The sequence below is a fragment of the Lactuca serriola genome, chromosome 5 (assembly GCF_051521515.1).
Source record: "Lactuca serriola cultivar US96UC23 chromosome 5, Lser_US96UC23_V15, whole genome shotgun sequence".
NCBI classification, from domain to species: Eukaryota; Viridiplantae; Streptophyta; class Magnoliopsida; order Asterales; family Asteraceae; genus Lactuca; species Lactuca serriola.
This window is the reverse complement of record NC_136412.1, coordinates 105,592,905-105,664,993: the sequence shown is the minus strand read 5'-3', so window position 1 is coordinate 105,664,993 and position 72,089 is coordinate 105,592,905. Positions and strand designations below refer to the sequence as shown.

General features: G+C 38.0%; 1 protein-coding gene across 3 annotated transcripts; it reads right to left on the bottom strand.

The window, feature by feature from the left end:
* Positions 1 to 36,696: 36,696 nt before the first annotated feature.
* On the bottom strand, positions 36,697 to 45,021 carry LOC145052849 (uncharacterized). 3 transcript variants are annotated; one of them, XM_079000748.1, is made up of 14 exons: positions 44,666 to 45,018; positions 43,637 to 43,713; positions 43,244 to 43,402; positions 42,889 to 43,102; positions 42,530 to 42,616; positions 42,314 to 42,453; positions 42,072 to 42,152; positions 41,526 to 41,590; positions 40,689 to 40,864; positions 38,053 to 38,183; positions 37,868 to 37,952; positions 37,515 to 37,728; positions 37,337 to 37,443; positions 36,697 to 37,260 (listed from the first exon to the last, which is right to left on the bottom strand). In XM_079000748.1, exons 1-14 carry the CDS (start codon positions 44,831 to 44,833, stop codon positions 36,859 to 36,861), a joined length of 2,106 nt encoding a protein of 701 aa, XP_078856874.1. In that variant the 5' UTR covers positions 44,834 to 45,018; the 3' UTR covers positions 36,697 to 36,858. The 3 variants fall into 3 exon arrangements, with proteins under 3 accessions (XP_078856874.1, XP_078856875.1, XP_078856877.1); XM_079000751.1 differs by having other exon boundaries at positions 37,117 to 37,255; positions 44,666 to 45,021; XM_079000749.1 differs by lacking the exons at positions 43,637 to 43,713; positions 44,666 to 45,018 and adding an exon at positions 43,476 to 43,534 and having other exon boundaries at positions 43,244 to 43,380.
* Positions 45,022 to 72,089: the final 27,068 nt, after the last annotated feature.

The following is a 72,089-nucleotide window of genomic DNA, read 5'->3' as shown; positions in this document are numbered from 1 at the left end:
TCACCATATCGATTACTCATTATTTGTCATTTCGGGTAATCAACTTCTTACTTGAATTATTACTACACTTGTCCCATGCTCTTAGCATGCACACAATGCTTACCTGTGGTTCTTACTTTGTGAAATAGATCAAATGAACACATTTCCAATCATACTCATTTCACAACTCCTAATCCTTTTTCATAAGTGAAATAATATCAAATTCTTGCCACTTATGGAATATGTTAGATTTTAACATTTTATGCAATGATCCTTTCGTAATGTCACTGCACTAAAGTCACAATGACTATTGCCAATGAAATTACAAATTCCTCTATCGGAGATTGTTAGAAGACAATTCCTTAGATATGATGTCTCTCACTCAAATTACATTCCTTTGAACATCCTTTTGCATAAAAGTTTCAAATCTAGACATTGATTCTCAATATCCAACTCCCAATATGGAAACATTTCCATATTTGCCATATGACAACTCATTTTTAATACAACCTTATCTATTCATAATAATGTCAATATGATCCATCCAATACTGTACCTCCAACTACTCACAAGCGACCAATCCTCGGCGAACTTTGGATTGTCCTTTGATAGTTGTTTAATTATCTTAGTCAAAACCAATTCTTGTACTTTTCCCTCTTAATGCGCTAGACATTTGGAAAATTTTAGAATGGTCAAATATTATAGCATTTGCAATCGATCCTAAACCCGAAGCGTATGGGCCACGATGCATAATGTCTTACATAAAGATTTGATACTTTATCAATCTTCTGCCATAATATTTTACGTGCTACGTTCTCACAATTCGAATTATGAAGAGAAATGTCGCAATCATAATCGAAATTTAAGAGCGCACTATGTATCCTTGACTAAATTTATTAACATTCCACAACCTATGCCTTTAGATTTGAAATGAAGCATAATATTCTCTACCTTAATTATAGCAAAACAACTATTCAACCCTTACAACTTTGCAAAGTATGACTCTTGTTTTCTATAATTAATATTGCTAACTTGAAATACTTGCCTTAATAATCATACAATCATAACATTTATGCTCCCACTATCACGATGATTATTATAAACATAACACTTATGCTCCCACTAGCTTTGACATGTATTCAAAAAACAGCTTAACTTCTAGAAAAACAATACTTATTGAATTTCTTAAGTTCATGTTTCTAATACCTAATGCTTTGATAATCTTTTATCAAGGCTTCTCGAACTTATACACCTCTGTCTTAGATAGATCATATGTGTGTCTTAACAATTTAGACTAATTGCCAAATCTCATAATTCGTATCATGGAAAGGGATACCGTAACCATAATCGAATTCGAGAATCCAATTTTCACAATTACTATCTTCTTAAAATCTCTTTTAGTGAAAGCATTTCCTCACAGCCATTTCCATGAAGGAGGGAATCTTATGACACTTAGATTTTAATGGTGTATGTGTTCCTATCCATGTGAATTTGTCAAAACCAAAGTTTACGACAAATTCAAACTCATATGGACCGAACTTTCTTGTTCTTGATTTCTTGCCTTATGGTAACACAGCTGCCCACCACGTCTTCCAAGTAGTTAAGCAGTACACCCTTTCCTATCAATGTACTTTTCATTGATCAAGGTCCTTGCCTTTTATGCATTCAAATGAGAACTCATAGTACTCACATGCATAATTAACTCAATTGGAACGGCACAGAAACAAGATAATGTCAACACGATAGGTTGTAAACCTTAACTCGTGTGCTAGTGATGATCGATAAGGTTTATTCTTGATTAGTTTTTAAACTTTTCAAGACCATTAAGACTCCCACTGACTCCTTGACATATAAGATTCTCTTGTCAATAAACATTTCTCGACAACCAAATATTCAAGAGTTCGTGTAGCTTTTATCAAGACAAAACACTTCATAAAATTGGTTGTAGTTGGTCTTTGTCTTATCCAAGACATCACAACTTTCCAATTTCAAATGTGCAAGAATAAGAAAATCCTTTTCCAAATTCTACATTTGATGAATGTTATAAACCTTCTTAAGACTTGTCACTCAATATAACAATCTTAACTTTAAGACTTGTTTTGGAACGAAGTATGATTGACTTTTTGATTTAACCATCTCTTCAATTCTTGATTCCTCTTCTTAGACATACAATTGTACTAAGATTTACTTAGAGGATTAATTGAGTTATGGTTCTTAATCATTAAGACATAGCATAAAAGGTACTCTCCCTTCTTCATAGAATAGAGAAACTTTTATCTTTCTGCCTACTTGATTCTTCTTATTCGTTTTGCTATTGATTTAAACCTTTCAATCAATTTAGAATTACACTTAATCTTGTAAGTATAATCACATTTACTATAAACTTTTAGTAAATCATGACAAATATCTTTGTTATTCTTGTGGTGGACTTGATCAACATACAACTTTGTGTACTCGATCTCCTAGTCCTTCACTTGACACTTTGTCAACGAATTAGTCTAATTTCCAAATATGGAATTTCTCATTCATCGTGCAACCAATGCATGATTCCAAGTTTCTATCCAATTGAACCTTGGGTGATGAGAAACTCTCCCTATTTGGTAAATTCTTGACATTTCCACAAACAACATAATTGAGAATCACATCCACTCGTTGTAGAAATATACGAACATCAATTTTTCATAACAATTTCATTGCAAGGAAATAAATAAATAAATAAATAAATAAGTCAAATCAAAATTTTATGTTATTCATAAAAGCAGCGGAAAACATTTGTCCTTGCAAAATCAACTGAAAAACTATGTAGTCAAAAGAAAAATTCCTAACAACTCTATCATAACTTTCTAAGCTCAAAATCTAATCTTCAAATCCATGCGATCGAGATCCATTTCTTCGTGATTAGATTCATCTTGCTCTTTCATCAAGCTTCCTCTCTTTTCACTGATCCTGCAAAACATTCAAATGTAATCTCATCACATTATGTTTTAAGAATCAACGAATAGGAACTTAATGGAGTTATATTGGACTTTACCTGAAGCACAGCCAAACTCTTTGACTCTCCCATCTTCTGGACTCTTCAGGCTCTTAGGGCAGGCTTGTATCCAACACCCTTTCTCTTGGCAGCAAACGCAGGTCGGTTCTCCTAGAACGTCCTCGGAAGCATGGTTAGTTGACTTTCCCAACAAATATCCTCCATTGCTTTGGCAAATCATTTCTGATTCAACAGCAATGAGCATGTAAGTTAGGTCAATGAGGTTTTCGTCATGATCCATCATATAATACTTTCTTTTGAACTCATTATATGATTCAGGAAGTGACTGCAGAACCCAGTTCACATCCAACTTATCAGGGAATGACGCACCCAACATTATCAACCTATCGATGTGTGATTTCATTCCTAGAACGTAGGCACGCACGAGTTTACCATCTTCATGTTTCATTTCCAATAGGGCTTTAGTGACATTGAACCTTTCAATTCTTCGATCTTGTGGGTTAGGGAGAATAATTGGAGGAGGTGGAGGAAGTGAAGCATGATTTCTTGTTCCTCGATCGAATTGTGGAATATCATCTTCATGTGGAATGCTTGTTCCACGGGATTTGGGAAGACCATAGTTGTTGTACTTTGACATCTACAAAACGGGATAACATAAATTCAAGTTAGTTGATTGATTGAGTCCATAATAAATCACCCAAATGAGATATTAAGGCTAGGACCCAACACAATATGCTACAACCTAGAAAAGGGATGCCGTAATCTAGTTGCAGAATATTTGAAGGTAAGTGAATGACGATTCACTAATTTTCACCATGAAAAACGAAAAAGAAATTTAAGTTTTAAATTTATGAAAATTCCTAGATCCTTTGAGATTCATTGAACTTTTCAATGGCATGTTTAAATCTCGATATGCCCCTCTAGTTTGCGACTGGGATGCCGAGGATCACAAAGCGGGTGTGAATAACCATGAAAACTTACATGGTTCCCCCACATGTTACAGTCACCTATTCGATGTGTCGGTTAACCACACACGCTCCACCGAACTATGACAAACATTGAGTCACCATTTGCTACCTTTTCTTAGAACCATTTAGTGTGCCAGTAAACCACACACGCTCCACTAACTTCTTCACAAGGGCACAAAGTGTAATTTCATGGAATTGCATCAATTCACTTTTGCCTAAAGTAACTAAGATTGGGAATTTTGTAAAACATTTAGTTACTTATGTACTTCATTATACTTATAATGGAAGGTTTTGTCCTATCCTCCCGTTCGGCTAACGACCCTCCACTAGTCAAGAGTGCGGTGGGTAAGAGTGGATACTCATTCAATCGCCATTTTATAGGCAATTTCCTTAAACACCCCTTCTAGACCAGCTTCGTGAATGAGGTCTACTAACGGTAAGACTGACTTTTACTCATACATATATATAATGTTAGACTTTTAATGTTATATATAGTATAGGGTGTATTTTACACTTTTAAAATATTATGTGGTCAAATTTAACAATTATACTTTTAATTCAATTAAATTGTAAACCAAAACTTTATGGATTTATTAAACCTCTTTTAATTATACACCTTAATTAATTAATAAAACCATAAGGGTGTGATTTGAACTTTTCAAAACAATACTAGGGTTTTAGAATTTAACATTCCTAAATTAAACTTTTAATCAACCTTTAAATTCCAAAACTTGAGGGCAAGTTTTGAAACATTTCAAAACATTAGGGTTTAGAATTTAAATATACGTCAAATTAAACTTTTAATCAAAATTTAAATTCCAAAACTTGAGGGCAAGTTTTGAAACCTTTTCAAAACATTAGGGTTTCAACTATTTAGATTTCAAAACAAAACTTTTGAGTTCAAATTTAAACTATAAAACCAAAAGGGGAAAATTGAAACTTTTCATAACACAAGGATCAAATAACAAATAATATAAATTAAACAATTAATTTCATCATTATCTATATTTGACCTAATTTCAATTTCTTGCAAAATAAGTTACCCAATTAATACAAATAATCAAACTTTATCATATAAGGAAGATATTATCAAATCAATTGGTAATTTTCTTTTGTTTAATCAAGGATATACTCATAAATATGTATAAAATCGAATTTTAATGACCTAAAACAGATAAGGCAAGTATCCATGAGTAAAACAGCAAGAAATCCCGAAATCCCCTCTTTCTGACGCTCGAACTCGCCGAGTACCCTTATGGACTCGCCGAGTAGGGGCCTACTCGCCGAGTCCACAATGGGACTCGCCGAGTTCATCAGGCAGGGAGGCCAAAAATGATTTTTCAGCTTGAACAAACATATAATGCATCAATACAATAGACACCAATTAAGGCTCTGATACCACTGATGGGTTTTAGCTATAAGAACATCCTATATGCTCATACAAACCCTAATGTTTGGATCTAGGTTTCTCTATTGTACATGCAATTCATCCAAGACTATAAACCCTAGATCTAGCATATGATAATCAATATAACATATAAATTAGGGTTTAGATCATACCTTGATTGTTATGTAGCAATAACAATCTCAAATCCTCCTTGTAATGACTTTAGAAAGCTTAGAGTCACAAATGTCACTCCTCTAATGGTTCAAAAACACCAAGAGCAAGAGGATGAAGAAGAGAAGAGAATGAGGCTGCCCAAAACGTGTGGAAACCCTAATCAAAATAGTTCACCACGTTTTTGAGCCATAAGGGTCCTTTAAATAGTGAGGCTATTAGGGTTATCTAACAAGGAAACCCTAATTTGGATGCTTAAGCCCTAAGCAACCCATGGACTCCTTCCTTAACAATCCTTGGATGATTTCTAATGGATTTCCCCATAGAATTCGTCCAACCTTATATTATAAGGTAATCCATGGCCCAATTGCAATTATCTTATAATTACAATTCCAGTCCCTTAAGTTTAATTAATCTCTTTTAGTCACAAACTTAATTCTTATTAATTCTTGACTAATATTAATTAAACAATATGATTTCTCCTTTAATATATTATTCTCATAATATATCAATAAATCATAATTAATCCTTTTTCTCCATAATTCATCCTATCAAGTTGCTTTGGTGAAGGCAACCCAAAAGGACCATGCACCATCGGGTCAAGTACATACCAAAATAGTTATGGACTTAGACACTAATCCAACAGTTGTGACCTATCTCCTTGCAAATACTACATCTGATTTTCTTTCCAGCCTTAGAAACCCTGTGTGTTCCTGTATTTTCTGTAGTGGATTTCTTCCTCTTAGTAGCTGGCCTACCAGGCATCCTTCTATTAATATGAGGCAATGGTGGAGTATAGTTTGTCTCTGGCCACATGTCACTACTATTCATGGGAGCAATTCTGTAAATGTATGCCTTCCTAAATGTGGTTGTGCTAAAAATGTTGTCTACATAGGCTTATACATCCCTATTAAGAAAGGATATGCTAGCTACAGAATGAGCACATCCATATCCATTCAATTGCCACAACCTACATGAATATGTTTTCCTTTGTAAATCCACATCATATGCATCTGTTGCTCCCCTTACCTCAAACTGGTTTAATCCACTTGGTAGTACCTGATAATGCCTTTGAGATTTTTTAAGCAAATTCACCTTATCCCTTATCTCTGGACAAATATGATTTCCCCATTGTTGTCCCTTTAATTTCATGTTGTAGATTATCTCCATCATGTATAATCTTAACACCTCTAACATGGTTATTATGGGCTTCTTCCTGGCATCTACTATTACTGCATTAAAACTTTCTGAGAACCCATTTTCAACTGCATCACAACACCTTCCAGTTTGAAATAAAGCTTTTGACCATGTTTTAGGATCTTTCTCCATGAGATATTGATGGGCATCTGGGTTCAATGTCTCCATTTCTCTCATCACAACTTTAAAATCATGTTCACTTGTGGCTTTAGATGCTCTCCAAAACAAGGTATGATATATGGCACCAGTGAATCTCTTCTGCAAATTCTAGCAAATATGTCTAGCACACTACATGTGCTCTACATATGGCAACAACTCTTTAATAGCCTCTATCAAACCCTGTAGTAGTACAGAGGTTTAATTCAGATAGCTAGTGTAAAATAAATATAAATGCATTACTATGTAAAATACTAACCTTATGTTGGTCTGCCATTAAACTGAAACCATTGCCTAAATTCAAGTTTAGATCATCAATGAGAAGCTCTAAAAACCACTTCTAATTCTGCTTGTCCTCCACATTAACCACTACCCAAGCAATAGGATATATCTTGTCATTTGTATCCCTCCCAATAGCACAAAGCAATTCCCCCTTACAAACACCTTTAAGAAAACATCCATCATGACCAGTTATCCTTCTACACCCTTCAATCCAACCTTGTTTAACTCCGTGAAAAAAACAATAGAACTTGCTAAAATATTTCTTTCCATCTGGACCATCCTCCATCTAGTTTCACAATTGACCTAGGATTTGTCCTTAAAATCTCATGACCATATGACCATAGTTTACCATAATGTTCAACAAGGCTACCTTCAACAAGTTTCAGTGCATACTTCTTTGCTCTTCTACATTTCCCCATACTAACTTGGATACCAAACTTGGCCATTACCTTCAACCTAAGCTTCCTTACACTTATTTTCTGACTTTGTACAATCTCTTTGGTATAGTGACTCCCAATCCATGCATATTTCACCAATGATTCAAACTTGAAGTTCCTAGCACAATTATGATCAGCTTTTAGTGACTTGATTTGGAAACTCTCTTCATCACTCATCCAGGAAGCCCATAATCTAAATGTGCAAGCATCCTTGCTACACCTCACCAAAAATCTTGTCCTATCATTTTTTTCAAAACACAATTGATATCCATTAGCTACAGCATAGTTACACAACATTGATTTTACTTGCCCTGGACCCTTAAATCTCATCCCTAGAATTGTTTTTTGTTTTTTCCAGTGTAATAGCTCATTAAATATGGAATGAGTTTGTATGTTAACTTCAACTTCTCTCCCATTGTCATCATCTACAATGTTGTTTTCATCCTCATCATCAACACATAACTTACTCAAGAAAGGATCATTTGATGTCCTATTCATATGCACTACAACCTCATTAACCTCAAAGGCAACATTCCTAACTTCATCTATGTTATCTTCATTTTCACCATCAATACAAGACTCGTGTTCATCAACATCATTATCTTCATCATCAAGCCACCCATCAACACCAACCCCAATATGATCAACATAAACCGAAATTACACCATCTATTCCATAAGCATCAAAAATAAAAGCAGCATATTCCACATCATTTGAAATGGGATTAAGCCCTTCCATCAGGGAATTGCCTCGTTCATAGTAGTAAAACTTTTTACACTCTTCATGCATGAAACGTTTGAAGAAGTTCACAAACTCATAATAAGTCATAGAAGAAAAGTCAACATCAGTGAACATGGTTTTCACACCACGAGTGTAAGAGAAAGGATTTCGATTAAATACCCCTTGGTAGTTGAGTTCCACCATCGCAAACAATCCATTAGGTTCCGATTGTGCCATTGTTGCGACTACTTTGTTTCTTCAGCTCGATCACAGGAATGCTTCACAAACCCTAACTCGGTTTCTTTTACAACCGATTAATGAAGACGACTGAAGTTCGATAGTTGAAGACGATAGGGTTTAAGCTTCTTATATCATCAATTGACGTGCCATATCTCACGTGGCATTGGATTAGACAAAAAAATCTATATTAATTCACATATATTAAAGGTCAACCGGGAAACCTTCTAAAACTTGATAAAATGGTCTAATTAAAAGGTCACTTACGAGTTTACTGGCCTAATGTACCAAAAAAAAACTTTAAGGACCAAATAAGCCTATTGAAGAAAGTTCCATGTGCTATAGTGACATTGTCCCTTAAAATTATAACATAATATTCATATGAATCAAAAAACGGTTACAAACAATTAAAAAACTCACTAACCAATACCACCGACCACAACTACCTACCACCCACCTTCCACACCCACCACCACCTACCACCGCCAACCAACACCACCACTGACCTCCACCTCCACCATCACCTCTACCCACCACCCACCAAATCCACCACCCGCCACCACCATCACCATCCACCACCGCCAACCAACACCACCCACCACCGCCAACCAACACCACCAACCACCATGACCACCTATCTCCACCACCCATCAATACCAACCGCCACCATCACCCCCACCCCTCTATCACCCATCACCACTACTCGCCACGACCAACAACCACCCACGACTACCACCACCACCCATTACCACCATCGGCTACCACCACCTGTAACCACCATCACAACCACCCACCCAACCACCACCCGCCTCCACCACCCACACCAACTATCTGCCACCGTCACTGGCACCACCACCACCAATCACATACTACCCACCACCCTTACACACTGCCCACCAAAACCACCACCCACCACTATCACTACCACTCGCCACCACTAACCATCACCACCCATCACTACATACAACCACCACCCCACCTACCCTTACCCACCATCCACCAAAACCATCACCCACCACCCATCACCAAATACCACCACCACCCATTACCACTATCCCGCCTCCACCACCTACAATAACCACCACCCATCATCATCAACCACCACCACCCACCCACCTCCACCACTCATCACTACCACCCACCCACTACCCACCATTATGACCACCAACCACCACCCACCACCCATCACCACCACTCGCCTCCACCACCCATCACCATAACCCATCATTCTTACCACCCAGAACCACCATCTATTACCACCAACCATCACCACTACCCGCCACCATCAAGCCCACCCACCACCACCTACCTTCACCACCGATCACAACCATACGCCACCACCACCCCACTCATCACCCACCAAAACCACCAAACAGCCCCACCACCACCACCAATGACCATCACTTGTCTCCACCACCCGCCACCGCCACCTGCCACCCACTATAATCACCACCCCTACCCACCACCCCACATGTCACCCCCACCACTCTTCACCACCACTACAACCTACCACCTACCACCACCAAATATCACTACACACCACCACCACCCGTAATTATGTGTATAGAATCACATGTGATTATGTGTATCTAATCATATATGACTTATATAGACAATATTTTTTGTCCATATAAATCATGTGATTAGATACATATAATCATATGTGATTAGATATATTTAATCAAATGTTATTAGATATATTTAATCATATATGTCATTATCGCGTTCTCGCTTCAATAATTATTGTTTTGTCAACTTTAATCATATGTGATTAGATGCATATAATGACATGTGATTATATGTATCCGACCGACATATTATTTATATGAAAAATATTCATTTTTGAGTTTTCGTTTCAATAATTTTCTCATATATTTAATCACATGTGATTATAAGTATTTAATCACATATGATTAATGTGGACACAAATTTATGTTAATGTTCTTGATTCAATAGTTGTTCTCATATATATAATTACATTTGATTATATATATATATATATATATATATATATATATATATATATATATATATATATATATAATTTACCGAATCAAGAACGTGAAAACAAATCTTTTTCTCATAAATCTTATGTGTTTAAATATATGAGACCAGCTAATGAATTAAAAATGCAAAAATAAATATTGTCCACATAAATTATATGTGATTAAATACATATAATCACATGTGATTATATCTACCTAATCACATATGATTTATGTGGACAAGATTCATTATTTCTTTCTTGATTCAATAGTTGTACTCATGTACTTAATCATATGTGATTATATGTATCAAATCACATATGATTTATATTGCTAATATTTGTTTTCGCATTTTTGATTCAATATTTTTTTCTCATTTATTTATTTGGAAAACGAAAAACTATTTAATCAAAAACGCGAAAATGAATCTTGTGTACATAAATCATATGTGACTAAATATACAAGAACAACTATTGAACGAGAATGAGAAAATGAATATTGTGCAAATAAATCATATCTAGTTAAATACATATAATCTCATGTAATTAAATACACAAGAACAAAAACTGAATCAAGAATGCGAAAATGATACGTGATAAGATACATATAATCATATGTGATTATATGTATTTAATCACATATGATATATGTGGACAATATTTATCTTTTGTTCTCGCTTCAGTAGTTTTTCTCGTGTATATAATCGTATCTGATTATATGTATCTAATCACATATGATTTACATAGACATCATTGTTTTTTGTCCATATAAATCATATGTGATTAGATACATATAATCACATGTGATTAGATGTATTTAATCACACATGATTAAAGTTTACAAAGAACAATTACTGAATCGAGAATGTGATAATGAATCTTATCCACGTAAATCATATGTGATTAGATACATATAATCACATGTGATTGTATGTATTTAATCAGATATGATTTATGTAGACATAATTTATTTTTGAGAGTCCGATTAAATAATTTCTTTTGTGTATTTAATCACATGTGATTATATGTATATAATTACATATGGTTTGAGGTGGATAAGATTCATTTTTGCTTTCTCGATTCATTAGTTGTGCTCCTGTACTTAATCACATGCGATTATACATATAATCACATCTGATAAAATATATGAGAACTATTGAATCAACAAAACAAAAATGAATTATGTCCACATAAATCATATGTGATTAGATTCATATAATCACATGTGATTAGATTTATTTAATAACATATGATTAATATGGCTAAATAAGTCATATGTGATTAGATACATATAATCATATGTGATTAAATACATTAGAAGAACAAAAGTAATTTTTGTCCACATAAATCATATGTGATTAGACATGTATAATCACATGTGATTACATGTTTTATTCATATATGATTTATGTGAACAATATTCATTTTCACGCTTTTGATTAATTAGTTGGTCTCGTATATTTAATCATATGTGATTACATGTATGTAATCACAAAGGATGCATGCGGATAAGATTTTCTTTTACGCTTTTTATTCAACAATTGTTCTCGTGTATTCAATCACATGTGATTATATAAATGATGTATCTAATCACATATGATGTATATTGACAAGATTTGTTTTTGCGTTTTCTATTCAATAACTTTTTTTTCATGGATTTAGTCATATATGGTTATATGTATTTAATCACATATGATTAATGTGGACAAATAACAACTATTGAATCGAGAAAACGAAAGTGAATCTTGTGTGCGTATAAATAATATGTTATTAGATATGTATATAATCACATGTGATTAAAAATACGAGGACAACTATTATGTGGACAATATTTGTTTTCACATCTTCATTGAATATTTGTACTCGTGTATTTAATCTGATGTGATTATATGTCTTTAATAATATATGATTTATCTGGATAATATTCATTTTCACGTTGATTCAAGAATTTTTCTTATGTATTTAATCACACGTGATTATAGTACTTAATCACATATTATTAAGGTGGATAAAGAGCAACTATTGAATCAAAAACATGGAAATGAATTTGTCCATATAAATCACCTATAATCATATGTGATTACATACATAAATCATATGTGACTAAATACACGGTAAATCATATGTGATTATACACATATTTTCCACGTCACCAAGCCGCGATCCTAATCGACGAGTTAAGGCGCCAACTCGTCGAGTTACTCCTCATAACTTCGAAATTAAATACTCATTTTATCATACTTGGAAATCTGGATATTACAATTCTCCCCCACTTAAATTATACTTCGCCCTCAAAATCGCGCCTCCACATATCGATCGAATCAAATAACCAAATGGCACCATCGATAGGATCTCATGCCACACAACTTCCATCCTCTCTGGACACCTGGATCCCAACAGGGATTCCTAATCCCGGAAAAAAAAAACAACCCTTCAGATTCTCTCCATACATAATCCAACAATCGGCTACCGATCCCTCATACCAAACATAGCAACCATCCGAATCACGACCCAAGAAACGGAAGGGTTCACGTCCGACCAGGGCTCATCCACTGAACTGCTATCGAAACCCAACCGAACAAAGAATTCTCAACTCTCTATCCTCAAACCCAAAAGAATAATCGTGCTCACTCTGAAGTGTCCTCAGACATCTAAAAATCATAAGCCTCAGCTCCATTCCTCGTATCCCTTTTTAACACTGAGTACCAGGTCTGATCTCGACCCAACAGTTGAACCTCCAGGGTCATCCGTTGCATTATCCCAACCGTCTCCATGGTTTCCTTCTTACTATAACCACATCGGCCCAATGTGACACAAAAGTAACGAAGTTTTCTTAACCCTAAGCGAATGCTACCTTCCCAACTGAAGATCAACTCAACCCCGACCTCTGTCACCTGTTACTCATAGTTCCATGCAACTTGCGGTACCTCCCGTACCCGAGTACTAACCCACACAGGTCTAAGACATCAGATGACAAACAATACTCCTCAACATGGAACCCACCTCAGAATCCAGAATCTCATCTCTCCTATCCAACGCACCACCAGAGCCAAACTCAAACTCGAGAGTTTGGTCCGACCCAGAGTTGGAACCACTCATCCTAGCGAAGCAATCAGCTCAGAACTCATTTCCCGCAATCCATATGTACCTCACTTATCCCATTCTTTCGGATTGCGATGACCACACCTTACTCAGAACATAATGATTCCTTATAATTGAGGAGACCCCGGTCTCGCCCCTGTTCCGACCACCAGGTTCCCAAAAACTCATAAATTAGGGCCACCCCATGCCTAAAACTCTTCTGCGCCATGCTCTGATCAAAGAGTACTTTATCGTAACAACTTCTTGCTGACTAGTGTGTACTACGTCTTCCCGTAGCATCACATCAACTTGTCACTGACCGGTGAGTACTACGGCTTCCCGCAGTATCACCACAACCTCTCACTGACTGGTGAGTACTACGGATTCTCGCAGTATCACCACATATCTGACTGAATGGTGAGTACTACGGTTTCCTGCAGTATCACCACACCTCTAACTAGTGAGTACTACGGCTTCCCGTAGCATCACAACAATCCTTTGACTAATGAGTACTACGACTTCCCGTAGCATCACAACAACGTCTGACTAGTGAGTACTACGGCTTCTCGTAGTATCACAACAACCTATGACTAGTGAGTACTACGGCTTCCTGTAGTATCACAACAACCTCTGCCTAGTGAGTATTATGGCTTCACGTAGCATCACAACAACCTCCAACTAGTGAGTACTACGGCTTCCCGTAGCATCACAACAACCCCTGACTAGTGAGTACTATGGCTTCCTGTAGTATCACAACAACCTCTGACTAGTGAGTACTACGGCTTCCCGTAGCATCACAACAACCTCTGACTGACTCACACATTCCGCGGATCAATCATAGATAGGTGCATGCACTTACCCAAATTATTCATCACTATATCTGGCGGCAATCGTCATAACAAAACACCATTCCCTGCTACAATCCATATTCTTGGACAATCTCACTTGCTGTCATTAACCGAAAGGGTTCCCACTGGAATCATCGATGCTTGACCCACCACTTGTCGTCTCCACTCAAGACTCAAAATTATCCGAAATCCAATGCATTAAATTCGGATACCTCGATACACCACATAGAACCTCACGACGTCTCGTCTCATCCACTGATCTTCTTGTTCCACAACCTGAAATTGGTTGTCTAATCAACTTCTGCCATTCCCAAGCTGAATAACAGCCCCATCATTGATCTAGAATTTCTTAACCGCCGAACTCACCCTACGAGCCAACCATCTCGAATTCACCAATATGACATCGAAAAATTTCCGTTCACCCCAAGGTCTCTGACCAATGGCCATTTTCCGTGGAGGCACTCATCCTTTTCAAACATAACACATTCATTATATCGCTCTGCACCTCGTCTCAATCACCAATAACCCTGGGCTCATGAATTCGCACCGTCGGTCTTTATATCCAGATCTCTAACCATTCTCGATCGAATCTCTAATCCCTTCAATAAAATACCCGTTTCTCCCCCACTTAGATTTCGAACCATCCCCAATCGGCGCACCAACAAGCTATCCCACAGACTGTTTCCACCAGTAACATCGCACCTACTCTTGGAAGGTGCTATGCAACGCTCGATGACCTCCCGATAGAGATTGAGCAACTCCAAATGCCCCGAAACTCAGATGAAATCCTCAGCACTTCCCGCCATGACTGCCTCTCGTCATTCAGAATCTCACACCATTCCATCACCGGACCTCCCAACTGTCCAGTATTAACCCTGACTCTTAGTCTGGAAGTAATGATCTACCTTACTCCTCATCATCGACTCCTCAACCAACGTTCCATCACGTCACTTATCATAAGAGCAGAAACCATATTTCCACTCTTAATACCCATCAAAGACAATAAGAGCCACCGCCCTGATATACTCCTCTTGATCGTCTGACGCTGCAGCTAACACACGCCCTACTATACTCAATTAGGGTGTATCTTGGTCCTTGACCATCTCAGTCCCCACTGACGACCTGTTTAAGCTATATCTTTACCCCGCGGCAGACCTACTACCATATACTCTGGTTGAAGATCACCATCCGTGCAATCCCACAAGGCTCACCCCCAAACTCAAAAACCGAAATCTCAACACCTCTTATGTATCCCACAGGAAACGGAAATAGCACCACTCGGGTCACAGAAAGTGACCTCTCCAGTATCGGTCGGTCACCCAGCCCAGACCGTATTCTCCCATAATGCACCATCCATACTCATCCCTGAGTCTTGCGACTCCAACTGGCATATCACCCACAATCCCTCGGAGCTCTCTCAATTTCCCCTTTCAAAGGATGCTCCACTAAAACTTGTTCATCATGTCCTTTTGGCCCCATACTCATTCACCTCTGATCTCATTCTAGATAATCCCCACGGAATAACAGGTAAAAACTAGAAACACTAACCGCCACATGTCATGATACTCAAACCGTGTGGCCACCTCTCGATATGCGATGAATCATGGTACCTGTACCATGTTATCTCCTCTTAATCTTCTGCGAATCATGGTACTCGAACCACATTCCCTCTTCTCAATCTACCTAAAAATCAGGGCACTCGAACCATGGCTTCACCTCTCGACCTGCTACAACTCATGGTACTCAAACCATGACGTCACTTCTCAATCTGCAACTTATCATGGTACTTGAACCATGACATCACTTCTCAATCCGCTACTTATCACGTTACTCGAACCATGACATCACTTCTCAATCTGCTACTTATCATGGTACTCGAACCATGAAATCACTTCTCAATCCGCTACTTATCATGGTACTCGAACCATGTCATCACTTCTCAATCTTCTACTTTAGAATCCTCCGGATTAGCCTTCTGGATCGTCGTGGTCATCTTGTCATGAATCATACGGCGAATCTCATCATCGCTAACACCGCTGCTCTCCGGTGTGTGTGGTGTACCAACCATTATGTCTCCCAACATAAAATAAATCGGAGACTCGCTTGAGTATACTTGCACTCAATCACTCAACCCTACTTGTTCCTTAGCATCCCAAGGATTCTTACTTGGACTGCTCACTGATCCGGTGCTTCCAGTAGTATGGGCCCTATACTACCTTCCACACTGCATCAACATTCATTCCAAGTTCTCCTCCTAGGATCCCAGATCACAAGTACTTTACATCTCGCTAAGCATAGGCTACCCTTCGGTAGACATCTCATAAGCTCCTTACTACTACTCACTCATTCTCGAAGCATCTCATAGCAGCAGTAATCTCCTAGGCTAAGGCATCACAAATCATACCACTCTAGTCCTAATATAAATACCTAGCCTACACTAGCATGCATAACATATAATATCATATCTCATAACACACAATGTAAGGGTATTTTGGGAAATCACCGTTCGGGCACTGGCTGATCGTACACACTGCTCTTTTCTGCTTTTCTCAAAGTCCTTTACTCTTTTAGAAAAAAAAATTGTTCCTTTTTATGAAAAACTTTCTCAAATCCTCAGTTTGAGTTCAGATACGCCCGAAGGTGCATCCAAATCCCTCAAACCAAGGCTCTGATACCAACTTGTAACAATGTAAATTTTCAAACAATTTTTCCATTTTTAAAACATAATTTCATTCATAACGAAATCCATTGTATCACATATTATCTCAATAAACAACCCCAGAATCACAAGTACATAAATCTTCATCAGTGTGTACAGATCATGCCGGCGCCTTCCCGCGATCCTCGCTAGTACCTAAAACACATATCACTTAACATGGTAAGCATAAATGCTTAGTGAGTTCCTCAAAATACCACATATAACACATACGCCACACAAGGCCATAGCTCTATGGGACCTTCCGATCCATGTGTCTCAGGGGACTTCCATCCCAACCCTGGTAGACCTTCCGGCCCTACTCGTAATGACCTTCCAGTCCTCATCATCTTGACCTTCCAGTCCATACACTTTTGACCTTCCGATCCATATCATAATGACCATCCGGTCCATACCCTGTTGACCTTCCGATCCATATCATGATGACCTTCCGGTCCATTCCATGCTACTCATAACATAACACATACATATCACATGTCAACACATATCACATACTCTGCATAGCATATAAGACCTTCTGATCACACATAATTACCACTTTAGGTAAAGTATAGTGAGAAGACTCACCTCGTATGAAGTCGGATAACCTCTCGTGCTCGAATATCCCGACCTAGCCTCCTCCTATCAACATGATAACATTTCTAATCAAAATCCTCTCATGTTCTCATCTCTAATAATGGGTAGAAGACCATTCTACCCCTCTCTGACCTCTCTTGATTCAGCTTGACCAAAACCCCAAGGTCAACTGAAGTCAATTCTAGTCAACGATAAAACTTTGAACAAACTCGTCAAGTGCATATGGGTGACTCGGCAAGTCCAAGCGTGTCCTCTGGATCCTTCTAATACCTCACTCGACTCGTCCTGTGAACCTTCCACCCGACGGGTTACCACTGGTCATGAATCGCGGGGCAATCTGATCCGACTCGTCGAGTTCCCTTATGGACTCAACGAGTTTCTTCCATGGCAACACTCATTCGACCTTCTGAGGTCAGATCTGTTTCTCTAACTTATAGATTTGGCCTTCTAGCACCCAAAAGTCACATAAATGTCTGAACTTGAGGCTCATGCATGGTGTATTTTGCTCAATACATCATTATGACCCCATTGAAGCTTCATAGCTTCAAAGCTCCAACGTTACTCCTTCATGGCCGCCTACTTTCAGGTTCTCTGGAACTTACAAGGTCCAGATCTACAAAATAACTCGAAAAAGAGTTTGGATGCACCCAAAACCCCATCAATAAGGTGATACAAGCCCTAACTTAACCACCAAAGGAAATCTACTCAAACACAAGGGAGACAAGAGCTTGTACCAGATCTGAAGCTTGAAATGAAGATGAAACTGATCCACCAACTTTCCTTTGAGATCCTTGCAACACCCTTGACCTTCTTCTCAAAGAAATGGCCTCCAATTAGCCTCTCTCTCCTCTTTAACTCATAAATAGCTATAGGGTTTCTCTCAAGGGACGACGACAATGATGGGAAGGGGCCAAGGAGGCTATAAGTGCCTTTAAATAGGCCCAGGCCCAAGAGAATTAGGGTTTTTGTTAACAGCGTTGACTCGGTGAGTTCGTTTTCCGACTCGTTGAGTCCATTCATTTTCCACATCACCAAGTCGCGATCCTACTCGACGAGTTAAGGCGCCAACTTATCGAGTTACTCCTCATAACTTCGAAATTAAAAACTCATTTTATCATACCTGGAAATCCGGATGTTACATTGCTATCATCTTCCGGCAACAAATCCAACAACCTTCTTTCTTTTTCAGGTGAAAACATAGATGAAGGCTCACAAAAAGGTTCAGGTAAGGTTTTAGGCTTCATAAATAGTTTATGATGGCGACAATGGTGGTGCAACCAAATCTGGTAGCGTTCTTCTCTAGCATTGTTCTTTAGATCCGATGAAACCATATCTTCTAGTGGTAGTAGACGAAACGCCATCGTTCTGAAGATATGTCAGTCGTTTCGGCAGTGTTTAGTTAGCTTCAACGGTGTTCTGGTCGTTTCGGCGATGTTTCGGCAGCTTCTCAGTCATTCCGATGGTGTTCCGGTCGTTCCAGTGGTATTGCGGCTGCTTTTCGGCCGTTCTGGCGGTGTTCCAATCGTTCTGACGGTGTTTCGAGAGCTTTCTAGCTGTTCCGGTGGTGTTTCTATCATTCCGATCGTTTTCCGGAGACATCCATGTGGTGGTCTGATGTTGCTTGGGTGTAGAGAGATAAATAAAAGATATTTATATGTAAGGTGGGGTGGATATAAATGAGTGGTTGAAAATTGTTCTCATTTGAACATGCATATATATATATATATATATATATATATATATATATATATATATATATATATATATATGTTCAATAGAGAACCATTATTAATAAAGAAACCAAAGAACTAATCCAAAGCGTTAAAATTTAAAGCGGTCAACGGCAAAACGAAGGGTTGTAGACTTTTACAATGGACGCACATGCACCAGATTATAACAAAACTCACTCCTTTTTTAGTTTAATTTTTTTAAGCCATGTTTTTTATCAAAAAAAATATATACCATTGTTCGTGATTTTTCGGCCTCTTTACATAGAGATCTATATTAATCTATATAAAATTAATTTTTTTTAAAAAAAAAACTCACTTCATTTTCTTTGTTTATTGAAAAGTAGGTATATTTTTTATAGAAAAAAAAATTAAAATACATATCAAAATTCATACTTTTTGGTACTCTTTAAATATAGATTCATATTGATGTTAAAAAAATCGATATTTCAGTTCAGATTCACATTGTGAACCTGTTCAGATTCACATTGTGAACTTTCTCATATTCACAGTGTGCATAATAGTAAGTCAGATTCACAACATGAATCTGAACTGATTGAACTTTTTCACATTGTGAATATTAAAAATTGAAATATTTATAGTTTAGATTCACCGTGTGAATCTACACTGATCGAGGTTTTTTTAGTCGATGTTGATGTTTACTATTAGAGTACAAAAAATTAATATTTTTGGTATAATTGGTTTTTTTAATAAAAATTACTTTACTATTGAAAAACTAACAAAATGAAGTGGGTTTTTTTCGAGAAAAATAATCGTTTTTTATATATCAGTATGGATCTCTATGGAAAGAGGACGAAAGATCGAGAACAACGATATATTCGGATTTTTTTTATAAAAAATATTGCCTAAAAAATTTAAACGAAAAAAGAGGTTGGTTTTTTGGTAAGGAGGTGAATTTTTTGGTATAATCTGGTGTGTGTGCGTTCAATATACAAGTGTACATCTAATTCTTTGGTCATTGATAATTATGATTGACGCTAAAAGAATAGTTTTATTGTCCTATTGACAAATGTCATATTATTAGAATTCCTCATTAAGAGCATCCACAATGGTGAGTTCAATGGGAGAGTTTAATGAGGTGACAAGTCAATGTGTCATTCAATGGATGAAACTCAACTATTATGAGATGTCACCTTGGCATTCAATGGATTTGGAGCTCAATGGCCATTGAACTCTTTAATGGGAAAAATGAAAGTTTTACTTCTTAAATAGTTACTATAAATTACATTTTGTAACATTCTACTGAACTTTGTAGAGTTCAATGCATTGTATAGAAAAAAATAATAGAGTTGTATGGATTGTAGAATGATGATGTGGCAATCCGTTGAACTCTATGGAGTTCAATGCATTGTGGATGCCCTAATATTATATGTCATCTATTATGCCACTTGTCAATCTATTAATTATCCATTTTAAATTTCTCATTCTAATTACATTAAATTAATAATTGATTCTCCATTAAATTTCAAATTTTAAATTCTATCACTCTAATTATATTTAATTAATAATATTATATTAAAAATAAAATAAAACTAATATAGATTACAAGGTGTTATAACTTCGCATATTTATTTAAATCAACGATTATAATTTTATATAAGTAAAAAATATCTCTCAAGTAATAATTTATTTAAAATAATTGATTAATAATTATGATTTTTTAATATGAAGGTTTAATTAATTTTATAACTGTGGTTGTCACAGGTTATAAACTAATATATATATATATATATATATATATATATATATATATATATATATATATATATATATATATATATATATATATATGAAAAAGTTGAGTAGAGAACCATTATTATTCAATGAACCAAGGAACCAATACAAAGCGTCGAAATTTAAAGCGATCAACGGCAAAAGAAAAGGTTGTAGACTTTTACAATGGACGTACATTCACCGGATTATAACAAACCACTTCCTTTTTTGTTTAATTTTTTTAAGCCGTGTTTTTTATCCAAAAAAAACCGAATATACCATTATTTGTGATTCTTCATCATCTTTTCATAGAGATCCATACTGATATATAAAAAATAAACTTTTTTTCCAAAAAAAAAAGACCCACTTTATTTTCTTTGTTTGTTGAAAAGTTAATGTCTATTTTTTTGTAGAAAGAAATTAATAAATATATCAATATTCATATTTTTTGGTAATCTTTAAACATAGATTCATATTGATGTTTAAAAAAAATCACATTTTCAGTTCAGATTCAAATTGTGAACCTGTTCAAATTCACATTTTGAACCTGTTCAGATTCACATCGTGAACCTGTTCAGATTCACATTGTGAACATGTTCAGATTCACATTGTGAACTTGCTTAAATTCACAATGTGAATAATAGTAAGTCAGATTCACAATGTGAATAAATCCATTTGTTGATTTTACAAAACTAATTTATGAGTAATGAAAACGTTAAAATATTATAAAACTACATGAAATATATTTCGATTCATATGTAAATTTCACTAAGTTAATTTGCGAATGATCAAAGAGTTGAAATAGTAAGTCAAATTCACATTGTGAATGTTAAAAATTAAAATATTTACAGTTTAGATTCACAGTGTGAATCTGAACTGATCGAGTTTTTTTTCACATCGTGGTTCAAATGAGAACCATAAAAGATTAAGAACCCTAAAAACCCCTATTTCATAAGTAAATGTGTATTGTGAATATTAGTAAATATGTTAAAATCCTAATTTTTGTGTTTTTGGTAAGAAAATGGCAAAATCGTAATTTTTTTAGTATAATATTTTCATTCATACATTCATTCCATATTTTAACACAGAATTTATGTAAAATACAACTTTATATAGTCCATTTACAATTTAATACACAAAATTCACAACTTAATACAATATATTTTTGCAGTAATTCAAAAATTCAAAGAAGTCAAACTCAAACTCTACCATCATCACCACCACCACACACTGCCTCGAAGCATAAGCAATCACGCTACCTCTCTGCATCAACACTACTCCCAATCCTGTGATCGACACATCACAATAAACCAAAAAATCCTATACACCCTCTGGAAGGGTCAGAATTGGTGCCTCACACAACCGCTGTCTCAAGGTCTCAAAAGTTGTCTGCTGCTTAGGCCCCCAACGAAATGTAACCGTCTTCTTTGTCAACTGAGTCAAAGGAACAGTTATCTTAGAGAAATCATGGATGAATCTCCTATAATAGACCGCCAAACCAAGGAAACTCCAAATCTCAGATGAAGACCCCGGAACCTACCATTGCATCACTACCTCAACTTTGGCCGAATCAACCAAAATACCATTCTGGTTGACAAGTTGCCCCATATACTGCACCTCACGCAACCAGAAATCACACTTAGAGTTTGTGAAAAGTCTCTCCATCCTCAACATCTCAAAAACTTCCCTCAAATGTTGTTCATGTTGCTCCTGAGTCTTGGAATAAACCAAGATATCATCGATGAATACAATCATAGACCGATGCAGCATCAGTCTGCATACGCAATTCATAAGATCCATGAACGCGACTGGAGCATTGGTGAGCCCAAAAGGCATCACCACGAACTCGTAATGACCATAACGAGTCTGGAAAGTTGTCTTCTGCACATCCTCGTCCCTAACCCTCATATGATGATAACCTGATCGCAAATCAATCTTAGAGAACCAAGATGCACCTGAAGCTGGTCAAAAAGGTCATCAATCCTCGGGAGTGGATAATGGTTCTTTCACCGTTACCTTATTCAGCTCCCAATAGTCGATGCACATACGATGAGACCCATCCTTCTTCTTCAAAAACAAAATCGGTGCTCCCCAAGGCGAACTGCTCGGTCAAATAAATTGATTGTCTTACAGCTCCTGCAGCTGTGTAGACAACTACTGCATCTCGGGAGGAGCCAACCGATTCGGTGCTTTGGCTATCAGAGCCGCACCAGGAACTAGATCAATCCTGAACTCAACCTGTCTCTCTAGAGGCACCCCAGGCAAATCCTCCGAAAACATATCCGGGTAATCCCACACAATCGGCACCTCATCCACGGTCGTCGTACCCTTATCTCGGGTATCCATAACATAGACGACATAACCGGAACAACCTTGCTAAAAATAGCATCTGACCATTGTTGTTGAACACAAAATTTGCCCACGTTCAGATCTCTCCCCATGAACCACTAACTCTCCCCCACTTGGGGTCCGAACCCGAACTAACTGTTGCTCACAATCAATCACTGCCCCATTGGGGCTCAATCAATCCATACGCACAATAACCTTGTTCCTATGTAAAGGAATGGGAACCAAGTCGAGCAATATTGCTCACTGAATAACTAAAGAGTACAACCCCGATGAACCCTCGCAAACCAAACATACCTATCATTTGCAATCTCGACATCTAACGGACAATCCAGCTCCCCCAAAGATCTAGCAAACCTCTTGCTAAGCGCAAGCGATACAAAGGATTGGGTATCCCCCAAATCAAGCAGTACCAAAGCAGAAATATCGTTCACGAGGAATGATCCTAAATAAAACACATAAATATAAGCAACAATTCAATATAAATAAATAGATAAGGAAAAGATAATACCCATCACCACATCTGGTGCCGCACGAGCCTCCTCTACTGTCCACTGAAAGGCCCTACTCTTCATCATAGGTGCATCTGCCCGGCCATGGCGTCCGTCACTAATCCGAAGAGTTACAGGAGCGGGTGCTGAAACCGGTCCTGCTATAGCAAAACTCGGATAATGGGCCTTCTTGTGGACCCTCTGGTTGCAATGGAAGCAAATCAGATCAGATATCGGGTTAGTGGTGGTAGTAGCAGTGCAATCCATCATAATATGACTAGTCCCGCCACACTTAAAGTAGCCAAAACCACCCATCTTGCATGCCCCATCATGTATCTTGTCACACTTGCCGCAGCGACCCCAGCCCTGCTAGCCCTTCCCTCCCGTATCAACAACATTGGGCCTCTTGCCCAAACCCCCAGATACCTAAACCTCATATGGCTTCCTCTTCCTCTCTATCTCAAGATTAATCTCTCTCTCTAGCCCTCGATATCATATTCTCCAGCATCTTACAGCTGGATTGGCTCACAAACTGCTGAATGTCACTCCTCAACATCTCATAATACCTAGCCTTCTACATCCCCTCATCCGCCACATACTCGAAACCAAAAGTGCCCTTTCTCGAAACATCGCGGTGATCTCAGCCACCGTCTCAGTAGTCTGGCGGAGATCATGAAACTCTCGTGCCAATTGTTGCACCTCAATCACCAGTACGAACTCAGCCCTGAACCTGGTCACAAAATCATCTCAGGTCATCGAATCAATAGCCTCATCACCCACTGTGCGCTCGATCTCCTCCGACCAAGGCCACCATGTCAGAATGAAAGGCACTCAACCGCTTATCTAAAATCTCCAGAATACCCTCCTTGACCATGCTAAAGATCACATGAGTCTGCTCAAGAATGCAATGCGTAATATCATACGAGATGAACTTCCTATTCTGATTATCTAGATGCCCGGCTCCAGAACGTGAGCCCGAGCCCTCTCCAGCACCAGAACTGCCAACAAGTCTGCCTCGCAGTGTCACCATATTGAAAATAGACCATATAAACAATCAGAATAAGCATCATAATACATCGAGGGATCACAATCTCTAGAAGCTTCATGGTTTCATCGCAGCCCTCCTTGACTCAAGTACGGATCCTCTACTTCCAGTATTATGGGTCCATACTACCTTCCACATCTATCCGTACTTTCCGGAAGGATTGCCTTGAATCTGTCAAGTCACCCTATATCCATACATATAACCCTTAACAAAATATGGCTCCCAACACTAGATTTCATCCTAGGTTTTCCTAGGGCAAATCCACACCACTCTCCACCATCAGTTGCAGAAGGAACTCCCACTAACTTCCTCTAACTAGCTCAAAACTACAATTACGTATCACTAAAACTAGATAATTCTTCGAATGAAAGGTCTCACACTACAACGGTTGGACTCAAAAAAGAGTCGTGCAATAAAGTTAAAACCTAACCTTCTAAAATTATTTAGTTCCCATAATATGCAACTTAGCATATTTGCTCACTAGTTAGCTGAAGCTAGTGAGAACTCCTAAAAGCACAAAGCAAGCAGCATTCGAGCATCAAGTAATCAGAACCAGACATCACTTAATCAGGTCATCTTATCACTAATTGATCGGTACTAGCATGCAAGTCCACAAGCTCATACAATAGGCATACAAAGGCAACTCTCCTAGAATTCTATCATGCAAATATTGAGCAGATCCTTAGCCCTAACTAGCATGTGATTCACATATCAAAATTTCAAATAACATGTATGGGTATTTTGGGAAACTTACTTGATCTCGGTCGATTGCATGCACCACACCATTTCTTGTATCAGAAAACTTGTTTTCCTTTTTAAATCATTTTTCATTTTTGAAAAACTTTACCAAATCCTAAGTTTTAGTTCAGACACACCCCAGAGTATGTCTGAATCCCTCAAACCAAGACTTTGATACCAACTTGTAACATCCAAAAAATAAGACCCAAAAATTTTATTTTTAATTTAATAAAACCGATATCCCAAATACATCATCATAAAAATCCAGATAAACAAATGTATCGATCAACATATCATATCAGAGTAAATCACAAGATGCAGAACGAGGTGGTGTGTGTGCTCTACAATCATCCTGAGCTCTTCCCTTTGGAACCGGAAGTACTTGAAACATAACTGAAAATTGTAAGCACAAAGCTTAGTGAGTTACCCAACATACCACATCCCATACATACATAACATATAACGAGCCCCACCCAATGAGTGTAACGAGCCCCAACCACACTCGCATAACGGGCCTCGCCCAAACTCGTATAATGGGCCCCGCCCAATGAGTATAACATGCTCCGCCCAAACTCACATAACAGGCCCTGCCCACATACAATTCATATAAGCACAACAGGTAATAGCATATAGAATAACCATCAGGCCCCGCCCAATAAGCATACAAGCACATGCACATACAAGTGTCACACAGAGATCGAGTATTCTAATATAACAGATCATGGGACGGCATTGGTGCCTTCGACCCGCTAAACATGGTGAGGAAACTAAACACGAACTGCTGAATCACACGAATAAATCTCTGGTTGCTGGTCCGAAAAATCCCCGAGCTATTAATACCAAATAACATCCAACAAATAATTGCATTCCAATCTATAAACTTTATTCCAAAAATTAGGGTAAAAAGACCATTTTACCCTTACCAAGTTTCGTCTAAGACTAAATCCCAACCTACAATCCAAAAATCCCAATTACCAAAATAATCTTCCAACGCCCAATCATGGACCAATTTTCCAAATTGGGCTCAAATCCCTTTCATGGGCCTTAATCCAAGGTCCAAAAATATTCCTAGCCCAAAAAACTTGAATTCTAATGGCCCAACAAGGTCCTAATCATCTAAGCCCAAAATATGGCCCAAACCGATAACCCAAGATTCTTAGGGCTTGTACGCTAAGAGTACCTACTTGTACGTCCAACGTACTCCCTCATTCAGCCAACTTTCATTTCTAGCTCTTAATCCATCAAGACTTTACTCCAAAACTTAGATCTGACTTCCATGAGATGGTCTATCACGTAAAGTTGCTAACTTTACGTGCATGCATGGCTTAATGAAGCTCTTAAAGCTCAAAAGGACTTAATAGATGACTTAACGCATGCATGAGACCATAAACTCCATAAACTTTGCACCTTTAAGCATAATGAACCCTCCAAATATCCAAATATACAAGATTTAGCTTCTAAAATGGCCTTAACCCATCAAGACCATCCAAAAGGGGACAAAGAAGCATAAAACATTAACATGAAGAGATCTTAGAAAGGAGAAGACAAGGTATGAACTGGATACCTCAAAAGACTTGAAAAATGAGTGATGACTCTAGATCTCTAAGCTTCACACTAAGCAATGCACCTTCAATCTTCTTCAATCCCTTCAAAATGAGCAAAATAAGCACCAACTTCTTCTCAAGAGCTCAAAGACACAACAATGGAGGCTAAGGGTCGAAATTTAGGGTTTATGAGGTATGGAGGCTGGTAAAGAGGTCAGCCCTAGGTGCTTAAGGAGTTTATATAGGGTGCAACACCCTAAAATTAGGGTTTCATTAACCTCTCGTATGCCCAGCATACAAGGCCTCGGTTCCGCGATCAATCTCACCTAGTACGCTAAGCGTACCATGTGGTACACCCCACGTACTAACCCCAAGGACCAAAATACAATAATTAAATACAAAGAGGATAAAAAGGAACATACCCAAATCCAAGTGTTACATATTAAGAGGTTAGGATCTTTAGTGTTGGACACTTAATGGCCATGCAAGACCATAAAGTTGGAAACTTTATGGTCAAGGACATCATATTGGACTTGGATGTGGAAAATGGACTTAAGGGCTTAAGGATTAAGCTCTTAATGAGTTGGCTTGGTCATACGATGGGCATACAAGGTGTATGTTGCGCGTACATGGTCAACAGGCCCGTACCTGGTCAACAAACGTGTACGCTGGGCGTACTCAGGTGGGTTGACTCGATTGACTTTTTTGGAATTTTGACTTTTACTTGATTTTGACCAAGTTTGACCTATACGTATTTTGGGTATTTTGGATTGTTTTAAGAATTGGTCTTTTGGATGGATAGGTGACGATTAGAGCTTAGATTTAGAGTCGAGACCTCATCAGCCATTGTTCAGATTGAGAGGTGAGTCTTCCTCACTATACTTGGACGAAGGCACCAAGGTCGGCCCATTGGATTGAATATCCCGTTATATGATAGTATGTTATTATTCTGTAGAGATCTATTAGATTGGTATCCTGGTATATAGGATGTTAGCATGCGGTAGTGATCTTTAGATCTACATGGTTGTCTGTTGACTGGTTATATGTTTATCTGTTATATATATGTCGACATGTTATGTTTAGCTGAGTTGAGGCGGTCCTTCTTTGTGATGAAGACCAAGATACCCGGGGTAATCCGGATAGAATGTAGGCCCTACAAGGCGACCCAGTCAGGCTGAAAGCCTTGAGAGTGGTACAGATAGGTTGTAGGCCCAATAAGGCAGTCCAGTCGTGTCGAAGGCTCAGAGAGCCCTCCAATATAATTTGTAGGCCCTACGAAGCGGTCCATTCAGGCTGAAGGCTCATTTATACATGTTGTTTATTATGTTTATGCGGTGGTACTTTGGGGGAACTCACTAAGCTTTGGATTACGGTTTTAGTTTATTGTTTTGAGGTACTTCTGATGATCGCGGAAAGGCAAAGGCGTGATCGTACACATCCTCCTGTTTTATGGCCTTATGCTTTTGGGATACTCTGATATTGATAAACACTTTGGAAACATTGGTTTGTAAACATTTTATGATTATGGGTTGTTTTGAAAAGTTTAAAATTGTTGTGATTTTTGAGACGTTACAACTTGGTATCAGAGCCTTGGTTTGAGCGAATTGGAGGAACACCCATGTGACTCCAGTCTCAAACAAAGGAACTGCGAAGGTTTTAAAAATGATTTTCACAATTGCTTTCAAAAATAATCAAGAAAGGATGTGATGTGTACGATCAGTCGGAGCCAGTAAGTAGACCCCAAGCTACAACAATGTTATTTGATATTATAATATGTTAGAACAACATGCTAGTGCTAGGCTAGGGATCTTCAGGAATTGCATGATATGAATTGCCTGATTATATGATAACTTGTAGCCTAGGGTTCTTCCTTATATGAAATTGACATCATTATTGTAGTTGCTTAGTGTATGCGTCAAAACTGTACATAACTAAGATTTTATAGCCTGAGAATGTTTGATTTATCTGTATTTCCTGTTCCTTTTTTAGTTGTGGGCTTAGGGTAGAATCAAGTATTTAACTGTCTATAGGATCAGTGTTGTGTATGATTAGCATACATGAGTGCTGCAGGGTTAGTGGAAGTTTCATGGATGAGTTATGTGGGGCCAGCCGACCATTTGAGGGATGTCTAGCCTTTCTCTAGGAAGTGAGAATAGGTTGTATGCATATTCTAGTGAGTGTTGTTAGGGTTGTTGTGATGATCTTCTAAGACAAATACGGGTAGGTGTGGAAGGTAGTATGAGCTCGTACTACTGGAAGCACGGGACCCATACGCGTAGCACGGATGTCACAACCCCTAGGGTTTTGTTGGGGAATGGTCGCTATGGTATGATATGTGTTTTATCTGATATCTCTCTGTTTTATTTTCAGTACGGTGGTTATGTGGTGATTTGAGTTAGGATCCAGATCAGGAGCCAGAGTAGGTGGCCGGGATGGGCTAGGATTGATTGAGGACCGGGTTAGGGAGATAATTCATGATGAGCTTGTTTCTATTGTTCGGGGGAAGATACCAGAGTTGTTTGGGTCTATCAAGACCATCATGATGGAGTTCTTTGATGATCAATACACTGTACTTTCAGAGGTTGCTGCTACAGCAGCCACCGCAGCCGTTGATGCGGCAAGGATTGGCGTAGGGAGAGCTTTCCAGTACCAGGACTTCGACAATACGAAGCCTCCGAAGTTTGACGAGGTTTAGGATCTGATCATTTCCATGAGGTGGTTGTCATATGTTAAGGGATGTTTCTTTACTTGCTCTTGCCCAGATGACCAAAAGGTCAAGTGCACTCTGAACCTTCTTCAATAAGGAGCGAAGGATTGGGGGATACTGGTTACTAGTTTATACACCCTAGAGCAACGAGCTGCAATATCATGGGATCCGTTCTCTGAGATGTTCATCTCAAGATATGTTCCATTGGTGGAGCGGGAGAGGCTGGCCCAAGAGTATTTTGATCTGAGGTAGGGGACCGAGTAGGTGACAGAGATCACCAAGATGTTTACAGAGAGAGAGCTATGTTTTGCCCTGAGTTTGCTGCTTAAGCATAGATGAACCGGTACTTAAGCATGCTCAAGAAAGATATATCCTAGTTCGTGTTTACTTAGTGTTATGGTTCACTCCTTGATTTTGCAGGAGGCCACGAGGCAACGTGGGATTGAGATAGAGCTCCAGACGAGGGAGTACAGGCAGGACCCTATGGAATCGCAGCCTATGGAAAAGCGGATTAACATCGCTGACGTGAGATCTGGGAGTCAGAGGGTTCGCACTTGTGGTAAGTGCGGCAAGTATCATGAGGATCCTTGTTAATTTACTTCTGGATTCCATAAATGTGGCAAGGAGGGGCACTATGCAAGGGATTGTTGCCATCTGGCCCTAGTTTTGAGTACCAGGAATTGTTACCACCGTTATCAGGTTGGCCATGGGTAGGTCAACTATCTATTGCTTGTCGCCAAGCCAGTGCATGCCCCAGCTCCAACCACTCTGAGGATCACCGATGGGTGCTAGGGGAGGGCGGAGCCTCCAAGGGCTCGGGGCCTTGCTTTTCAGCTTACTGCCGAAGACGGCCAGAGCTGCACCAGACGTCATGATTGGTATGTTTCTATTTCTTGTTCTGTCTATTCTTTTATGGTATGCTTATATTTATGTTTCTAATAGGTACATTCTTAGTGAATTCTTTGCCTGCCCTTGTGTTATTTGACTCGGGCTTGAGTCGGTCCTTCATTTCTCGATCTTTTAGTAGAGATTTTGGTATGCCCCTTTGCGAATTGGAGTGTCCATTGTGGGTTTCTATCGCCAACGAACACGGGGTTTCTGCATCCAGAGTATATCAAGGTTGTTTATTGTAGATTTTCAGGGTGCCTTACCTGATTGATTTGATCCCTATCACCATGGGGGATGTGTGCGTGATAGTGGGGATGGATTGGTTGAGCAGGTTTGGTGCTATGATCAATTGCGAGGGTCAGCAAATGATAGTTCGAACCCAAAGTGGGGGAGAACCAGTTATCTATGGAGAGGAGACTAGGGTTGGATCAGGGTTTTGTTCGGTGGCCAGGGCGCGACAGTATATTCAGCATGGGTTTGCGGATTATCTTGCTTATGTGGTTGATACTTCGGTGGGGGAGTAGACTTCGATTTCAAACGTGCCAGTTGTCAGGGAGTTTGCTTATGTGTTTCCGGAGGAGTTTCCCGGTGTGCCTCCTGAGAGTCAGGTTGAGTTCAGGATTAATCTAGTGTCAGGTGCGACTCCGATTTCCAAGGCACTGTACCACTTGGCACCACCCGATATGGAGGAGTTGTCCTCTCAGCTTTAGGAGCTATTAGTCAAGTAGTCCATTAGAACGAGCAGTTCGCCGTGGGGAGCACCGATACTGGTCATCAAGAAAAAGATGGTTCACATCAGATGTGTATTGATAACCGAGAGTTAAACAAGTTAACGATGAAGAACCGTTATCCCCTTCAACGGATTGATGACCTCTTTGATCAGTTGCAGGGTGCATCTTGGTTCTCCAAGATCGATCTGAGGTCTGGATATCATCAGGTGAGAGAGTGATAAAGGAGGGTGTGGAGAAGACAACATTTCGGACTCGTTATGGGCATTACGAGTTCGTGGTGATGCCATTTGGGCTCACCAATACGCCTACGTTGTTTATGGACTTGATGAATCAGGTGTGCGTGTCAATGCTCGACCGATCTGTTATTGTATTTATTGATGATATATTGTTGTATTCCAAGACTAGAGAGCAGCACGAGGAGCACCTTCGAGAGCTTTTGGGAGTATTGAGGTGGGAACAGTTGTATGCCAAGTTCTCGAAGTGTGAGTTTTGGTTATAAGAGGTCCAGTTCCTGGGACATCTCGTTAACCAAGATGGGATTTGTAACATCTGTGATTTGCAGGTATTAATATTATTTATTTTATTGAATAATGGGATGTTGTTGGTTTGGGCCAGGATAGTTGGGCCTTAAGCTTTGGGCTGCGAAAGGCATTATGTGGGGCGTACCATGCCAGGTACGCGCAACGTACTCAAAAGGATAGGGCGGGAAGGCCATGCACATACACCCAACATACCAAAGGGTATGCGTAGCGTACGTGCGTAGAGTTGAAAACCATAACTTTTAGGGTTTGATCCCTATTTAAAGGACCTTATGCCTTTGATCCAGCCTCCCTCTCACCCTTATACAGCTACCACGAAAACCCTAACCCACATTTGTGTATTCTTGTGATTTGGAAGCCACTTGAGAACATTTTAGTGTTGTTTTGGTAGAATAGAAAGGAGTTTAAAGAAGGATCAAGGACTCAAAGGGAGCTTGTAGATCCAGAAGATTAGCACCATTTCTGACTCATTTGAGGTATCAAGCTTCAAACTTGATCATTGCATGTTTAGATTTGATTTAGGGGTGTTTTGGGTCACTTTTGGACTCCATTGTTGAGGTTGCTTGAGTCTTGATAGTTTCATAACATAAGAGTTGTCCTTTTAGGCTCTTAGAAGCACTTAGAGTAATAAAAATCGGACCTTGATGGTTAAGCCACAACCATGCAAGCGTTTGATGGTCATAAGGCTTGTTAAAAGGACCAAAATCATGTTTTGACCCCAACCATGCATGCAAGCACATAAAGTTTGTGACTTTTTGAATTAGGAGGTCATAAAGGACCTAGATCTACATTTTGGACGTAAAGACTTAATGCATTAAGTCACAAATGAAGTCCCACGGAAGCTGGCCAGTACACTAAGCGTACACCCTGGTACGCTACGTGTACTAGGTCAACTCCCTGTTTTGGTCAAGGCCAGCATACGCTTGGCGCACGTGCCAGGTACGTCGCGCATACGCATGCAGAGTGATTATCTTGGGCTTTTTGGGCCTTACGGAATTGGGTCTGGTCTATTGGGCCTCGTGGCCCAATCAGGAGTATAGTTTTGGGCCTGAGAATTTGGAATTAGAAGTATTAGGCCTTTGGGCCATATTGGGCCACTCAAGATTATTCATTTTGGGCTAAGGATTTATTAGACTTGTGAAAAGGCCCATTTGAAGAGTTGGGTCCAATTTAGAGAATTGGGCCATTAGTGGGCCCTTATGGAGCCTTTGATGGGCCATAGGTGCATTGGATTTAATAAGTTAGTATTGGGCCTTATGAATGGTTCAATTTAGATCAAGGGGGTAAAATGGTCATTTTACCCTAAGTAGTGTTATAAATTCTGATTGAGTGTCATTATGATTATGATAGCCGAGAGTCATCGGAGCAGCTATTAGAGATCTCTTCCTGTGAGATTCGACACTCAACTTTACGAGGTGAGTTACCTTCCGGTAGAAGTGGGTCTAAGGCACCAAGGTCGGCCCACTAGTAAGAATTATAGTAGAGATGATTGTCTTTGTGATAATTATCTGGTATGTTGCTATCTATTACGATAGATAGATTATGATTTATGTGCTATGATATTATGTGGTAGTGGTAAGGGTGAAATAGTCCCCGGATACTGGTCGACAGGACCGAAGGGGTAGGCCAGCACCCTGATATGCTAGGCAAGTTACCGGTTGAAAGAGACCGAAGGGGTAGCCAGTACCCAGATATGTTAGACAGTATGTGTTATGTATGGTATGTGGTATGATGGGGGAACTCACTAAGCTTTGTACTTATGGTTTTCAGTTTTGGTTTCAGGTACCTCTTCGTCGAAGGGGAAGGAGCTAGCACGGTAGCGCACACACATGATTTCCGCATTTTGAGATCCATGGGATCGCACTCTGATATCATTATTATTATTATCACTATTGATTATATGAATTTTAAGACATGTGATTATGTTTTATGGATTTATATGATATTGATGATGTTTTTCAATAAATGTTTTTATAAGTAACATAATTAAAAACAAAACTTTTGGTCTTAAAAATTGGGATGTTACAGGATTTTGGTCGATCCGGCGAAGATCAGGGTCGTGATGCAGTGGGAGGTTCTGAAATCTCACTCAGAGATCATGAGTTTCTTGGGTTTGGTGGGATATTATCGGAGATTTATTCAGGACTTCTCCAAGATCGCAACACCCATCACTCGTCTGAAGAGGAAGGGAGTGGATTTTCAATGGGTCCCTGAGCAGCGGGTTGCTTTTGAGATGCTACGACGGAGGTTATGTGAGACCCTGGTGTTAACCCTTCTAGAGGGTGTCGAGGATTTCATGGTATTCTGTGATGCATCCATCACTGGTTTGGGGTGGTCCTTATGCAGAGAAGACGAGTGATTGATTATGCTTCTCGGCAGCTGAAGTCGCATACTCATGACTTGGAGTTGGGGGCAGTGGTGTTTGCTCTCAAGATTTGGACACATTATCTTTATGGGTTCCATTGTACTATTTACACGGATCACAAGAGTTTGTGATATCTTATGGACCAGCCAAACCTGAACATGAGGTTGCGCAGGTGGCTGGATGTGGTCAAGGATAATGACTGCAAGATCCTTTACCATCCGGGTAAAGTGAATATGGTAGCGGATGACTTGAGCCGCAAGTCGGTTAGATCTTCATCTGGAGAGATGTGTATGAGGATATCTGTTGATTCTCCACTTTTGGGTTTGATCATAGAGGCACTACAGAGGGAGTTAGGAAGAAGAACTGGAATCAGGAGAGGATCAGGGGCGAGATCGACAGGCTTGTCACTGATAGTCGGGGATTATTTATCCGGTGTGGTCGGGTTTGGGTTCTAGTTTCTGGTGGGATTCGACAGATAGTGTTGGAGGAGGCTCATAAGTCTCGCTTTTCTATACACCCGGGGGCCACCAAGATGTATCAGGATTTGAGATTGAGTTACTGGTGGCCGTGTATGAAGAGGGAGATAGTCTGGTATGTTGAGAGGTGCTTGACCTGTAGGATGGTCAAGGCCGAGCATTAGAAGCCACATGGCAAGCTACAGTCTTTGGAGGTTCCCATGTGGAAGTGGGAACAAATCACCATGGATTTTATCACCAAGTTACCGAAGACTGCCAAGGGTTTCAATGTTATATGGGTCATCGTGGATCGATTGACCAAGGGTGCCCACTTTTTGGCCATCCGGGAGAGCTCTTCGGCTGAAAAGTTGGTTGTTATGTATGTTTGGGAGATTGTTGCTCGTCTTGGGGTTCCGGTCTCCATTGTTTCAGACCAAGATGTTCGATTCACTTCCAGATTCTGGCAGAAGTTCCACAAGGAACTGGGCACGAGACTACATTGTATCACTGCTTATCACCTGCAAACCGATGGTCAGAGTGAGCGGACCATCCAAACACTTGAGGATATGTTGCGAGCTTATGTTATAGATTTTGGTGGGAGTTGGAATTCCTACATACCTCTTGTAGAGTTTTCTTACAATAACAACTATCACTCCAGCATTGTAGCCCTACCTTTTGAGCTACTATATGGTCGGAGATGTCGTACCCCAGCATGTTGGGGAGAGGTTGGTCACAGGGTCATGGGAAGGATCGAAGTAGTCCTTCAGACCATGGAGCTTATTCATCAGATCAGGCAGAGACTGCAGATAGCTCAGAGTCGACGGAAGAGTTATGCTGACCAGCGCTAATCGGAGTTTGAATTTTAGGTCGGTGATATTGTATTACTGAAAGTCTCACCCTGGAAGGGTGTGATACAGTTTAGTAATAAGGGGAAATTAGGTCTCCGGTATATTGGACCGTTCTGTGTGATAGCAACAATAAGCAAGCAGGGTAGCCTACCGGTTGGATTTGCCAAGTGACCTCAATCAGATCCATAACATTTTACTTGTCTCGCAGTTGCGGAAGTGTGTGTTGGACGGTGAGTCAATGGTTCCTTTGGATGAAACCCCTCTCTTTGTCTTCTACAACGCCTTTCATAGCTAACAACATATAACCGAGCATCATTGTTAAAAGTGCTCAACCACGATAAAAATCTAAATGATTTAGGCATCATGAAATGGGTTAAACATGAAATAATGAATTTTTCGGTAACCACCTTCGTTGATATCGAAAGAGCTTACAATGGGCAAACAAGGGTGACCTCCACGAAATGGATTGTTTTTTTTAAACGGCCAACACGCTGCACTAAATCCTAGTACTAATCAGCCTCTACTGGAGTGTGATACTTACCGAAGTACAAAAATATTGCATATTGATTTGTGTTTAGATTGTTTGTCAATTTTGCTAAAAATGAAATCGACTCCCATTGAATTTTCGTAATAAGGAATCGTCTTGAAATCTTAACATACGTTGTTTAGAATCTATGACAGACTTGTCATCTTTGCCATTTTACTAATCTACTTTGATTATCTTTAGTTTAAATATTGGATTGTCATAATTATATTATAACTATGTTATATCAAGAGCAAGTCTTGTCACATCTTCTTCCACCATGCTGACATCAAGATCAAACCAAGTCTCATTCCAGCAAATTGGAGACGCAGGTTTTTGGCGCAAGAACCCACATCTGTGAAATATAACCTTTGGATACAACACACTTGTAAAACATGTACATCTAATGAAGTTTTTTTAATCGATTAGAAGTATGTTTTATGAAGCTAATCACATGCATCTCCGTCTTCAACAACAGGTCGTTTAAGTTTATGGAAGATTTCATCGAGGGAATCAGAAGAAGACTTGGAATCATCAACTTGAAGCAAGGGAATGTATTGTTTAGAATTTATGTTTAGTTTCCAATCATGAAGGCCTGATTTGATTGACGACCATGTTGATGATAGTTTGGAAGATGATGGTGATCCTGTAATGGTGTTGGCATCAAGCAAGGAGACTTTGGTTGATGATATGTTGTTGTTAATGTTATTATGATTGGAAGTTTGTCTGGTTTGTTCCCTGATGGCAGCATACTTGCTAGTAATGGCTTCTCGGCTCCGTTGATGTCTAGATGAACTCTCGGATTCATTCTTGTTTGATAGCAGCTTCGATTTAACCTCATATCTACCCTGAAAAATACATCACATCTGTCACAACTACAACATGTATGGAGTATGGAGTATGGAGTATGTCAGTGTCACATACCATGCTACTGTTTCCCGATTCTATCTCCACGCTTGTATCACTGAAATCTCTTGCAAATGGAACAGCCTCTTCACCAATTCTGTGTCCTTGTTCCAACCAAGCTCGCTCTATATATAAATATAAAGAATAAATTAATGTTATACAAATACAAAAAGAATTTTCAAGAGGCAGAAATTACCTTTTTGCAGAATAATTAATCCTGATGGATCAACACCATCAAGATCGTCTTCTTCATTTTGTAATGCGATCCTCTTCCATTTTCCAACAAAATTTATTATGTTGTGAAAGAAACCACTTGCAACCAGGATGGTATATACAACCATAATAAGTGGATATAATTTGTTGAATCCTTTCCCAAAGAAAGGCACGGCATTGTCGATATTTCCCATCCTCTGCATTCAAAGTTAATTACAGGAAACCACTGAAATATATTATATATGCATATGATATTATTATTTTAGCCAAAAAGATGTTAATAAAATTATAAGGATATGAGGAAATGCATGATATGATAGGTAGGGAAGGTTATACCTCCTCAAAGATGGTCTTCTTCCCATCAAGACGAATGAGATTGAGAAAGTTGAAGGAAATTGGAGGGGCATAGCGTGCAACCATCCTGAGGCAGATTGTTAAAAAAAATAAATGTTCAGCTTAAAAAAAAAAAAAAGGTTATCAGAATATTATATGTAAATAAAACAGAGGAATGTAAACCTTACGAGCATATCATAAGCAAGCTAACAGAGCTTGTGTGTCTTGGTGTAAATGAATAAAATGTCAGCATGCCAATTTTGAATAGTGAGTAGTATGTACAAATGCACATGTAGAAAAGCGGAACAAATGCAACAACCTACATTCCAAAATTAAACAACTGTCACTAACTTATTATGTGCAAAAAATTAGTTACGTGAAGAAAAGTAGTGGAAACAAATAATAACAGAGCATAAAAGAAAGAAAATAAAAAATGAGACAAACAGATTACGTTTTTCAACAGTTATGATTATCTCTATAATATTATAATATCACCCAATTTATTTATGTTGTTTTTGTGGGATGAAGCATTTTATACAAAAATCATTATTTTAGTTAAATTGCAACTTTACTTTTAAAATGACTTAGGTATATGGGTTTTAATGAGCTTTGATTATCTTTATTTCTATGTTTTATAAGTATTATAAAGTTTGTTAACTATAACTATAACTAATATAACTAATATAATGTAATGTAATGACTCATTCATAATTCCATTCCATCCAACCAAACAGACCCTATGTCTTTCATTCAAATATGCAAGTAGAAATTCAAGCAATATTATAAGAATTCTGTTAATGCTGGAAAACTAGCTTCCGAGAGGCTAGTGTACTCTCCCACAAAAGATATTTGTCTTATCCCCAAAATGCCCCTGTACTGCCCTGCCCACTCATGCTACTGATTTTCCTTCTAGAGTAAGTGAAGTGATGCATATCCACCAGTGACAGAGAAAGACTTACACTAGAAGAAAGAAAACAGGGACACTTTAGTCTTTTGGGGTAGTCAGTGACAGAGATAAGAGAAGTGGAAGTGGGAGTTAGTTAGGGGAAGTTATGTAAAGTGTAAAGGAGAGAATAGCCCCCTCTCAAAAGGGATAAACCATTTGAATCAGTGAATGAATCATAGATCTTACAGCCATAAATCTAACTTCTTGTTTTTCTTTGAGTATTTCACAATATTCTATCATGAACATGAGAGGTAAATTTTTTCAAATGCTAGGGGGCTTCATGTTATTTATTAATTGATAAAAATTATATATCCTCCTACATTTTGTTCCTACTCATATAAGAATATACGATCCATTAATTCTCTCTTAATCTCCTTTTTTGATTTTGACACATGTCTTGATCTAGTGAGTAGGAACAAAAGGTAAGAGGATATTTGATTTCTCTATTATTAATTAATTAATTAATTAGTTGCATTTTATTGGTTCGATTATGGTATTATACATACGAGTGCATTTCTGATATGTGAAAATGAATATGTAAAAAAAATTAAATGTTTTTACAACCCTACATTCATGAAACTCTACTGTAAAAACTGGAAACGAATTAGTAAAAAAATAATTTGTAAAACTGAAAAATCATAACAAAACATGAAAATGAAGATATAAAACAAGTTGTAAGGAAAATTAATTTTATAAAAATGAATTCTTAAAAAAAAACAATAAAGTTGTACAAAAAGATGTAAAATAAATTCCACAAGAAGTAATTTTTTATTAAAATAAAACAAAATAAAAATTAAAAACCTGTAAAAAAACAAAGCTGAGAAAAAATTGGGAAATTTTTATAAAAAAGGGTTTGGTTTGGTGTGAGGAAATATAACAAAACTTGAAAACTATTGCTTCTAAAAGGTAATGATCTTAATAATCACTTAAAAAACTATAGAATGTATACTTCGAAAAAACCAAAAGGGTCTAAATAAGTATAATATGTTAACACACAAACCAAAATTTAGAATATGGTTATGTTTAATTATACATAAGAGTGCATGTATGGTTTGAGAAAACGAAGAAGTAAAATTATGATTTTTACATGTTTTTACAACTTTACATGCATGGAAACTCATAAAAAAGGTTGTAATAGATGTAAAAATGTAATTTCGTAAAAAAAACTTGTTTTCTAAAAACGATTTCATAAAAAACAAATTGTATAAAAACTTAAAAAATTCTAAATGAAGTTTAAAAAAGTAACTTTATTTAAAAAAAAAATAGAAACATATAAAAACAAAACTGTAAAAAGTTGCGGGAAATTAAAAAAAACAAAACAAAAACAAAACCAACCAAATTGATACTAAAATTAAATGTTGAGTCAAAACTGTAAAAAAGAAATAGTAGGGTGGGGACCATAATCCATAAAAAATAAAATAAATAAATAAATAAAAGAAAAATTAAACGTTTGGCCAAAACTGCAAAGAGGAAAAACCCACCAATAAAAAGGTTAGAAGGGAGGTGAATAAGCCATCTTCCTATCAAGGTCAAGTCTTTATCCGCTGGGCCCCACTACATTTGTTTTATAGAGTACATCTAAAATGAATAAAAAAAATTTAAAAAAATACTGTTCACGCTCGCAAAATGTTAGTATTGTATAATTCCTTCTCTAACAAGTTCCGTTTTATTTGCTTGCTTCTATTATTTAGGATACTTTGCTCTCAAGTCCTTTTTTTTTTGAAAGAGCACTTTGCTCTCAAGTCTTGTTTGTTAATGATTTTTTTTTAATCGAGTGGTCAATTCCCATAATGAATATGAATTTTGGTAATTTAAGTAAAACGTTTTGATACCTTGAGAGAGAGAGAGAGAGAGAGAGAGAGAGGAACATATATATACCTGTACAAGCATATCTTGTGTTCCGCAGGAGTTGATCAAAAGGGAAAAAACAGATAGATGAAGACCACTAGGCAAGAGAGTTGCCTCGGCCAAAAGAATCGCTGCTGACATGCACCCAAGAATCACAGCAAACACTTTCTCCAGTTGCCTCCACACAATGCATCGCCATATTAATTCTACACGTAATACCATAATCTTTACTTATAAAAATCCTATTTCTAATAAGTCTTTTTGAATATCCACATTCTTATTTTGCACCCCTACCCAACCCAAATCATAATATTTACAAATAACCCTTTCGTCTTAATTACAGCAATGTACGTCCATTAATTTGTTTGTTACTTGCATTCCTTTTCATCACAACACTCTACTTCCAAAAAAAATTCTTATTAAGGAAATATACTTTGAAAATTCTATCTGATTATAGCATTGTGCTTCTAGCTTTTTCTTATTAAGACATTGCAGTTTCAAAATCCCAATCATAACAGTGAATATTGCTTCATATTTAGATGACATTGCAATAATTAGGTAAATTTTTCCAAATTAGAATGCTGTAATAGCATCCTAATGTTATATCTTTTTATTAGGGCATTAAACTCGGTTTTTTTCTTATTAAAGCATTGTACTTTGAAAAATCTACACAATTATAACAGCGTATAATACTTTGTATTTGATGAGATTGCTATAATAGGGTAGAGTTTTCAAAGTACAATGCTGTAATAGGAAAAAATCAGAGAATGCTATTTCTTGCATTTAACCCTAGTTTTTTTACCTCTAACTACATATAAACAATGTGTTGACTTAAAGTAAGAATAAAAAAGGAGATTGTTTTGTTACCCATTGTATCAAGATAGCCTCCTAATGTGCCAATCCGCCCAGGTCTGAAGCTTGAAACGTATTTCCTGCAATAAATTCCAAAATATCACCAAATGCAAATAAATTAAAGAGTAAATTACACGAATGGTCCCTATGGTTTGCATGTTTGGTCCCTAACTTATTTTTTTAACTCAGAAGGCCGTTACTGTTTGTTTTTGTTACACGCTTGGTCTCTACTGTTTGTTTTTGTTACGCGTTTGGTCCCTGTCTTACCTAAAAAGACTATTATTTAAACAGGGAAAAATGGTGGGGGTAGGTAAGGTAAGGTGAGGGGGGTGGAGTTGGGGTGTGTTTATTTAAATAAATTAAAAACTCAAGGGCAAAATAGACTTTTAGGTAAGATAGGGACCAAGCGTGTAACAAAAACAAACAATAGGGACCTTCCGAGTTAAAAAAATAAGTTAGGTACCAAATGCACAAATTACCCTAAACCATAAGGACCATTTGTGTAATTTACTCTAAATTAAAATGAGAAACAATATAAAATGTATGGGTTTTGAAACATACCACCTGGTCTCATCACGTTGTTCATAATTCTTTATGGTGTCTTCTAATTTCAGGGCTTCGATAACATATGTCAAATACTGACTGCAAAAATAGGAAGATTTAATCCTCATGTATAAGATGACAACTTCAATAGGAAGATTTACTCAACATAAAGTTTAACTTATGTTTTACACAATGGATGTTCATGTTGTATAAAGTTTCCAAAGTTGAAATTAGCATATCTTAATAGGGTAGTAGTCTACCTTTTATATCGATAATATTCCTCACGAGCTTCTCTTAAATGGCGCCTCAATGTTGCCATAGTCTTTTCATCTGTATCATAATCCATATCATTATCCCCCAAACGCCCTCCTTCTAGTTTGAAGGATGGATCTTCATGTAACTGAAACAAGAGAGTAGAAGCCACATTAACAAGAACCTTATGAAATTGTTAGTTACATAATAAGAAGTAGATATACCATTTGATATATCATATCATCGATAATATTCATGTAGGGCCTAAATGGATCACGCTTGGACATTTGTTTTGATGTTTCCTGAGCCACCTGATACAATTTATAAAGTCAGCAAATCAAAGAAATAACTAATAGATTTAAAAAGAGATGTAAACGCACAAGTGAAGAGTTACAGATGCATAAAAGATTGCAAAAGAACCAAGCAAGCGTAAATTTTGCTTTTATATCAATTAAGGATAACTCACTCTATTTTAATATTTAGCAGATATACATTATACTACATAATATCTTTATTGAATAAAAACTCTAATTAGGCTCCCAAACAACCACTCAGAAGAAATACTACAAGTACAAGTACTTACAGCTATCACTTTTGATAACTCTTGATGAGCCACATCAAGCTTCACAGCCATTTTGGCAATTTTATGAGAAAGAACCTTTTGGCGAGTGGTCCAGTCAGCATTTCTCCAAATAGTCTTTGGAATCTCACTCAACCCAAAACCAAGTAGAAATGCACCAGTAACAAGACCAAAAGTATTTGAACATGCCATGGCCAGACCCAGTACACCTCCACTCCTGTAAAAAAACATGCTTCAGAATCAGGTTAAAAAGCCTATTCAGATTATTAAACTTCACATTTACTAAGGAAGATCCATATGTGAAACATATTAAAAATATCATTAAACGGTTTGTTTATTCAGAAAGAAACAAACAAACCAGTCGTTTCGCATCATTATGAGCAAAATAAGTCCAACAAGCCCAATCAAACCCAAGATAAGATAGAAGACTAAGTTCACATGGATGCTTGTCTTCAGTCTCTCTCTCATAGTAAAATCTCCAGCATCCTCATACCCCTGAATCAAGGGCACAACTAGCCTGCTCAGAGAAAAAAATAAATAAAAATATATTTTAAAACATATATGAACCATTTGGTGAAAATTTGTCTAACTTTTCATCAAATAATCGGGCACTTCATGATGTCATGCCAGGTATGCTTCACTATCACCCCTTAATGCAAAGTATTCAAGGAAATGGGTGATATCATTTATTATTAGTTCACAATGACCAATAACAGAATAGAGAAGTAAAATAGCATACAGCCTAACCTACCAAGTAAGCAAGAAAGTACTCCAATATGACCAGCTCCAAAAGAAAGAGATACCTCCATTGTCATGACCAATAATTGTCTGCACACGTAGAATAAAAGAGAAAAAGAAAATTCTAAATTATATGAAAAAAAAGGTGATGCATCAAGAGCTTCATAAACCATACACTGAAATTCTATTTGGGAGAGACTTAGATGCAGGGATTTAATATGTTTGAAGTCGCTAAGAAGTTGAAAATGACAACCAAAACATGCTGAGCAAACTGTTAGGTGCTTCAAGCAATTTGTTATGCACTTCAAGCAATTTTTGGGGACTACAGATCGTGTGAACCTTTTAATAATCCCTCCTCTGTTCTTGAAAAAACTTTCTGGGAATCAAGCTGATTATATCAGTGATTGAGGATAAGTGAATGTTGTTGATATTTTGCTGATCATAATTGAAGCTTTCTAGTTAAAGTTAATCTGAGTGCCAATTGTTTGTGTTATTAAGGTCAATATTAATTAAGCATTAATGGTTAACTCGTGTTAGTGATCAACTCATGCATTGCCCACTACCATGTAGAATGAATAGAAACCTAAGAAATTCTCTATGGGATATGATTCGAATGCATTATGACAAAAGTTTAAATGAGAATTCGTATTCACACCTTATTTGCTTGTGATATCTCAAGAATTAAGTTCTTTTATCTATAAAAAAAATATGAAATGATACAAACAAACCTATCAATAGTTGGACCAGCACATTTATGTTCTTCCTTTATGGTGGTATAAAAAAGCATTTCATGGAGCAGCATCATTACAATGATTAATGAAGAATGAGGAGGTGACAGTTTTTAGGTATTGTATCAGTATATCTCTACATCCTGGAATACCTAGAACGACCTAGCAAGTGATCAGGAATCAACCCTATACATAGGGTTAGAAGGAGGAACATAAGGATACTCTTATGCAGAAGAGTGTTATCAGTCAACAATTCATGCAATCCTTACAAAAGACAGATGAAGGAAGAAGAGAGAAATAGGAAGAAAAATTACGGAAGAAATGTCGGCAGGTACGAGTATGATGACGGAGATAGAGCAGAACCAAGTGTAGCCGACGGTGAAGAAGACATAGCGAGGAACATCAGGACCAGCAAAGTACTTGAGCGTAAGCACAACCATGCCTAGGGTTAACGGAAACGAGATCAGATAGAAGAGCCACATGATGATGATGATGATGATGATGATGATTGACTGTTTGTGATATTTGATAATCTCTTTGTGCTCCGTGGCTTTTCTTTCTCTCTCGAAATCTCGATTCTGATGGAAACCTGAATTCGTTTTGCTGAACCTGTGAACTCTTCTTTGGCGACTAAGAGGATTTGGGTTTTTTTTAGGATTCGAAAAAAAAAAAAAAATTATTGTTCAGAGTAAATTACACGAATGGATATGGATGAATTATATAAATTTTAATGACTAAGAGGGTTTGGGTTTCTTTTAGGATTCGAAAAAAAAAAATTATTGTTCGGAGTAAATTACACGGATGGATGAATTATATAAGTTTTAATGAGTTAAACTATATATGTAATTTGTATCTAAAAATATATTGGGTAGAACATGAATAGATGAGGTTGATGGAGGTGATAAAATATGGATTGGACCATGAGATAAAAGGATAAAGAGATAAACTTGTTTTAGATTTAGATGTATGGATCAGATCAGGAGGTTAGTTTTAGATCCGAGAGTATGGATCAGATTAAGAGATTAGTTTTAGATCCGAGGGTATGGATCAGATCAAGAGATTAGTTTTAGATCCGAGAGTAGGGATCAGATCAAGAGGTTAATTTTAGATCCGGGAGTACGGATCATGTATTTTTGAATTACGTGTTCATTCGATAAGGTATCATGTGTATAGTCTCTTTTAGGAACGTGATTTTAATACAAGAATTGATTAAAGTATGAAATATACATATGTATGTGAAGTATTTGTTATTGTCCGAAATACGTGTTAGATATATTTGATGATATACAACGTGCGAATCGGATATGGTTCAATATGTGTTAAGATGTATATATACATATGATATTATTACTTAAAACTTTGTGTTAAGTATACATTAGTTAGCTTTTTCCTAAACGGAGATAGTATCGGAAATTGATTATAAGTATTGTAGGTTTGCCTAGTGATGGGTTAAGACTTAAATAGGGATGTTAGTTCCATTAAGTTTGGACATTGGGTAGCCTCATATTAAGAGTACGTGTGTTGTGAGATTGATGATCGGTGGAGTACGTCCTACGTACAGAAGTACATTTTATGTACGAAGTATTTTTCAAAGCTCTGTGTCTTGGGTGCTGCTTGTGCCAAGGTACTATTATGTTCTCGGGTACGATTCTTTCGCATACCAGAGTACTATAATGTGCCAGAAGTACTATCATGTACAAAGTCTTTTTGACAGATTTGTGTGTCGGTTACGGGAGCGTACGGGAGTACTCTAGTAGTATTTCCCCATACTTTTATTTTGAGAGAGCTTTGGAGTCAGCGTTTCTTTTATGAAGTGATCGACCGAGCTTCATATGTCATCGTTTTCTTTCACGAAGTAATTAAGGGAACTTCGTAGACTGCCTAATAAAGTGTGTCAGTAATAGACCACTGCTAGGTATGTCTGGTGTTATATTGCTGGATAGGGTGCGTCTGGAGGTGAAATACCTCATGTATCCATACCATAGCCTAGGCATTAGTCAGCGTTTCCAATGCTGGATAGGGTGAGTCTGGGGGTTCAGACCATAGCCTAGGCATTAGTCATGCGTTTCCAATGTTGGATAGGGTGAGTCTGGGGGTTCAGACCATAGCCTAGGCATTAGTCGGCGTTTCCAATGCCGGATAGGGTGAGTCTGGGGGTTCAGACCACAGCCTAGGCATTAGTCAGTGTTTCCATTGCCGGATAGGGTGTGTTGGGGGTTATATACCTCACGATATTCAGACCACAACCTAGGCATTGATAACTACCCCTGACTTAAAATGTCTTGTGGTTCTTTCTTTTACGAACGAAGGTTCGTGGTGAAACTTATTCCATTCCCCTCATTCGATGTCTTTATTGATCCTCGTTTGCTGCTAGGGAATTTCCGAAGCAACTTCGTCAGTTATTGCTCATATCGATTTCCTTAGGCTAAGATCTCGTAAGATCATTGTATAGGGTCAGCATGTGGGGATCGACGATATGGGATAGATTGTTTTAGAAATATGATTTATATGTGTTAATAATATTAGTGGTTTCGTAGGATCGAGATATATATTATTATCACGTGGTTTGAACTAAGAGTTTTCGTACTCTGTGTTCCTTAGGTGATTGAGTTCACCAGGGATATTGGAACTAAGTGTTCATTAGGTGTTTTGAACTAGGTATTCATTAGGTATTATTGAACGGAGTGTGTACAATGGGTGTTCTTGAACTAGATGTTTATTAATTATTTTGAACTGCGTGTTCACCAGAGGTAATCTAAGAACCATGGCAGCACTAGACTTTGTGCCAATTCCTTAGGGCAATTCTTAGGAATAAATGGGAGAAGGGTAATTGGTTCTTAGGGTAAATCTTTATGAAATAAAGGAAGATAATGGGGGTGGGTAATTGGATTGATTGTTTGATAATTAAATATAACAATTATATTATTGTGGGTTGAAACCCCTATATGCTCACCAAGCTCCCAAGCCTGACCCACTCAGTTTTCTTTGCATTACAGGTAATGGCACAAAGAGTATAAGTTGGCGGACTTAACGAGAGATTTTGGATTATAGGTCAGTAGTTATGAATAACTGTTGTAAGGTCTATTTTGTTCTGTTTATGCTTTTGGTCTGTATTGAACATGACATCCCGAGATTTTGTTATAAAATAAAAATACATTTCTTTAAAGAAATGCTTTGATAATTTTTATCATATTCTGTTTTGGGAACAAATTCCGCAACTGTTTTCTTTAAAAGATTACTCTGATTTTAAAAACAAAGCATAAACAAATCGGTATTTTCTGGCCGTGAAATTGGGGATGTCACAGCTACCAAGTGAATATGACGATATTCAGGAGGTAGATGACTGGCATCATTAGGAGCTCTTCAGCAGCTGATGACGGAGAAGTGGGAGTGACCTTAGCCAGTTGCGTACGCTGGTGGAGTAGAGCATTTCGCTGAGGAGCGAGCATGCGTGGCGGAATTAGTGAACGAGAAGGTTGAGCAGCTACTTAGGAGCTCTGAGATGGTCCGTGTGGAAAGTATGGGTAGATGTGGCAGGTAGTATGGGCCCGTACTACCGAAAGCAGAGGACCCATACTCGATACAGGGAGTATTCTGAAAGTTCTAAGTAGCATATTGAGGAGTGATGTCATGGTTCGAGTACCATACATCGTAGCAGATTGAGGAGTGATGTCATGGTTCGAGTACCATACATCGTAGCAGATTGAGGAGCGATGTCATGGTTCGAGTACCATACATTGTAGCAGATTGAGAAGAGATGTCAGGGGCTGAGTACCATGGTTCTTAGCAACTGATGCTTGTGATTCTCCGGTTGTTCGATTAGGATTGATTGGTGGAGTTTGGACGCGATGGGTTTTAGGCCTGAGGGCCATGATTGAGTCCGTAGAGGCATCCCTTGAGAGGGAGGTCGGGAGCATTTCAGAGTGTTATTGGTAAGATGTCAGATGTAGTCGCAAGACTCAGGGATTTGTAGAGAAGGCATTTGTGGGGGATTGCGGCCTGAGTGAGCGATCAGTCAATGGAGGAGATGTCACCTTCTGTGACCCGATGGGTGTTATTTATGTTTCTATGGGAAACAGGAGAAACGTGAGATTTCGTTTTTGGGGTATAGGAGTAAAACCCCGCGGGTTGACATTCATGTCGATTTTTCCACCAGAGTATCAGGCAGCATGTCCGCCGCGTGGAAATGATCTACAATGAGCAGGTAGTCAGTGGGGACTGAGATGGTCAAGGACCACATTACACCCTATCTGAGTATAGTAGGGCGTGTGGTGGCGGTATCAGCAGGTAATCCAGTCGAGTATAGCAGGGCGGCAGCTCTTCTGTCTATGATGGATATTGAGTATGGGAGTGGATTCCCTGTTCTTGTGATGATTCAGGTGTTGGAACTTGGGTTGAGAAGTCGAGGTTGAGGAGTACGATGATTTATTGTTTCAGTCTAAGAGTCAGTGATATTACTGGAGAGTTGAGATGTTCGGTATTGGGATGGTGTGAGGCTTTGAACAACTAGAGTCAGTCGTGATGAGAAGTTCCTAAGGATTTTCTTCTGAGATTCAGGATATTTGAGGTTGCTTGATCTCTTTAAAGGAGACTATCGGGCGTTGAGTAGCACCTTCCAAGGGTAGGTGCGATATTGCTAGTGGAAACAGTATGTGGGATGGTGTGTGCGTCAATTGGTGATGGTTCAAACCCTAAGTGGGGGAGAACCGAATATTTTATTGAGGGAACCAGAGATTTGTGCAACATAGGTTAGGGGTTGGATACAGAAATCTGCGGCTCGAATTCATGAGGCCAAGGTCATTGGTGATCAAAGAAAGGTGCAGAGCGAGATAATGCATGTGGTATATGTCTGAGAAAGGATGGGTGTCCCCTCGGCAGTCGTCCAATGGTCAAGTATCCGGTATGTGTACTCTTGCTTGGATTTTGAGCAGTAAGGGAAAGGGTTTTGGAGGATCATCAGCGTGTTCTGAAGCGTTAGCGCCTTCTTTGTATTCCAATTGAGTGTTTGAATACACTGAAGTTGCGCATTGGGTAAAATGAGGAATTATTTATGGAGTTCAGAGGAAACGTGTTGTTGTATCTGTATGGTGCTGGGAGTAGGAGATTAGTGGTTAAGGCAGGACATCGCGATGTTTTGTAATGGTGTTCCGTGGTGACCGGGTATAATGTCCCGATTTCGGAGTTATTTAGAATCTTGAGTTGGGACGACTAGTGGTGTCTCATGTATTTTCAGTTCCAGTGGGAGCCCTTCGGGTATTGGCATCAAGAGGGATTATTTAAGAAAGTGGATCTCCGCGGAGGTAGGTATTTTGTTATAGCGGTTGTCGCCGGAGTCTGTGATGCATATGTGGGAGAAGTGTGTGCAGCTATCTATGATAGTCTACGGAGCATGAGTTAGTGGGCGTAGTGTGTCATTGGGAAGAGAATGAGAGTATGGGGTGAAGTTACGGGGAGTCGTAGTATTCACTAGTCAGAGGGTGTTGTGATGCTACGGGGAGCCGTAGTACTCACAAGTTAGAGAGAGGGAGTCGTGGTACTATGGGGAGCCGTAGTACTCACTAGTCAGAGGTTGCCGTGTTATTGCGGAGAGCCGTAATACTCACTAGACGGCAAGAGAGTGTGATGTTGGAATGTACCTCGAGCACGGTATTATGCAGAAGAGTTTTAGGCTTGAGTAGCCTTAGTATAGAGTTTTTGGAGCCTAGTGGTTGAACCAAGGGCGGAACTGGAGGTCAGAGTTGAGTCGATCCTCGGTTGGATTGTATTTTTCGTATGAGGAAAAGAGAATTTCGTGACTTGTGAGTCACTGGGCCGGGATAGTGGTCACGGGAAGGAAGCTAGTGAGATATTTTGGATCAAGTTATAGGTGATCTTTGGAGGTTCAGCTGTGGAGTCAAAAGCTGACCTGGTGCTCAATATCGAAGTGGAATATGAGAGATGAGCTAGAGTTTATCATGGTGATGTCTGAGGACACTTCAGGGCGAGCGGATGATTCAAACGCTCGAGGACATGCTTCGGGCATATGTATTAGATTTCGGAGGGAGTTGGGACACGCATTTACTCTTGGCTGAGTTTTCATATACAACAACCATCATTCGAGCATGGTATGCCACCCTTTGAGCTGTTGTATAGGAGGAGGTTTCGGACTCCCATTTGCTGGGAAGAGGTGGTGCATGGACCCGAGAGTCCTTTCGAGCAGATTCAGAGCATGTACGATACATGGAGTAGCGGTTACTCTACTAGGGATAGTGTAGAGTGGGGTGTGAGCACCGTGGAACTTGTCTGAAGTGGCAAGGTTGACAAGTAGATTTCCTTGGGTAAGGAAAGAGAAAGGTAGGTAACTCTGGGAGGAGTGTTGGTTCACGGAACTGAAAGTAGTAGTGAGAATGGATGATTAAGAGTATGGTGGTTGAACACTGTGTCTGTGCTAGTGGTATGGAAGCGCATCCGGGTTGGGTGTCTGTTGAGGTTGCGGAAGAATCTTCGGTGGTTTAGAACTAGAGGAGTTCGGAAGAAATGCAAGGATAGAGCCTTGGATTGAAGTATGGTTGTGATTAGGAGGTTATGTATATAGTGGTAATTCATTCTGGGGATGTCTGATGGTGTCGTCAATATGTCGGGTTTTTCCAACCCGAGGATGTAGAGCAGGCTCAGCATGTGTATGCGATTGCTGAGGAGAGCTCAGGAGAGTGGTTCAGGAGCTGAATGATGTATCTGTTGGGTTTTGAGCATTCTAACACTCCTAAGTGTACATGCAACCCTAAATACCTTGGATCTATGTTTTCTCTATTATACATACAATATGAACATCCAAGGTATTATCCTAATCTAGCATATAAAATAATGAATATAACAAGATAGAATACATACCTCTTTCATGTAGAAAGTCTTCATGAAGCTTGAGTGCCTAGTGCCCCAAGTGTGACACCTCAAATGGTTCACACAACACCAAATACACTTGGAATAACTTGAGAGAAATCCACAACTCATGAAACCGGCTAGCCCTTATTTTTACACTCTAGTGGCCGATTTTTGTCAAGAATAAGATATTTATATAGTGTTACAATTAGGGTAAACCCTAATTGTCATGACTTTCCATTTCCTTGGACCATGGGTTCAAATACACCATGGAGCATCCATGGACCATCCTATGGGTTTTAGCCCAACTTGATTATCCATGGAGCATTAGCCCACTATACAAGTATGGATGATTTACACAATCAACCCATATATTTAATTAGTCTTCTTTTGATCACTTAATTAATCCTAGATTAATTCTTGATCAATACTAATTAAATAATCTTATTATTCTTATTATTAATATACTAGAACTTATAATATATTAATAACCATAAGTGTCTTATTTCTCTCATTATAGTCTATCCAAGTGCATGATGCCATGCAACCCAAATGGACCATCCGGCTCGGGTCAAGTCTTACCAATTATAGTTATGGACTTAGACATTAATCCAACAGTCTCCCACTTGGATAAGTCTAAAACTATTATTGCGTATGACTTCAGGAACCAATTGGCAATCGTAGCTCTCAAAAGCTTATGTCGAACTCTAACCTTGTAGATGAACTCTAACCTTTGTCAATGACTTGTCCATTAGATAAGGGATCATATATTCCTCCATTCTAGATATCATATGGACTGAGACATGGATTATAATCATTCTCTCTGTCCATTTGTTGTTTCCCGATTTCCGATTTATGACGACTGACTAATTGAACAAATCAAATCAGTCCTGGCCCGGCCGAGCACTTCCATTTGTCATCATCAAATCATCGAGGGGCCCACAGATATCGCTTTTATCCCGAAGGTAAAAGGAATGGATAAACTTCGACTCATATGGCTTGTTCTACTACTTGTTGAATCATACACAAAGGCACGTTTTATAGCACCGAGTTACCAAATGCGTTTTCGTGCAATCAATGTACTATCAACTCATAGTAACAACTCATATCTCTAGGTTTGAAGAATATAAGATATTATCATCTCATGATCACTCGTGATAAAATCCATGAAGTGATTCCAATGAGCGCGGGTTGAATCCAATACTCAGAACTTATGAGCACTCATGAGTGTTGTAGACCTTTGTCTAACACCTTAGACCTCTACAAGCCAACCCATGACAATCTTAATTCATATCTACTTCCAACATATGACCGACTGTGGATGGTTTGAATAACTTAGTCATTCCGGAAGAATAACCTAGTTTATTCGGGAAGTCAAAACATGCAAAGTGAAACACAATAATAATTGAATCCAATATGGTATCAAAACCTATGAACATAGATAAAACACCTTTTATTTATCACCATATGATTACACATTATTCATTGTATATTGTTTCAGCTATCAACTTTATTCTTGAATTTAAAACAATAGTTGTCCCATGCTCCAAGCATGTACAATATGTTTTCTAAACACTAGTCATGCCACACACCAAGTATGCATACTATGTTTGTCTATGATCTTTACTTTGTGAACTAGATCCATTGAACATAACTTCAATGATTCTCTTTTCACACTCTCAAATCCTTACTGCAAGTACAAGAATTCCAAATTCATGTCATTTACTGAAATCTGTTAGATTCTAAACTTATATGCATTGAACCTCTTGTAATGATTATGCACAAAGTCAGAAGGACTTGACAACAATCATTACAGAGCATTCCAAAGGAGATCAGCTCCTTGGGAACATCCTTCTTGCATTAAGTTTCCTAATCTTAAACAGATTGAAAATTCTAACTTTGAAACATTTCCATATTCCATTTTGACTATCACTTCTGAACAAGAGTTGCCTCCTTATAGATTATGTCAATATGGTCCTTCCAAAATTATCACTATACTTCCAACTGTCCTTGAGCACCCAATCTTTGGTAAACCTTAGATTGTCCTCGACAATTGTTTAATCCTTTTAGTCATATCCAGTTCTAAACCTTTTCCCTTCTTAATGCCCCAGGCATTTGGAAAATTTTAGAAAGGATGAATATAGCACATGTAATCGATCCTATATATGGGAATCGATTCATGATGTCTCACATAAAGACTAAACCAGTCTTTTGCTATAACATTTACATTTCAAATTGCCAAGTTCTCATAATTCAGATTATGAAAAGGGATGCCGTAATCATAATCGAATTTTAGAACGCAAATAATGGACTCATATACAAAATTTCCTTATGTTGAGCCATTCCAACATGAAATTCATATATATCCTTGACTAAATGATTAAAACCTCACAATCTAAGCTTATAGATTTGAGATGAAGTATAATTTCCTCTCCCTTAATTATAGCAAAACAACTCTTTCCCAATTGAAACTTTTGTTTTCTATAATTAACATTGCTAGCTTGCAATACTTATCATAATTATCATGCTCCCACTAACATGATAATTATTAGCATAACACTTATGCTCCCACTAGCTTTGACATGTACTCAGAAATCAGCTGACTTTCTTACCAAAGTTCAGATTTCTGATACTAGATTGTTTTGATAAAACTTTATCAAAATCATACACCTTCCCTTAGATAGCACACTTGTGTGTCTAAACAATTATGAAGAGGGATGTCGTAATCATAATGGTTAGAACTTTTTGCCACTTCTCACAAGTCCAAGTTAGTGTGTCGGTAAACCACACACGCTGAGGAATGCAAATATCACAATTGCTATCTAGCTAAAATCTACTTAGTGAAAGTGTTTCCTCACCATCATTTTCATGAATCGGAGAGAAACCTTATGACACTTAGATTTAATGGTGTATGTGTTCTTATCCATGTGAATTGTCAAAACCATAGACACAAGACAAGGATAATGACAAATCCACACTCATATGGATTGAACTCAATCTTAATTTCTTGCCACCTGGCAGCTCAAGGGCCTTCCATTGCTTCCAAGTTGTTGTGCAACTAATTGAGAACTCTAAGAACTCATATGTAAAGCCAACTTTAACTGGAATGGGCACAGAATATGTCAACACGATAGGTTATAAACCTCAAGTCGTGTGCTAGTGAAGAACGTCCGGTTTTATTCTTGATTAGTTCTTGAGACTTTCAAGACCTTTAAGACTCCCAATGTCCTCTTGACATATAAGACTTTCTTGTAAGTTATTCAAGAGATAGTGTGGATTCTAATCAAGACAAACACTTCACAAAATTGGCCTAAGTTGGTCTTTGTTTTATCCAAAACATCACAACTTACCAATTTCAAATGTACAAGAGTAAAAAACTTTTACTCTTACATTTGACAAGTGTTTTAAACCTTCTTTAAGACATGTCACTCAAGTTATAATCTTGGAGTATGACTCTAAGACTTGTATTGGAACGAAGTATGACTCATCTTCTTGATTTAACCATTTCAACAATTCAAGTTCCTCTTCTTAGTCATAAGAATACACTAAGATTTCCTTAGAGAACTAACTTTGATATGGTTTCTTAATCATTAAGATGATCACAAAAACTGATACTAAAGTACTCTCCCATCTTTTCAGATTTGAGAAACTTTTATCCTTCTGCCTAAGTTGATTCTTCTTATTCGCTCTACCTTACATCTACGCGATCAGATTCAACATATTCTTTCTTTAAGTTCCTTTACTTTTCTTTGATTCTTAAAACATCAACATGTGACCCAGTCACATCATATAATAAGAATCTCAGAATAGAAACTTAGCAGAGTTAGATAGTGGACTTTACCTAAAGTAGAGTCAAACTTATTGACTTTAACACCCTTAGGTAAATTGGCAGATTTGCAACCAATGCCCCTTCCTTTGGCAATATAAACATATGGAACCTTTGGTAATGGTACACGGGACTATCACAAACTTAGCTTTTCTCTTTACCATTTGGTCAACCCAGTTGACTATGGCCGATCCCTTTCCACTGGGAAGAGAGAGCTTTACTAGATATCCAATGCCATCATTGTCAATGTCCATAAAGTTTTAGGAAGTTGATCTTATCAAATAGATAAGATCATTAAGGGTCTTGTCATAGTCTGTTTCATAGGTGTTCCAAAAGAACTCACTATGTGACTTAGAAAGTAGTTGAACCACCAACTTTCTCAAGACTTTGACACCCAACTCTCCCGGCTTGTCAATATGTGACTACATCTCCAAGATGTGATCACACCTAGACCTTTCCTTGCCAATAGGGCTTGAGTGACCTTAAACTTTTCAAGAACTTGTGGGTTAGGGAGAATAATTAGAGGAGGTGGAAGAAGAATGATTTCCATGGGGCATCATCTTCATTTAGGAAAGCTTGTTTTAAGAGATTTGGGAAGATCATAGATGTCTAAACCAGACATATTTTGGGAGATATTCAAGATAGTTGATCTAAGTCCTTAATATAACACCCAATATGAAATATTAAGGCTAGGACCCTACAAACTGTTTTATAACTTAGAAGAGGGATGCCGTAATCCAAGCTATAAAATATTTGAAGGTAGGTGAATGACGATTCACCAATTTCCACCAAGATAAACGAAATATATTATTAGGTTTTAATTGGATTTGAAACTCCTAGATCTTTTGAGATTCATTGAACTGTTCAATGACATGTTTCAATCTCGAGTGTGCCCTTTAGGTTTTGTGACTAGGATGCCGAGGATCACAAAACAAGGTGTGAAGTAACCATGCAAATTACTTGGTACCCTTAAGTGTTTACCCCTCAATCGATGTGCCGGTTAACCACACACGCTCCATCGATACTATGATAATCATTAAGTTACCCTTTACCTACCTTGTTAAATACGAGTTAGTGTGTCGGTTAACCACACACGCTCCACTAACCGACTTAAACAAAGTGCAAAGTGTAATTTCATGGATTAGCACCTTATTCACATTTTCCTAAGTAACTAAGATTGGGTATTATTAAGAGTTTAGTTACTTAGTATTTATCATTAATACTTTTAATGAAGGGAGAATTCTAGTCCTGTCAAACCCGTTTGGCTAACGACCCTCCACCAGTCAAGCAAGCGGTGGGTGAGAGTGGACACTCATTAAGTTGCCATTTTATAGGCAACAACCTTATACCCACCTTATAGACCGACTTCGTGAATGAAGCGTACTAGCGGTAAGACTGACTTTACTCTTATACATATATATTATTAACTTATAATATTATAAAGTATAAGGGTTGAATTTTAACTTTTAAAATTCTAAGGGCTAACTTGGAATTAAAGTATTCATAAGAGAAAACTTTACAAATTCCAAAACTTGAGGGCAATTTTTGAAACTATTCAAAACTAATTAATTCCATAACTTATGTGTTTAAAGTAGTTTTAATCCAAAAACTCTTCAAGTTCCATAACTTGAGGACAAGTTATGGAAGACTTTAAACTAATAAAAGAACTAACTTTTCTTTATTTTATAACTTATGGAATTAATTAAGGTTACACTTTTTGTTTTTTAATTATTATTTAATGAAGAGACTCTTGGTCCTCCATAACTTGAGGACAAATTATGGAGTCATAACACCATTTAATTAGAACTAGACTCTTCATTTTGTAACCTTTGCCAACTTTTATGAGTTTTATGAAACTTAAATGTGACTTTTCATATAACTTGAGGACAAGTTACAAAAACACATTTTAGAATCAACTCTTAGATTAATTTGGATTGAAAACAACTATTTCACTCAACTTTTCTATTAATCTAAGCAACTCATAAGAACAAGATAATTCAAATCAAACTTTTTCATGTAATTAGTCTAAACCTTAAACTAATACAAAACATGAATTTATTGACAATTATCTCTTTGAAAATTGGATTAGCATGAACATTACCACATAAAAAACAAGTTTATAAGTTCAAAAACATGTTAGGGTAATGTTCCTAGTCCAATTCTAGCCAAAAAAAGTCGAATTTATGCTGTCTGGGGGTCCAACTCGTCGAGTGCACGAACCAACTCGGCAAGTTGGATGCTTTTTGCCTTGGACTCGGCGAGTCCATTCATGGACTCGGCAAGTCTGCTGGGCAGACAACATCAAAACTCGATTTTCCAGCTTCTTTTGCAAGTATAACAAGAAAACAAGCCTAGGCTCTGATACCACTGTTGGGTTTTGAGCATTCTAACACTCCTAAGTGTACATGCAACCCTAAATACCTTGGATTTATGTTTTCTCTATTATACATACAATATGAACATCCAAGGTATTATCCTAATCTAGCATATAAAATAATGAATATAACAAGATAGAATACATACCTCTTTCATGTAGAAAGTCTTCATGAAGCTTGAGTGCATAGTGCCCCAAGTGTGACACCTCAAATGGTTCACACAACACCAAATACACTTGGAATAACTTGAGAGAAATCCACAACTCATGAAACCGGCTAGCCCTTATTTTTACACTCTAGTGGCCGATTTTTGTCAAGAATAAGATATTTATATAGTGTTACAATTAGGGTAAACCCTAATTGTCATGACTTTCCATTTCCTTGGACCATGGGTTCAAATACACCATGGAACATCCATGGACCATCCTATGGGTTTTAGCCCAACTTGATTATCCATGGAGCATTAGCCCACTATACAAGTATGGATGATTTACACAATCAACCCATATATTTAATTAGTCTTCTTTTGATCACTTAATTAATCCTAGATTAATTCTTGATCAATACTAATTAAATAATCTTATTATTCTTATTATTAATATACTAGAACTTATAATATATTAATAACCATAAGTGTCTTATTTCTCTCATTATAGTCTATCCAAGTGCATGATGCCATGCAACCCAAATGGACCATGCCGGGTCGGGTCAAGTCTTACCAATTATAGTTATGGACTTAGACATTAATCCAATAGTATCATCCTGTCAGCATGAAAGGAGTAGATTCGAATTCGGAAAGGAAGAGGGATAAGTTAAAGCAGTGAACCCGATATGGTTGTGTTAATCGAGGCAAGGGATAGCAGTTGGTAGCAGTGACTACCCGGTTAGAACTCGATGGTTCAGGGTATTATCTAGTCTTGCGAGAGGCAAGTGTATATGGAGATCAAGAGTGATAAGTGTCTCTATTTGAGGAAAGAGCTGGTGGTCGGCTTGAGACAGTGGATATGAATCGGTAAGCAAGGAGTTGGATCATTTTTTTGGATGATATCTGTGTTTGGAAGGATTTGGGTCAGTAAAGATCCGAGGTTGCAGTATGGGGTTATAGTTATTGGAATTGTGTGCTGCAGCAGGCTTCGGGGACGAAGCCCAATCTAAGTGGGGGAGAATTGTAACATCCCGGAAATTCAGAAGTAAAGTTGAAGGGCTAAAAGTGTAAATAAGAAGGTTGACTCGGCGAGTCTAAGGATAGACTCAGCCAGCCGAGTCGCGTTTCAGGTCGCGTGATAAGTGACCAACACGGCGAGTCGCATGGGTGGACTCGGCGAGTTGGTGCTGTATGGAGAAAAACCTAATCCCGGGGGTTGAGCCTTATATAAAGAACATAATACCCACTCCCCAGCCTCTTTACCTTCCCTTTTAGTTCCAGAGGCCCTAGGTTCGTGTGAGCTTTCCTTTGTGAGTAATTAGAGCCTTGGAGGAGGAAATCTTGGAAGGGAATTGAAGAGAAAGAAGATTTGGAGCAATGGGCTTTGCAAAGGTTTGGTTCATTCTATAGTAGGAACTTGCATTGGAGGTAAGAGATATGTTCTTGAGCTTTTGTGCATCTAGATTTATCAATTGTGGGGGTTTTGGAGCATAAATGAGGTCCATCTCGAGTTTGGTGTAAGATCGGAGGTTGCTACCTCGGATCTAGGATTGTAGTGGTCCAGGAAGCCATAAAGTTCATGCCCACGAGTTGTTAGTGAAGCCTTCTTGTCCCAAACCCTAGCCTAAGAGTGTTTTATGCTTAGATCTCTTTGGATTCACGTAAAGTTTGCAACTTTACGTGAGGAATAGCTTGTAGAAGGATAGATCTATGGATTGGAGCCCCTGCATGGCTTGGAAAGCCACTGAATGGATTAAGAGCTAGTGGTACTCGGCGAGTTACATGGGTGTACTCGGCGAGTTACATGAAGATAGGCAGAAACTCGGCGAGTTGGAAGAACAACTCGGCGAGTTGGTTGAAGATAGCCTTCGACTCGGCGAGTCTGTTCTTGGACTCGACAAGTCTTGGTCTTGAGGTCCTAACCTTTTCTGGTTAAGCTATGAATCGGTGAGTCAAGGGATGACTTAGTGAGTTGAGTACGGTTTGAATCAGGGGTGTGGGACTCGGTGAGTCGTGGGGCGACTCGGCGAGTAGAGTTAGCCAGGAGGGTTGGCTTTGACTGAGGACTTTGACTTTGACCAAGAGTTGACCAGTTGACTTCTGGGGGTATTTTGGTTGTTATTGGTATTTATTGGCTTGGTGATTCAGTGGTGGAGTTCGTGACGGTGGTCGGAGCAGTGTGATCTTGTTCTTCAGTCGGTAGTTGCAAGTGAGTCTTCTCGCTATACTTTACCTAGAGTGGTAATAGAGTTATGTGACAGAGTTATTGTATGCTATCTATGCGATGTGTGGCACCGCATTATTTCTATGTGATTTATGCTGTGTGTATATCAGATTTAGGATCGGAAGGTCCACAGAGCTAGGACCAGAGGGTTCACAGAGTTAGGTTTAGAGTTATGTGCCAGTGTAATTGTATGCTATTTATTTTCTAAGATTTATGGTGATATGTGATATGCATGATTCCTAGTTATCAGAGTTAGGACCTTTGGGTCCATAGAGTTAGGACCAGAGGGTCCACAGAGAATTGGGAGTGGAGGGTCCCACTGAGACACACAGACCAGAGGGTCAACAGAGTTATAGCCTTGAGTGGCTAATATGTGTTAGAGTGGTATTTTGGGGAACTTACTAAGCTTTGTGCTTACAGTGTTTTGTGTTATGTGTTTTAGGTTTCTCAGGTTCACGGGACGGCACCGGCTCGATTGTACACACCGGGGAAGCATTTGTTTGAGGATCCTGGTTTATTAATTAATTGAACAAAAGAGTTATGAATTGTAACTTAAAAAAATGGGATTTTTATGAAAAGCAGCGTTAAAGAGATAAACTATTTTAATTTTTAAAAATTTGTTTGAAAAATTACGGTGTTACAGGGGGAGTAAGTACAAGAATAATCAACAACAAATGAAGTTTTTTATGTGTAGTTTATAGTTTTTTTGTACATTTTATACTTACTTTTTTTTATATATAATAAAAGAATAGTATAGTTAGTGATTAGTATTGACATTATTAAATAGGGGAAGATTGTTAGGACCCTTTGTGTGATTTGATAAGTCAATTATTGTTTGTCAGCGATTACATCAGTACCATTGATGGTTATCAAGGGTTTGCATCCCTTGATGACATCAGGAAGCTTCATGAAGATTCGTAAAGTTCAAGCCCTGAAGAATGAAGATATGATCCTTATGTGTTAAGGATCAATATGAAATTGGGTTACCATAACAAAAGACTCACACTAAATAGGAGATTGTATTTTAATTTTTATCTATCATTTATGTTAGGATGGCATCTTAGGTTTTTTGTTATATATAGATACCCCAATGTGTAATGAGTTATCGATTAAGAGTGTGTACTTAATCAAAGTATGTTCACTGATCACCTCTTGACTGTTGAAAATTTTTTAATCAATAATATTTTGGTTTCACTATTCATGTTTATTATTGCTTATATCTATCTTGTTGCTTGTTGAATTTTTTGGTTTAAGACCAACCAATGTGACAACCCATAATTTATTTCGTAATTGTAACCTGTTCCTGTTAATAAAACCGTTTGTATTCCAATTTTTATGTTAATTTTTGAGTTAAGTTAATTAAATTGAGACCTTTATTATGACCTCGTGAGTGTCCAAACCCATTTGAAACACGTGAAAACACCCCAATTTTTATTTGGAAAATTTTTCGTTTCGACCACGTCGGGTTACGACAACTAAATCGGGTACGACCATAAGCCTCGTTTAACGTCAGTATCGGGTAGATTTCCACCGGATCTCAAACTCAAACCCTATATAAGGGTGAGTGGACTTCATTTGAAGTTTTTTCACTCTCTCTCTCTCTCTACTCTCTCCCTACAATCCAAACTTTGATCCAAAACCACCCTTTTCAAGCTCCAATTTGGTAAGTGATCTATCCTAGCTTATAGTTTAGCATGTTTAGCTTTCAAATTCGTGTTTAAATCATCCAAAAGGACCAAAGACTTGTGTTTACGGTCCAGGAACAATCCCAAAACCGCAAACACTCTTAAATGGGGTTTTAGAGCCCCAAAATCCTTCCAAACCACTTCTGGAGCTTAGAAATGACTTAGGGGCTTACATGAATGGACTTAGAACACCAAAATCTTGATATTTGGGGAGTAAACATGAGTTTACGGCCCAAGAACATGCTTGGACCGTAAACACCCCTTCTAAGGCCGTAAACACCATTTAAGGTGTTAAAATGCCCCTTAAACACCTCCCATGCCTTGGAATAATGTCTAGAATCAACCACCTTTGTGTTAGGGACCTTAAACATGAGAGAAACCACTTTCTTAGGAGATTAAGGCCGTAAATCCCCCCCCCCCCAAGGAATGGTTCATGGGCCGTAAACTCCTCAATAGTGGTCAAATGGTGCCATAACTTCCTTCCATGGCTTGTACTTTGGACTAGAACCACTTATACTTGACCAAGGATCATCAAAACACATAAGGAAAGTGTACATGAGAGTTTACGGTCGTAAACTCCTAGTTTACAGCCGTAAACTCCATAAAATGGTCCATATGTTGATCAAATCATTTCCCTTGCCTTAGAACTAAACCTAGCATCATCCCACAAGTGTTATAAGACCATTAAGCATCCAAGAACACACTACCCATGAGTTTACGACCGTAAACTCATGGGGATATGGTCATAGGGCCATAATCTCCATTAGGAGTTTACTCTTGAAGAGAAAACTCCAGATCTAGACCTTAAACCCCCTTATATGCAACCCAGATCACTCCTAACACTTGAAATGAAGTGTTTTCACGTCTCGGAGTGTATTGTCTTACTTATTTGGTAGTTCAAAGTCTATTTAGATACAATTATGTATTTCTTCATATTACATAGGAACCTCGCGTGTATTCAAGCCCCGAACTGACATTTAGCATCCTAGCCGACACATTTCTCGTCTGGTGAGTTCATACCCCTACACCTTTTTCCATGTTTTTCAATGTTTTCAGGGGGGAATACAAGCAAAAATACAAGGAAATCTTGTACTTAAACATATTATTTCATTTGAAATGTTTCATATTCCGTATGCTTTTAACAATCGAAACCATATTAACCAACCATTTGGCTTGCAGAGTTAGTTTTCAAATGATTGCAAATCTTATTATATAGTGTTATATTGTACATTTCACAAATGATTTTCCACTTTATTACTGTTAAAATCATTAATCTTAAAACTTTAGACGTCCTCTGTAACACTCCACAGAGATACGCGAGTGGAGGACCCCCTTTGTAACTAGAACTTAAAACAGGATTTTTCCGCATTATTACTTGTAAATTCGTTATTCTTAGGGTTGGAGACACGTCCTCTGTAACACTCCACAAAGATACGCAAGTGGAGGACCGCCCTTGTAACCAGAAACTCCTAGTAGGAGAGCGTGACTTGAGTGTATAGATCTATACGGGGCTGACTACCCTGCACCTTGCTGCTAGCTATAGTGGGACCGGCAGGTCTACGGGTGACAAAATTCATAAATGATATTGGCCTTCTTTTGCCATATCTAGTTTATCGTATGGTTATAGAAATCGCAAACTTAGAAAACAGAGATTTACTTTTAAGTAATAAAGAACTTAGTAAATTAATAACCTTAGAAATTAGTTTACTATTTAATTAATAGTTTTATAAACGTGTTAAAACTAGCATACTTTTCAAGGATAACCAGGCTTTCAGGAAACTTCACACAAACGCTACAAGTATGGTAGATACTTGTACACCGCATTCTGAATCGATAACCAAACACAAACTTTTAAGGAAAATAAGGGTTTTTCCTGGGATAACAAACTGTTCTTAACCAAATTGTGTAACAAACGGATAACCAAACCTTACTTATAAGAAAATATAGAATTTTCTTGGATAACAACTATTTTAGAAAACTAAAGGAAACTTGTTCATTTTAAGAAAACAAACCTCTTATGAACTCACCAGATTTATGCTGATATTTTTTAAAACTGCTTGTATTCTCAGGTTCTCCTTAGACAGGTATCCCGCGTTATTTTGCAGAAGACGGAGCATATGGAAGTCATGTCTTTACTTTTGATTTAAACTAATGTATCTATAAAATATGTATTATGTAATGATTCTATGTAATGTAATGTTTTGTGTTTACTATGCTTACTATGGATATTGGTTGTGAGATACTTTGCATGACGTCCTCCGCCCCGGAACGTTTCCGTCATCGGTTTCGGGGTGTGACAAACAACTACTAATGATATTTGATTTTGACTATAATGATGATATTTTGATTATGATTGTTGAGTTTTATGAAAAATCATTTTCACAATAACACTATAAATGGCGATGGAAGCAATAAAAGTTGAATGATAATAAAAGCTTTTTATACCCACTAAGGACCATTTTGTAAGACATGGACAGATTAAATCAACCATAAATAGAAAAGATTACAACCTTTGAAGTCTTTAATTCTCATAGAGATTAGAAGTTGATGAAGTGTGGCAAAAACTCAAAGTAAAACTTCTCTACAAGTATCCACCAAGCAAGGATAAGTCACTTCAAGATACTAGTCCTCACTTGTAATTAGTTCTTCTTGAGCCTTAAAAACTTATACCAAATAAGCCTTAAAGGGGAAACAACTAAATAACTATACTCTTCACAACAATTTGCAAGAGATGGATAAGGGATGAGAGCATAGAGCTCTCGGCTTTTAGAGAGAAAGGAGAGAGGAAGAAAAAGCTAGCAATTAGAAAGTCCATGTTCTCTTATATACTAGCACACATGAAGTAAGGACCATACCTTAATTAAATGTGTAAGTATGGTCATGTAAGAAGGCATGAAGTGTAATACTTTGTCCAACAAGCAACCCAAACCCATCTCTTGCAATTAACAACCATGAGGATGTAAAGTCCCAAAAATTCTAAGTAAATTTTTTTTCTTTTAAATCGATCGAAACAACCATTCATTTAATTTGAAAACCCATGATAGTATAAAAACATCTCATATAATTATCAGAGTACAAAATAAATAAGTCATACAGAACACCAGTAGATACGGTGCAATCATGTCAAGTTCTTCCCTTTGGAACCGGAAGTAGCTGAAACCATAAACATAAAACCGTAAGCACAAAGCTTGGTGAGTTCCCCCAAGTTACCCCATACCATACATACATATAAAATTGAAGCTTTAAAGACTCTATTTCATCCCTATGACTATTTCATCCTCGAGTCTTTCAACTCAATCGGTATTTTTCAACCGAGCAGGTCTATTTCACCCCGGGCCTATTTCATCCCTGAGTTTATTTCAACTTTATCAGTATTTTTCAACCGAACAGGTCTATTTCACCCCACATTCAAACCAACATACAATCATATCATCAAGAGTCACAAGGACAATGAGCACATACAAGCATATCAATAAGTGTCACGAAGACATCTATCATCCTACAAACATAATCCAGTGGGCCGACATTGGTGCCTTCGACCCACAAGTACAATGAAGAGACTCACCTCTCAAATAATAGTCAGTTTCTATTGCTCTTACTTCCAGAAATAATGATGTTATGCACCACCTAAACAGTTACACAAGGTAAGCCCTTAGCTCTTCTTCCAAAACTATGAGTTTAACCAAAAGTCAACTCAAACCAAAAATTCGAATGGGGCAACGTTGACTTTAGTCAATGGTCAATGTTGAATTTAGTCAACCGCCATGTCATGTCCATCCATGAGCATGTTGTGGCCCTCATTGAACAATGCAGTCATGCATTTCCCATTCGTCACGCTGTAGCGACCTAAGTCCACGCCATGGGCATTGGGTTTCTAACAACTTAATGGTTTATGTCATTTTCTTCGATTCTAAGAGCTCCAAAGCTCAAATCTGGTCCATTTTATGGTCTAAATGGATAAAGTTTCCAACTTTATCCATTAAGACACCCAAAGAGGTCAAGATCTCATACCCTAGGTCCAAATAAGGCAAAACACAACAAGGACTTAATCATTAATCCCTTAATCCGAAAAGTCCTTAACCCAACCACTCCAAAAGAGTTTAAATACCAAATCTAGAATACATGTGGGTGCTTTATAGACATGCATGTCTAGAATCGATTTTATGTCAAAAATGAGCTAAAAGTGATCAAAAACTCATGCAAGGTTAATAATCCCAACCAAAGTCTAGATCTATAAGATATATTGTTCATGGAACTCAATATAGTCATAAAGTTGCAACCTTTTGTTGGATTAGGTGTCTAAGCCCATAATTATAATTGGTATGTACTTGAACCGAGAGTAGCATGATCCATTTCGGGTTACCTTCACCAGAACAATTTGATAAGATGGACTTTGAGAAAGAGGTTATTTGTGATTTATTAATATATTATAAGAATAATATATTAATTGAGAAATCATATTATTTAATAGGTATTTATCAAGAATTAATTTGAAATTAATTCAGTGTTCAAAAGAGACTGATTAAATCTACGGGGACTGATTAGGTAAATCGGTAATACTTATAGTTTGGGCTAATGATCCATGTTGATTAGGATTGGACTAAATCTTTGTGAGAGTCCATGAAGAGTTAATCCAAAAGGCTAAAGAGTTATTGATTAAAAGCCCAAGTGAATTAGGGTTTACAAGTTGAAACTCTAAGAATTCCAAACTATAAATTAAACCCCTAGCTAGCTAAAATCGGTCCTAAGACTCCTAAGGTTAATACCCTAGCCGATTTATGCTTCATAACTTTTCTCTGATTATCCTCCACTTGTTCATGGTGTTTGTGACTTGTTTGAGGCATCACACTTGGGGTGCTAAGCTCTTGAAAGGCCAACTTCTACAAGTTAAATCAAAGAGGTAATAATCTAACTAGTTTTTTTTATGTTGTATATCTCTAATTGTATGCTAGTTAGGCTTCTTGCTTTGGAAAATTGAATATTGCATGTATAACTAGAGAAAACTTAGATCCAAAGCATTAGGGTTATATGTGCACCATAGGGATGTTAGAGTACATAAAACCCAACACCATTATCACTTTAAACCAACCAAACATTTCTTATGGACCAAAATATGCTAAGAAAGTAGATATACAACCAAAGAATCATGAAGATAGAAACTTGAGGAATGATAAATGGTCCAGAGAATGATTCCAAAGAAGGAGAGGAGTCGTTGCTTGATCTTTAGGCTAACACCTTCTTTTTCTTCCTTCAAAATGTAACAAAACATCATAAAAAGCTCAACATTCAATAAGGGAGGCTAGGGTTAGGGTTTCTAAGGTTGAGAGGGTAATGGAGGTTGAATGATCCTGAAAACCTAGTCATAATTTCATTTATATAGGGCTTAAAGCCCAAGGATTAGGGTTTTCTCCAAAATCAGCTACCACATCGTGGCACTTATGGCCACGCCGTGGCGGGTCATTAAATCTCGCCATAATGAAAACATCACCATGCTATGTTGATGCTCCACCATGTCGTGGCCTCCCAAGACTGAAAACTTAAAAATATAATGAATCGACTCATACATGAAATGGGTGTTACAACTCTCCCCCACTTGAATCAAACTTCTTCCTCAAAGTCTGTTGCTGCAAATAACTCGGGGTAATGCTCTCTTAGCTCTTCGTTGGGTTCCCATATCCATTCAGGACCCTTTTGGTGTTGCCATTGCACCTTCACTAACTCTAATACCTTGTTGCATAAGGTCTTGGTCTTCTTGTCAAGAATCATCACTGGTCTCTCCATATAGTTCAGACACTCATCCTCCTAAATATTATCCACTGGTACCACTATAGAATCATGGGTCAGGCACTTCCACAACTGGGAGACATGGAACATGCTGTGAATCTGACTGAGATTGGTTGGTAAATCCAACCGATATGCAACCTTGCCTACCTGGGCGAGGATCCTGAAAGAAGCATTGAACCTAGGGCCCAAATTGCCCTGCTTCCTGAACCAGATGACGCCTTTCCAAGGCGACAACTTTAGGAGTATCCCGTGTACCTATTGAATCAACTCGGTGGTCTTGAGTACCACATTGGTGATGTGTTATGAGCATTCTAACACTCCTATGGTGTACATGCAACCATATATGCTTTGGATTTATGTTTTCTCTATTATACATGCAAACTTTCATTTTTCCAAAGCATCATCCTAACTAGCATACTATGGAGTATATACAATACAAAAATCTAGTTGAATGACATACATTTTATTGTAGCTTGAAATCTTAGACCTTTAAGAGCCTAGCATCCCAAATGTGATGCATCAAATGCTTCACACAACACCACAAACAATGGAAGGACTTGAGAAGGATTGTCGTACACCAAATTCGGCTATAGCTCTCCAAGAACACTTAGGTGCCGATTTTGGTAGCCTAGGGACTTCTTACATAGTGTGGCAAAACTAGGGTTACACCATGCAACCCCTAATGTGCATGACCTTCCATATTCCTCATGCTCCATAGGTTTAAACCTCCATAGACCATCCATGGGTTATGACATTGGTTTAGCCCAACTTGAAGAAATATACATCATTGGCCCACTTTATAAGATTCAATGATTTACCAAATCAATCCTCATATATTTAATTAGTCTCTTATGATCACAAAATTAATTCCAAACTAATTGTTGATCAATACCAATTAAATAATATGATTTCATATTAATCTATTAAAACTTATAATATATTAATAAATCATAAATAACCTCTTCTCAAAAGTCCATCCTTCAGATTGTTCCGATGCCATGTAACCCAAATGGACCATGCTACTCTCGGGTCAAGTACATACCAAATATAGTTATGAACTTAGACACCTTATCCAACAGTCTCCCACTTGGATAAGTCTAATAATTATGGTTGTAAGTAACTTCAGGATCCAACTAGCAACCGTGGCTCTTAAATGCCTTTGTCGAACTTAGATGTACCGTTTTAGATAAGTGATCATATAATCCTCTGTTCTCAAGATATCAGCTAGACAAATACATGGAACAACGTCATACTTATTGTCCAACAATTTGTTTCCCGATTTCCGATTTGTTTGACATAGAACTTAATCGAACACATCAATTTAGTTCTGACCGGGCCCGACACATAAGTCAAAACAAAATCATCGAGGGGCCCAAGATATCGCTTTTAATCCTCCAAGGACTAAAAGGAATAGATAAACTTTGACTCATATGCTTGTACTAACTACTTGTCAAATCATACATAATAACAAGTTTTATAGCATCAAGTTACTGTTGCGTTTTCGTACTATCAATGTACAACCAACTCGTATCTCTTGGTTTGAAGATTATATGATATTATCATCTCATAATCACTCGAGATAAATTCCATGAAGTGATACAAGTGAGCGTGGGCTCAATCCAATACCCAGACCTTATGAGCACTCATGAATGTTGTAGCAATGACTAACCATTTCAAGCAATTTACACGCCAAATTCATGACAGTCTTGCTTCAATACCTACTTCCAAAGTATGCTCGACTATGGATGGTTTGAATAATTTAATTATTCTGGAAGTCATAACATGCAAAATGAAACAATAGTAAGTAATTGACATAAGACAGTACCATATTAGTAAATAAAAAAATACCTTTTATTTAAGCATCAAATTTCAATTACAGTTTATCTATTACAAGTTTCAAAACAACTATCTAATCATTAAAACTAATATCATCCTTTAGCCCAATGCGCCTTGCATGATGTAAATACTTAACCCTACTCAGTCCCTTCGTGAGGGGGTCTGTCGGGTTCTCATCTGATGATACCTTCTTTGCCGCGAGGAGTCCTTCTTCTATTAAGTGTCTTATGAAGTGATATTTTCTGTCGATTTGTTTGTATCTGACATGATGTAACATCCCGAAATTCAGGTAAAGCTATTTAACCCTTCAATTTTGTCAAGCTGTCAAGATTAGCCCTTGAGTGGAAATTGTAGCAAATGAGCATGTTGGGCGTATTGGAGAGTACGTTGCATGTACTCATGCTCTTAATTTGGACGTGGACTCGCCTAGGTACGCTGGGCGTAGCGGGCCCAGATGCAAACCCTAATATTTGGCTTGTGCACTATATAAGGAATGCTAAGGCTTTATCCTTAGCCACCATATTAGAGAGTGAAACCCTAAGAGAGCATTTCCTTCGTCCTAAAGCTTGTGTGTGAGTGTTTTGAGCTAAAAGTGCCTTTGTGTGTTAGTGAAGAAGAAGGAGAGGAGCTTGTGGAGGCTAGAGTTGGAATTTCAAGTTTGGATCTGAGTTCTTTAGAGGGAGGAGCTTCATCTAGAGGTAAAAAGCTCAAAGCTTTCCTCTTTATTTTGGTTTGGTGTTGCATGGACCATTTCTAGGGTTAAAGTCCCAAAGGTGGAGACTTTATGAGCATAAGGGACTCCATGGACCTAGATCTATCCCATTTTAGTGATATATGTGTTGTAGATCCATAAAAATCCAAACTTGGTCGTTGTTATGGGGTCATGCTTGAGTTATGAGCTTTTCTAGGGTTGGAAATGGAATGTTATGGGTGGTGGTGACTATTTCAGCCATGCAAAGGCTTAAAGTCACCAACTTTATAGATTAAGATGCTTAGGGATGGTCAGATCTGAAAGTTGGACGTTTGTCTTAACTGTTTAAGACCACAAAAGCTAAGGGGTCTGAAACTGGGAGTTACGCGGGCGTAATCCCAGTACGCGCTGCGTAGCAGGTTGCGTTCCCCATTACTGTGAGGTCGCCGGGTACGCCTAGGGTATAGGTTTGGTACGCACAGCGTAACCCGGATAGTTGACTTTTATTGACTTTTAGGGTTTGGTCAATGTTAGGGTCTTTGAGCCATGAGAGGGGTAAAATGGTCTTTTACCCTTCTGAGAGTGCCAAGAGAGGGAATAATCTAGCCTTGAGGGTTGTATTGATTAGAGTGCTTATTCCATGTGATTAGGCGGAGGCTAGACCAGATTTTACCGAGTTCGAGATTACCGAGTTACCCGAGGTGAGTCTTCTTACTATACTTTACCTAGAGTGGTAATTAGAGTATATGACAGAGTATCTTGTATGTTATTTATGTGATTGTGATGCACTGCATTATTTCTATGTGATTCATGATGTGTATGTTCCAGAGTTTACAGAGTTAGAACCGGAAGGTTCACAGAGTTAGGACCAGAGGGTCCACAGAGTTAGGACCGGAGGGTACACAGAGTTATAGCCTCGAGTGGCTATTATGTGTTATATATGGTATTTTGGGGAACTCACTAAGCATTTATGCTTATAGTGTTGTGTTATGTGTTTCAGGTACAAGTGAGAATCGCGGGAAGGCACCGGCATGATCAGTACACACATGAGGAGTTTATATATATATATATATATATATATATATATATATATATTATGATCTTGGGATGTGTTTCTATAGATTGATATGTGATACAATAACATTTTTATAGTATTTATGAATGAAAGTATTTTTTTTGAAATTGTGAAAAATTGTTTTGAAAATTTTGGGCGTTACACATGATCCCTTGGTTCCTTGGCTTAAGGCAACCGCACTTTCGTTGTCACAGAAAATCTCCATAGGCTTCTTTATAGCTGGTATAACTCTAAGGTCTCCGATGAAGTTCTTCAGCCATATCACCTCCTTTTCCGCTTCGCTTGATGTTATGTGCTCTGATTCGCATGTTGAATCAGCTATAGTCTCCTGCTTGGAGCTTTTCCAAGTAATTGCTCCTCCATTCAGGGTAAATACCCAGCCCGACTGAGAGCCGAAATTATCTCTGTCGGTATGAAAGTTGGCGTCACTATACCCCACCACTCTTAAGTGATCACTCCCACCGAGGGTAAGGACCTAGTCCTTAGTCCTCCATAGGTACTTAAGAATGTTCTTCACTGCAGCCCAATGAGCTTTACCAGGGTTCCCTTGATATCTGCTGACCATGCTAAAAGTGAAGGCCACATCAGGGAGAATACAAGTCATAGCATACATGATCGATCCAACCATGAAAGCATATCATATTCGACTCATCTCGGTTATCTCAGCCTTTGTACTCGGACTCTTAGTCTTACTCAGTCTGGCATTACTCTGGATCGGTAAGTCACCCTTCTTGGAAACCTGCATGCTGAACCATATCAACACCTTTTCCAAGTAGGTACTTTGAATAAGTCCAATTAGTCTCTTACTCTTGTCTCTCAATATCCTTATTCCCAGAATATAGGCAGCTTCCCCAAGGTCCTTCATAGCGAATCACTTTCCAAGCCAGGCCTTAACCTCTTTCAAAGTCGGGATGTCGTTTCCTATGAGAAGTATGTCGTCCACATACAACACCAGAAAGCTAACTATACTCCCACTAGCCTTGACATATACACAGGACTCATCCTCGCTTCTCGAAAATCCAAATTCTTTCACTTTTTCATCGAAACAAAGATTCGATATGCGAGATGTTGTTTTCAACCCATAAATGGATTTCTCAAGCTTACACACTGTATTAGGGTACTTTGCATTGACAAAACCCTCTGGCTGATTCATGTAAACATCCTCAGCCAACTTTCCATTAAGGAAAGCAGTTTTGACATCCATTTTCCATATTTCATAATCATGAAATGCAGCTATGG

Bases quoted from the DNA above. Each gene is read 5' to 3' on its own strand.
- LOC145052849 (XM_079000748.1), bottom strand. From the start codon at position 44,833: ATGTGGCTCTTCTATCTGATCTCGTTTCCGTTAACCCTAGGCATGGTT. The intron at 43,403-43,636 runs GTAGGTTAGGCT...TTCTCTGAGCAG, and splicing joins AGTACTTTCTTGCTTACTTG to GCTAGTTGTGCCCTTGATTC. The intron at 42,454-42,529 runs GTATATCTACTT...CTCTTGTTTCAG, and splicing joins ATGATATGATATATCAAATG to TTACATGAAGATCCATCCTT.